The sequence below is a fragment of the Papaver somniferum genome, chromosome 7, assembly GCF_003573695.1.
Source record: "Papaver somniferum cultivar HN1 chromosome 7, ASM357369v1, whole genome shotgun sequence".
Taxonomy (NCBI): domain Eukaryota; kingdom Viridiplantae; phylum Streptophyta; class Magnoliopsida; order Ranunculales; family Papaveraceae; genus Papaver; species Papaver somniferum.
The window spans coordinates 77,488,551-77,560,639 of NC_039364.1; the positions used below are offsets into that span (position 1 = coordinate 77,488,551).

Sequence of the window (72,089 nt, forward strand, 5' to 3'; positions counted from 1 at the left end):
TCACCTCCTTTTTGTATTATTCAGAAACTGTTAGTAGATAAATTTAATATTAGGGGCTGTGACATGCCCATCCGAATATTAGATGGCTCTAATCTTGATGTAACACGGGCCTTGGCCTCCTCTTAGTTCTTAATGAATCTTACTTACAAAAAAATTATAAAACATCGAGGCTCACAAAAGTTCATGTGCATCTTTTTATATGGAAAACTATATTGTCTATTGGAAGACGATTCTTTTTTGGAAATAAAATTAATCATTTTTCGTTCTTTTTATGCATTAAAAAAATTGACCAAGTTATTAATATAACTATTGGTGCAAACTTATCAAAATGTTTAACATGATACACATGCCTAGGGATAATGGGCGAATTTAGACATGCAATACTCGTTTAGTGTGGTGATATCTTTTTTTAAAATGTTTGTAATTTTGAATATGTTAAACTTTTACAAATTAAGATCTAACATAGAAGTATCATTAATATTTTTTTTCCTATTAATAGATTCATTAGCTGCTAAATGATAAATTGATTCTTTGCAACATCAAATATAGTGATGAACATGAGCCGCATAAATCCCCAAAGTACAATGAGATTATTTTCCCCCGAAAAGAGGCAAAGCCTCAATCTTTTACATTCATAATCAACCGACTAAAAATTGGACGAGTTACATAACGGGTTGCATAATTGACTCGGGTATTGTTAACATGTTTAACATGATTAACTAGATAACATTCATCTACCAAAAGACATAAAACTTCAGACAACCTAACTACATAGATACAATTCAAAATCTGAAGAAAATTTATAACCATTCCAACCCGATCCTTAAGTAATGTGATAAGTTTAAATGACCTGGGTTAGATGAAGATCAACTCATCCAAACCTCTTAGCATATCTAAAGATAGTAGTGATGCCAGGGTACAAAGATCCAACCATTTCTCAAGGTTTTTTCATAACTATAGTAACATAAATGACAGTGGTAAAGTAGAATCTATAGATGCCACCAGTAGTCATAGATTTCATCAAAGATAAGGTGATACAAGTAACAAAGAAAACCAAAATCAGCTCTCCTGGGACGGAGTCAGGCTAGATCAGTCTGAAACTTCAACTGAATCTGTCTTCTGTAACCATTTTTTGCTGGTATCTTTGTTGTTGCTAGTTTCTTTGGTATCTTTAGTACCGTTGGTGTCTTTGAGGATGCTATTATTGTTGTTGTTGAAGGTCCATGGATGTTGTTGCTCCTTTTCTTGGTTGATTTCATTAGAAATCCCAACTGAAACTCCCAAATGTCAGATTCAATAGAGAAAATATAAATAAATTAAGAACTGGTGACTAAAGTAACATGGAACAAAGAAGAAGAGACAACTATTTAGATTTGATATATACATCAACCCAAGAGAAACCCAACAACTATATAGATTTGATCTAGAAATCAAACCTAGAGAAACCCAAAGATTTGATCTATAAATCAAACCCGAGAGAAACCCTAACTTAAAACTAAGTTAGAAAAAACAGAGAAAAGGAGTTTAAAGAGAATCAAAAGAGATGATCGAGGATAATTGAGATGTTTGTGAGGAGATTACTTACTCAGTCCCACTTCAAGGAGCAGGTCTGAGTCGGTGAGGATCATGCGGCTGTGAGGTTTTCTCTGCTTGGGTGTTTTGAGAGAAAGTATATAGAGGGAAAAGTCACTCTTTTTCAGTACATAATGAGATTTATTTTTTTTTTAGTAGGAAAGATATGATTGAAGAGAGACTACATCAGAGTTTTATCCCGCTGGATCAAGGTTATCACCCAATCAGGAATGGTGCTTAAGTACTGAAAACAAATAATCTGAGATCTTGCAAATTTAGCTAAAGTGTCTGCTAAATGGTTTACATTTGTATGCACATATGTGCATGTCCAACAAGAGAAAGAACTAAGAATGTATAATGCATCTTTTATTATGTTGTATGTAGTCCACTTCACAGAAATTTGATGTCTATTCACAGCATTAATCACGTTCTGGCAGTCACCCTCCAAGTGTACTTTAGTCCTTTTTGTTGTGCCCACAGTACTGCCTGTAGGAGTGCTTGTGCTTCTTCTTGTTCAGGATCTATTACAGGAGATGCACCTCCTCACAATCCATCGCAGTCACCTGCAAAATTTCTAACTATTAGAGCCCATCCTGAAAGACTGTTTCTATCTATATGAGATGCATCAAAATTAATTTTTATCAAGTCATTAGGTGGAGGTGACCAATGATGATGAATCGATATTGTTTCTTGATTATTACTGAGTTGTATGCTCAAAATACTTTTCGGTTCATTCCTATGCATGGTAATAAAATTAGCAATACTATCAATATTAGGATTTACAGTATCAAAGGATTTAACACATTTTTCTTTCCATATAGACCACATACAGAAAGCAACAGTCTCATACAAGTTGAAATCCAGAGCAGCTGAAATGTTCCCAGTTGGGAAAAATTGACTCACCCATTGATGTAAATCAATATTATGAGTTGATTAAAAAGTCTATCATCAATCTTGTTCCAAATATTCCTAGCAACATTACAGGTAAGAAATAAGTGTTGAGGACACTCTGTATTTTGCTCACATAAAGGGCAAGAAGTGCATTGGTGTCTAGTGATTCTAGCTAATTTATACTTAGTTGGCAAGCATTTATGGAGAAACTTCCACATAAAATGTTGAATTTTAAGAGGTAGTTTATGCTTCCAAAAGGATTTCCAGTTTATTGACATATTGTTTTTACTAGGGCTGGACAAAATTCTATCATTCAAGATCACATTATAAGCAGATTTTACTGTAAAAAATCCATTGCTACTGGGATCCCATCTTAACTTGTCTTCTCCTGCAAAAGGAATTCTAATCTTTTGGATTTCATTGATTGTATTAGTATCAAATTATGTGGAAATAATATCTAAGTTCCAGCATTTCAACTCATGATTAACCAACTGACTCACATGCACCATATTAAAAGAGTTAAATTGAGATGAGGGAGGACTATGTATATTAGGAATCCATTTTTCTCCATATATGCACAGACTTATCATTTCCAATTTCCCAAACATATTTTTTTTTAAATTATTTCCAAACATGGGCAGATTCCATTCCAGATCCAAGAATCCTGTTTAGAGACACTGTCAATAAATGGATTAAAGTTATCAAAGTACTTACGTCTAAGAATTCTAACGCATTTATCATCAGGATTTTCAATCATTCTCCAAGCTAGCTTTGTTAAAAGAGCAATATTTAAAACCTCAGTTCTCCTAATGTTCAGACCACCTAATTCTTTTGGAAGAGCAATGTCTTTCCAACCTTTTACATAGCAACCTTTATCTCCATCTTTTTTGTCCCACCAAAATCTCATTTGAAGACTAATTTATCTGTTAGATCCTTTGTCATGGGAAACATATCTAGATGTTGACTAGCTAAAATTTATAATACAGACTCATTCATTACAGTTCTTTCTGGAGGGGCAAGATAAGTTGGTTTTCAATGGGCAAGTCAACCCTTAGTGTTATCAAACAAGTGACTAAAAGAGTCAAATTTTCTTTTTTGTAAGAGTAATGGGACACCTAAGTACTTTTCATTTAAAGACATTCTTCTTATTATGAGAACATTAGCTATCTCATTCTTCACAGTATTTGGAACTTTCTTGCTAAAATCCAGTGCAAATTTATCAAAATTTATAGCATGACCTGAGAACTCGCTGAATTTATCAATTAGAGTTGCTAAATTCCTAGCATCTCTAGTTCTTGCTGTTAGAGCACTGCTCGGTCGAACTCGCATGCATTGCTATCTCAAGCATGTTTGTTAATGTTAGTGATCAAAACTATAAGTCTTGATTTCTAGCCTATTTATAGATGTCTCGGACTAGGACATAGTTTGTGTAGTTGAGCTTAGACTTCACGACGCTTATCACTTGAAGACGAAGAACTACTAAGGAGACATCTATATGTGGAGACTTAAACTCATCTATCACTTGGAAAGTCTTTTTCTACTATATCTCCTATATTGAGACATAAGTCATATTACGATATAGTTTTCTTTATACACATTTGAGATTTCGAGCTGTGTATATCTCGATTACATATTTCTCGAAATATGTGTTGGTAAGCTTTCGCTTCGACCAAGTTCATCTTATATCATGAGAAAATTTCCGAGTAACATCTTACATGGTTTGTGTGATACAATCATTTGGTGTAAGACTTGGAATGTTTCGATAATGATTATTTCAATATCTTGGAAATTGCTTTGATGCTAATAGTGTGTGAAAACGGCTACTATCATTATAGAAGAATGTTTCAATGATTGAAATAAAGAGTTGATGATGTAACCATCTTTGGATATAAGCATATATAGTGTGTTTGCACATTAGTGTATAAATCCATAAACCGAGAACCAAGTGTATGCATATGTGTGTATACCAAATTGGAGAAGGAGACAAGATAAGTTGCGTACAGGTACGCATACTGGTGGAAGTTTTCGAACCGAAAATATCTACTGAGTTTGGGAATTACAAACTCCTAAACTAGTCACCTTAAGTATGAGTACCCGTACGCATACTGGCGGAAGTTTTCAAACCGAAAATTTCTGCTGAGTTTGGAAACTTAACAAACTCAAATCTGTTTGCTTAAGTGCGCATACTAAAGCTGGTTATTTTATCAAATCGGTATGTTCATGAACTTAAACATTTAAATCATAAGGAATGCAATCTTTGCAAACCGTGGCTATAATGTTCATGATTGATTCGAGTGAATCAAACCGATTTTGCTTCAATTGTGTTCTTGTATAAATCCATGAGAATATAGAAATTGAGCAACTCTTTAACTAGTGTCATTTGAGTCATTTGAACTAGTTATGGTTAAGATTAATAAGGTTGATATGAGAGTATATGACTAACCTCGGTTAACTATTTGTGAACCAACATGGTGTACACGTTTAGGTACGGTTACATAAACCTAAATGAGGGTACATTTCATTTGTGTGTAATAAGCTAAGTTCGATCTAACGGTTGAAAGATATTAGCTTGGTTGAATCAGGTTTTTCATCTAACGGTGAATATTGAATGCTTTGTTACCAAGGTAACTTGGATTGCAAACCCTTATTTGAAAACTATATAAAGGAGAACTCTAGCAACTGGGAAACTATTAGAGCATAGATCAGTTGAACCCACCAAGCGTTGGTATGTCAAGTTTGGTTGTCATATTTTAGTGAATCAAAACTCATTTTAAGAGTCGCTTGATTATGTACTAGAGTCAACTTCGTATAGGTTAGCTTGAAAGTGTTAGGATATGAGACATTACAAGTATTGCGAAGACTTGAAGAAGTGAAGAAGTAAGAAGCTACAATGACAACATCATCCTTCCACTTGAGGTTAGTGATATTTGACTTGAACTGTTTCATTCCCTAACGTATCTTTCAATTCGTGCATATTGAAAACAAAACTGCGAAGCATGAACACTCTAGATAGACATAGTATTAAGGAATACAATACGAGGTTTATTGCTTAACCATTAAACTTTGTAGATAAGACATCGACATAATCGTTTAAATGCTACTGTGATTATGTATGGGTATGAGGTGAGGATTTCATCCTAGGAAACAATGTTTTACATGTGTTTTAAGGAAGTAAGTTCATAAACTTGTTTATGAATCGAAAAGGAAATCGCCAGGCGTTATTGGGATTGTTATTCATTGCATATCTTGTGAACATCCAGTATGTGTGATTTAGTATAACCGCTCACGACTTGTTTGTGTTCTTGGTAAAATTATTCACAAAGGCCTGACTTATGTATTGGTATGACATTTATTAGTGAAACCGATCTTAAGTAATCACCTGAGATGGTATGATCGAGTTTGTGATTTGTGGTTGACCGAATCTGGATAAAGGGGAATCGATCCCAGTAAGAGGTGCAACACATCACAAGGGGAATCGATCCTTGTATGAGGTGCAGCAAGGTTTATAGCAGAAAGGGGAACCGATCTTATGGACATGTGCAACACGTTTTTAGGCAAATGGGAACCGATCATATGGACATGTGCAACACATATAAGTTAGATACCATATATATGTGGGGAACCGATCCTAGTACCTAGTCAACCGAATTTTGGAAAGCTAGTTGACTATGCACAATACTCACATGGTGGTAGAACCGAAACTTGTTTTGGTAGAACCGTTAAACCCATGATTTGTGATTGAGTGTTTTTGATCAATCACATAGTTCTTGAAAGTCAGATGAACCAATTCTAAACTTGTTTGGAAATGTGGCAAATCGGTTTCAAGGGTGTAAGTATGAAAGAGGACTTATAAAGTAAGGATGTCGACACACTTTGAACACAGGCAGTAATGTTTATCTTTTATTATTCAAAGTTATTCCTTAATAGCTACAGGAAGAAAATCCCAGGATCGAAACACAAATAAGTTAGGAATCTTTTAATTAAGGTCTTAATTTTATTTTAGGAAAATGAGAATTAATAATGTGCATTTACTAGTTGAGATTTTCCAAAGAGATTTTCGGTCATTATTTTGGACAGAGCATTTCCAGGAATTATGGAAACCAAATTTGGAATATATTAAATATCTTTGAGAATATTTTCGGTTTTGTAAATTCCTTGGTGTCCAAACTTCCTTGTCTATAAATACTTGAAGTTTGCATTTCTAGCAAACTAATCCTTCGTTACAGCAAACTTCCTCGGTTGTGTTGTTACTGGTGAAGCCGCCTATTCAGAGAGGAGAGTAACCTAATTAGGAGAAATCTCTTACGACCGCTCAATTTAAAGTCTTCTTTGGGATTGAGAAGCTCTACGAGTACCGTTGGTGGGATACTATATAATTGCGGTTTATCTTGTGTTTTCGATTGAATTGATTGACTAACAGTGGTTGAACTTTGATTGCACCTAGTTTGTTTATGCTTGAGAATCTTCTCTTCTGATATAAGATTCACTCAAACTAGATCGAAGTTTCGACAGGGATCTTTAAACTGTTGTTAGTGCTAAAGACGATCTTGTGATAATCCATTGTTAACAGACTCCGTTCTGTGCGTGATTGATCACAAGAGATTCAAGTTGTTTGTGTGCAGGTGTTTATTGAAGATCTAAGAAGATTTGAAGACAAAGAAGATATTTAAGATTTCTTATTTGGGGTTCATAATCTTTGGTGTGCACAATACTTGTTTCGGTATAAGAGGATCCAACTATAATCGGTTTATCCTTGTGGTAGATTGGATTGATTAGTTGTGTAGATCGGCATCAATACAATTCTTTGTGATTAAAAGTATTGATTGCAAAATCTTAACAATTACTTCGGTAGTTGAACATAAGATAGATCTAAGAACCTGACGAAGGAGTTTATGTTAAGATAAACAGAAGAGCCTTTGTCAGACTCACATCACTTGGTTGAAGAGAGTTGATACCAAACAGATTTGTTGTTCCTTTACTGTTTGGAATACGAAACAAAGGAATTGTTACAAGTAAGTAACTTATTCATAAGTTGGAGGCGTGGGAATACAGACGGAAGTAGGTGAACTATAGGTTTAGTTACTTGGTCTCAACTATACGAAGTTGGTTTAATTTTGTGTAGCGGCTTAATCCTGAGAGTATTCAATTCTGGACAAGGTCCCGGGGTTTTTCTGCATTTGCGGTTTCCTCGTTAACAAAATCTGGCTGTGTCATTTACTTTATATTTTCGCATTATAATTGTTTTATTATAATTAAGTAAATTACACAAACGTTATTCCTATTTACTTGATAAGCAATCCTATGGAGTTTGGTTAAGTCCGAACCTTTTTATCAAGTAAACATACTTCGTTGTTGTATTGTCTAGATCTCGTATCCATAGACGATCACACGAAGTGTGAACCGATTAGTTGCATTGTCTCGACTCAGTCCATAGACAATCACTTTCGGAGAAAGGACTTATAGGTAGGAAAAGTTTTAGCTTGGGGTATATTTGGGTACCCTTGCCTTTTCAGAAACCTAATACTCGCGCCTCCTGTGTGCTACTAGTTTCATAACTAGAGTCGATTCTCTTTTAACCTTAGGTTTCTTCTCGAGACCCTGTAGGTTAACGACTTGAAGAATTCATTGGGATTGTGAAGCCAGACCCAACTATTCTCTTTGTAGTTGCGTGGTCTGATCTTGCTGTTTCTATCGTGATTGAGTGTGGCTTGAGATTTATATCTCTGATAGGCAAGATAGAAAAGTAATTACAAACACATTCGTCTCATCGTTTATGATTCCACAATAACTTGTTTCGCTAGTCGATTAAGTTTATTGTGAGGTGATTGATAATACTAGGATGTTCTTCCGGAATATAAGTCTGGTTTATCAAAATACGGAACAAAAAATCTTGGGTATTTCCATGGGAGACAGACTTATTCAATCTTATAGACTTTTCTGTGTGAGACGGATTTGTTTATCAAGTCTTCGACTTTGGGTCGTAGCAACTCTTAGTTGTGGATGAGATCATCTAAGGGAATCAAGTGCGTAGTATCCTGCTGGGATCCGAGACATAATGAGCGCAACTGTACCTTGAATCAGCGTGAGATTGATTAGGGTTCAACTACAGTCCAGTCCGAAGTTAATTGGTAGTAGGCTAGTGTCTGTAGCGGCTTAATACAGTGTGGTATTCAATCTGGACTAGGTCCGGTTGCTTAAGTATGCATACCCATACGTATACTTAAGCTGGTTATTTTATCAAATCGGCATGTTCATGAACTTAAACATTTAAATCATAAGGAATGCAATCTTTGCAAACCGTGGCTATAATGTTCATGATTGATTCGAGTGAATCAAATTGATTTTGCTTCAATTGTGTTCTTGTATAAATCCATGAGAATATAGCAATTGAAAAACTCTTTAACTAGTTTCATTTGAGTCATTTGAGCTAGTTATGGTTAAGATGAATAAGGTTGATATGAGAGTAATCATATGACTAACCTCGGTTAACTATTTGTGAACCAACATGGTGTACACGTTTAGGCACGGTTACATAAACCTAAATGAGGGTACCTTTCATTTGTGTGTAACAATCTAAGTTCGATCTAACGGTTGAAAGATATTAGCTTGGTTGAATCAGGTTTTTCATCTAACGGTGAATATTGAATGCTTTGTTACCAAGGTAACTTGGATGGCAAACCCTGATTTGAAAACTATATAAAGGAGAACTCTAGCAACTGGGAAACCTAATCCCCACACCTCCTTTGTCCTACTAGTTGCATAACTAGAGTCGGTTCTCCTTTAACCTTAGGTTTCTTCTCGAGACCCTGTAGGTTAACGACTTGAAGACTTCATTGGGATTGCGAAGCCAAACCCAACTATTCTCTTTATAGTTACGTGATCTGATCTTTTTGTTTCTATCGTGATTGAGTGCAATTGCAAAATTGGCTTGAGATTTATATCTCCGATAGGCAAGATAGAAAAGTAATCACAAACACCTTCGTCTCATCGTTTGTGATTCCATAATAACTTGTTTCGCTAGTCGATTAAGTTTATTGTGAGGTGATTGATAATACTAGGATGTTCTTCGGGAATATAAGTCATGTTTATCAATTGGTTCCTGTTCACCTTGATTATCAAAAGACGGAACAAAAACTCTTGGGTATTTCCGTGGGAGACAGATTTATTCAATCGTATAGGCTTTTCTGTGTGAGACAGGTTTGTTTAACAAGTCTTCGACTTTGGGTCGTAGCAACTCTTAGTTGTGGGTGAGATCAGTGAAGGGAATCAAGTGCGTAGTACCCTGCTGGGATCAGAGACGTAAGGAGCGCAACTGTACAATCAGTGTGAGATTGATTAGGGTTAAACTACAGTCCAGTCCGAAGTAAATTGGTAGTAGGCTAGTGTCTGTAGCGGGTTAATGCAGTGTGGTGTTCAATCTGGACTAGGTCCCGGGTTTTTCTGCGTTTGCTGTTTCCTCGTTAACAAAATTCTGGTGTCTGTGTTATTTCTTTTCCGCATTATATTTTGTTATATAATTGAAATATCACAGGTTGTGCATTAAGATCAATCAATTAGAATATCCAACCTTGGGTTGTTGATTTACATTGACTGACACTTGAACATTGGTCTTTGGTACTGTTCAAGTATTTCCTCTTATATTCAATCGGGCTCGCAGATTTCTATTTGTTGATTGCGGATTGAATTAAGAGTTAGAGATATTAAACTCTTTAATATACTTTATTCTAGATTGAGTCTGACTGTCTAGTTGATTCTCCAGAAAGTGTATTGGATTAAGTCCTCTCAGATTTCCAAATGAATTATTGGGTGTGGTTGTAAGAACCCCGCATTTTCACTTGCCTTAATGAAAATCAAGCAATCATCAACAAAGAATAAGTGAGAGATAGAAGGACATTATTTGTTTGCTTTGAATCCATGAATGAGGTTATCATTTTCAGCTTGAATCAGACCTCTATATAAAGCTTCCATACAAAGAATAAAGAGGCACATGGACAATGGATCTCCTTGTCTTAAACCTCTTTGAGGATAGTAAACTTTACCTGGAGCAACATTGAGACGAATAGAGGTGGACACTGTGGAAATGCATTGGTTAATCATGCTACACCATCAGAGGAAAACCCAAGCTTTTTGAGACCATCAAGAAGAAAATACCATTTTATTCTGTCAAAATATTTTGACATATCAAGCATAATTGTAACACACCCATCTTTGTCCTTAGTTGTTTTCATAGAATGAATCAGTTCATGAGCAATAATAATATTATCATGAATTAGTCTACCAGATATGAAGGCTGTCTGATCTGGAGATATGATTTTATGTAATACACATTTCAATCCGGAGGCTAGCAATTTAGATATTTTTTTGTAAGTCACATTGCATAAGCTAATGGGTCTAAAATCAACAACACTTTTAGGAAAATTTCTCTTATGAATTAAAGTAGTGCAATTGTGGTTCAACTGTTTCAAAATATGGTGAGAATCAAAGAAAGATTGTACCATTTTTATTACTTCAGTACCAACTGTTTCCCACATCAATTGATAGAATCCAGGTGGGTAACCATCAGGTCCTGGAGTGGTCCATGGTTTCATTTCAAAAACAATTTTCTTTATTTCATCACTAGAAGGCATAGCAGTTAACATGCAGTTGTCCTGATCATTAATACTATTTTATTCCATTTATCTTTAGTTCATAATCGAACTTTTATTGGAGTTCAATTCTTTGAGGGAAGAAGATGTGCAACATTGCGCTGTTAGGTCTGTTCCATTTAACCTTTTTGATGCATTTTTGTAACTTAATTATTTTAGTTTTGAATTATGGATTCACGATCTTCACTGTTGTGTGATGCACCCGTTTTTTTTCAATTCCGTGATTTATTAGTCCATACAACAGGAGAAAAGGGAAAAAATAAAATGGAAACACGACCAAAACACTTAAGAAAAATTAATTAAGCTCAATCTATAACATACGTGCAAATATTTTTTTATATATAGGGTAGTACGGTGGTCCCTAGACTATATCCAAACTCCTTCAAATAAGAGTTTTTTTTTGTTGGCAATTTCGAATTCCAACCCCTACCTCTATAATGGGAGGAAGCATAAAAACCATGAGACCACTTAATGGTTCTCTACGGGCACAAGTATAATATCATTCATTTAAATTTCAAATACAAAACGAGAAGAAAAAAATAAAGATAACACGTGAACTACACATCAACTAAAGGCGGGTACAATTGCTAAAGACGAGTATTACTTCCACGGGTTTTTTTTATCACAAAAGCAAATTCATTACTCAAAGGAAACCAGATTACATAGAATTATCCATCTCAAGAGTTGAGAGGATACATCTTGGTGGATTTTCAGACCACACTTGATTACACACAAACTTCTTGGCATATTTGGATAATCCATCAGCCGCTTCATTACCAGTCATAGGAAAGAAAACACATTTGATGTTACTAATAGATTCTAAGTTCCTACTAATATCCGAAAGAAGATTATGGTCCTGCCAGCTAGAGTTAATAAAATTTGAAGTCACAGCTTCAATAACAGTCTTACAATCTCCTTCAATGATGACATTTTTCCACCCTCTACTCCTAATCCATTTCGTATCTTCTAGAAGAGCTAAGACTTCTCCCTGTTCAACATCTCTGGCCTTTGTAGCTTTCACCAAGGCCTCCAAGAATCTCCCTGCACAATCTCTTAATATTAGGCCCATACCACAAATATTTTTGTCTTTATCAAAAGCAGCATCAAAATTTAGCTTCCACCAGTTTTCAGGAGGTTTCTCCCATTTTTTCTTAGTTATGCTAGTTTTGTTTCTGCTTTTAGAGTTAGTCTCACAGCCTAGAATATTATATTTCATGCAGAATTGTCTAATGCTCATTATGATGCCATTAGGGTGTCTGATTTTTCCTTCAAAGACTGTCATGCATCTAAATTTCCAAATTTGCCACATTATAATTGTTGCTAAAAGGATGTTTTTTTTTTTAAAAAAAGAAAGAGATGATGCTCTGGTCTTGATTCCAGGATTTGGTCCATTCTTACAGAGAGTTGAAGTGTTGTTGAGAGTGCATGGCTTCTGGTAAGATGGTGAACCAAATAACTTTTGATAGATCACAGTGAAGGAGGATATGCATGTTTGTTTCTTGTGTTTTCTTGCAAAAAGGACAACTATAATCTTCCAACTGAATATGCCTTCCAACTCTTGTTCTTGTTTGAAGAATTTATTTTAAGCATCAATGGATTAATATGCCTTCCATTTTATTTATCTCCAAGGAAATAAATTGAGCTTGTAAGGGAGCTTTAAATGCCATATCTTCAACCAGAATTTCTGCTCTTCTTTGCTGATGTAGTTTCCATTGGTTTCTTGAATTAAAGCTTTATAGGTATACTGGACAGTGAAGATACCATTTCTTGTTAAACTCCAGTTGAGAGTATCTCTGTTATTTCCATATATTCTTAGTTCCTGAATTTTCTTACTTTATGTGTTGTTGAAGACTTGACCAAGTCTTTGAACATCCCATTGTTTGGTTTCCTGTTGTATTAAGCTCTGAACTGTATCATTATTTCCTGAGTATTGTGTTGCATTTGAAAGTTGTGTGTGATGTGTGTTTGCAATCCAATTATTCCTCCAGATTTTTATTCTTGAGTCATCACCAACACTCCAAATATAGTACTTCTCTACAATCTGCAGACCTTTATATATGCTTTTCCATATCCATGAGCCATGAGAAGTGATATTATCACATAAAGGGTCTTTGTTGTGGAAGTATTTAGCTCTCAGGATTCTAGCACAGAAGGAGTTGTGATCTGTAATCATTCTCCAAGCCAATTTTGCAAGCAGAGCATCATTGAATTTTGTGGTGTTTTTGAAGCCCATTCCTCCAAGCCTTTTTGGTCTACAAACATGACCCCATGAAATTGGATTCATTCCTTCATTGTTTTCCTTTCTCCACCGGTATCTTCTTTGAACTATGTCAATGGAATCAGTGACATACTTTGGCATTTTGAAGCAGCTCATCTGGTAATTAGCCATAGTACTTAGCACTGACTGGACTTGAGTTGATCTGCCATCTTGATCAATTATTTTTCCTTGCCATGTGATTAACCTGTTTTGAACCTTTTCTTCTATTGGTTTAAAACTTTCTCTCTTATTTTTGCCCAAAAAGAGAGGCAGGCCAAGGTATTTCTCATTTAAACCCATAGTCTTCATTTGAAGTATACTTGAGATATGAGAGCATCTCTGAGATTTCATATGCTTGTCGAATAACACACTGGATTTGTTGAAGTTTACCACCTGTCCTAAAGCATTACTGAATTTGTTGATGATGTCTAGTATATTCCTAATATCTTGATCTTTGCCTTTACAGAAAAGAAGGCAGTCATCAGCAAATAATAAGTGATTGATGCTTGGGCTATGCTGACTTGGTTTGATTCCTTGGATTTTCTTTAAAATTTCTGCCTTACAAAGCATTCTTGAGAATCCCTCCATACAGAGAATGAATAGATATGGTGATATTGGATCACCTTGCCTTAGGTCTCTAGATGGAATGAAAGGTTGGCAAGAAGAGCCATTAAGGAGCACAGAAACTTAGGTGGTTCCAATGCACTGGCTAATCATTTGACGCCATTTTCTACAGAAACCAAGTTGCTTCATGATTTCCAATAAAAACCTCCACTCTATCCTGTCAAATGCTTTTGACATATCAAGTTTAATTCCAACTTCACCAAATTTGTTTATACTTTTCTTCATGTGATCTACAATTTCATGAGTTATTATTGTGTTGTCTGAGATGTTTCTGTTTGGGACATAAGCTGCTTGAAAAGGAGATAAAAATTTCTGTAGGATAGGTTTTAAACTGGTGGCAAGGATTTTTGAAATTATCTTATAGTTTATGCTGCAGAGGCTTATGGGTCTGTAATCTGAGGGGTTTTGTGGACATTCAACTTTTGGGATCGGGTTTGAAAGGTGTAATTAAGCTCCTTGAGAAGATATCCATTTCTGGAAAAAAAAAATTGTACCATTTGAGTAATATCATTACTTACTATGTTCCAGCATTGTTGATAGAAGTCTGCTTGAAAGCCATCTGGTCCTGGTACTGCCCATGGTTTAATTTGGAAGACTGTATTTTTAATTTCTTCTATATATGGTATTCTTGTTAAGCTAGCATTGTCTTCTGGTGTTATGCAAGGGCTGATCAGTTGTAGGATTTCTTCATTCTTTTGTGGATTTGAAGTAGTTGTAATGGAGCTGAAGTGGCTGTTGAGTAGTTGCTCTATTTCCTTTCTATCTGAGTGCCATAATCCCAAATCATCTTTGAGAGAATCAATGTGGTTTCTTATTCTTCTGTAGTTGGCTTTTGAGTGGAAGTATTTTGTATTTCTGCTTTCTTTTTTCAGTAAGTTCTCTCTAGCATTTTAATACTTCATGTCAGAGTCCATCTTATACCAAAACCTCAGTTCTTGCTGCATATTATTTAAATCATTGCCATTGTTGAGCCTCTGATTTGCTTGAGCATCTTGAATCTTCTTCTCCACCTCCTTAATATGTGATTCACATTGCCAAATACTTCATAGTTCCACTTCTGAATTTCTTTTTTTTGTGTGCTTTAGTCTTGAAACATTTTGGAAGGCTGCAGATCCTTGTTGTGGTTGATTCCATGCTCTGGAAATTACTTCCATGCAGGAGTCTTGCTGAATCCAATTTTCATAGAGTCTAAATGGTCTCTTCTATTCCTTCTCCGCTGGATTTGTATGGAGTAAAATTGGTGTGTGGTCTGAGCCAAAAGCTGTTAGACTGTAAGTTGTAGCTAATTGGAAGTTGTCATGCCATTTTGTGTTTGCCAATGCTCTGTCCAGTTTTGCATCCACCAGTTGGTTACTTTGTCTGTGGTTGCTCCATGTGTATGGATATCCTGAGAATTTAACCTCCACCAGATCAGTTTGAAGAAGCCACTATTTTATGCACTTGTTGATGCTTGATTGTGATGAAGTTGTGCTTGATATCTTCTCTTGATTGTTGATAGTGATGTTTAGATCTCCAATTATCATCCATGGAATTATTTTCCTTATACTTTGTGCTACCATATAAACATGTTAGTAACCACTGTAAATTTTTAGGACCAGCTGTGACAATTACTTCTATTTGATTTCTCTGTTCATTGACTATTTGTATACCCATGCCATCCTTCCATAGAAGAGCAATTCCTTCAGAGAGACCATTAGAAGATTGAGACCAGTAATTTGGGTAACCAAAATATCTGATGAAAGAGTTAGTTTTTATGTAATTTGTTTTGGTTTCAGAAATGAACATTATGTCAGGGTCTTTACTATGAATACAGTGTTTCAAATGGTCCCTAGTATCTTTTTGGCCAATGCCTTGGCAATTCCAAGCTAAAATTTTCATTTTTCCAAATTTTTTATTTAAAAACTTAAAAGATGCTATGTAATGACAATAAGGAAGAAACTGAGATAAAAAGAAATCCTTGTAATAAAATTGAACTTGCAAAGTAAAAGTAGTGTTAAGAAGAATAATTACCTGGTCTTCTTGCCCTGCAGAATGATGGTATTGTGTTATAGCATTGCAATGCTGGTTCCAATCCCCCCTTGCTCATGGTCAAAGTCCTGTATTTCCGGAGCATTCTGGTGCTCACTGTTATCAGCTTGACTGTCAGCATCCATGTAAATAATATTGTCAAAATTCAATGCTCTTGACACATTTTCTCTGACTCTTTTTCCCCTTCTCTGATTTGAGCCTTCTCCCATCTCAGTGTGACTTCCAACTTCTTCAGAGAAGACGAGAATTACATGATAGCCATCTGAAGGTTTTTGGAAAGCCACTTTGTTAGCAACTGCAGCTTTCTTCTTGGAGACTTTTTTGTTGATGGTAAGTGGTGATCCATCTCCATACTTTGGGTTCATTGCCATGACACCTTGTAGAGAAAAGTTAGTTTGCCCAAATTTGAAAAGAGCTTTGTTAGCAAGAGCTCTAACAAAATTATCTTTCCTTTCACATTCATCTTCATCATGGTCCAACACAAAGCAAGCTGGGCAGAAGTTTCCTGGCTGCTTTTGGTAGTAGAAAGGTATCCATTGAGTATATCCAGCTCCATTTTCAGTTAGCAGTCCCCTAGTTAGGGGGGGTATTCACATTGATTTTGATGTTTGCACTAACAACATTTGAGTCCACAAGATTTCCATCTTCAGGATCAAAAGCTTTAACTTCTCCTAGTATCTTTGCAAATTTGTACATGGTTTCTTCTTCTTCAAATAGATCTGATAGTAAATCTTTGAAGTCTATCAAAAATTATTGAGTGCTGAAATCCATTTTTTGTATCTGCACAAAAGAATTATATGGTCTGACCATGAAGAGACAGACATTCACAGACCAAGGAGCATTTTCAAGGACACAATTAACTTGATCCCAGTTTGTAAATATGACAGTGAAGTAGTTTGGTGATGGGTTTCTAATTTGAATTTTCTTCACTTTCTTCAACCAGAGGTTTTTGAGGTGGAATTCGAGATTGTCTGGTTTCATGGGTTCAGCAGCAAGAAATTTCCCTACAATGCTAGTTGCCCACTTAGAAATTCCTCTGTCAAAGTTAACACTGGAATATACAAAAGTTTGTCTGATTTCATCTGACTCCGAGTTGTTGAGATTTGTTGACATTAGCTGCTCTTCAAGGTATTTCATGTCTCCCAAGTTTGGGTCCATGGTATCAATTTCTGAAGAGTGTATTGGGTTACTATTCAGAAATGAGGTGATAATGAAGATGATAAACAACAACTTTGAATTTTTCCATTTTATAGGGATATTGCATGAATTTGGTCCGAGACGTGTTGAGATTGTCATAGTTTTATTGATACTTATCTTCCAACAAGAAGAGGATGCAGAGGACTGAGCTTTAATAGGATATCGAGATACGGCTTTTGGGTTAGTTTTCTCCGCCATTGACTTGAACAGAAAACTAAAAAACCTTGAAGACAACAACCTTGGGGGGATAACCTTTACAATGACAACTTTGTACCAACACAAGGCAACAAAGACCAGGTATAACCTTAACACTTGCAAGTCATAACAACAAAACCAGGAGGGCAAAAGCGAAACAGAGAGATTGAAATTAGGTTAAAAAACTGACATGCAAAATCTCGAAAGTGAAGAACAGTTAATACATTAAGAAATAAAACCCGAGATTCAGACAAAAAAGTAACGAAATTTAGTGAAAAGTAAATGCGAGGAAACAGAGATTCCATTAACTAACTGTATTGAAAGTTGCAGAAATCATAGATTCATTAATGGCGAGGCGAAGATTTGAGTTGACTTCCCTTGACTGATTTTGACTAATCGCCTTTGACCGAGAGCATTTTTTCGCATTTGAGCAACGTTAGAGATTCAATGGTTAGAATTCTTTTATTTTAGCAGATAGATTGGTATCCGTCTTGGGAAAAAACAGTTTAGTCCAAAATCCCATGAAAAGATACGGATTAGTCCATTCCGAGTAAATTAAGTACAATTTAGTCCAAAAAATATTTAAAAATATGAAAAATACACATATTGTTGTAGGACTTTAGCCCACGGATGTGCAGTCCAATATAATAGATAGGGTTCTAATCCTATTGTATACATAGGATACTACAGATGTGTGATAGGGTTACTCATATCAATAAGAAATCCTTCTCTTTCTCCATCTCTTTATCTTCTTCCTTGTAATCCACTATAAAATGTTATCATGCCCGATGCTATACCGAGGAGCTATATCTTTCTTTTTTTCAACACGGATTAACGTCAAGTTAATGTTGCAATCGCTGGAATCAAATCAGATCAGATAAGTTGGATCTATTTTTTCCTATATATATTATTTATTTATTTTTGATTTTGACGTACCCAGTAAAGATTGATTGGAATATGTTTTATACCATGATTACGATCAATAGAGTGATTATATTTTATTGTAATTGATTAAGTGATTTATATCTATTCTATTTGTATCTGTTAAAATTATTGAAATAGTATAATTATAATGAATTTTTGTGTGCCTGTGTTGTGGGCAACGAATAGTTTTGGCGTTAGAATCATGTGGAAAACGAAGGAGAAATGGAAGACGGAGGAGAAAGGAATCTGTTCCAAGAATCTCCAGCTTAACCCGACCGCGTCCAGTTTTGATATATCTTCTGATCGAGATCAGCACTCATAAAGCTCCAAATTTTTTTTTAGTTCTACGGTGGAGGTATAACTAAACTTTTGTTCTTCTAGTGATTTTGTCCGCCATGTTTTGCTTTATAAGATGCGTTTTGTCGTCATATTTCTCCCTTATATGATTGGTTGATTAATAATGGTCGATTGTATGAATCAGTCATTTTATTATGGCTAGACGTGATTAAACATTTTCATGATTGTTATGTGGTAGTGAAAAATACTAGAACCCCCAACTATATGGGTTCAAACATATAGAAGCCCCACTAAATGGATCATCCACTGTCAACTACATACTTTAAGAAAATGATATTACTAGGCCCAAAAAATCAAATTTTCTTCAGATCTGGCCCATAATTAATTATTACGAATTTTAATAATACCAAGGCTACCCTTTAATATTTATACAAGAGGAATAACAGAAGATACTTTCATTTTCTATTTCATTTTCTTTCTCCGTCTAAAACCAGAGTTGCTCTCATAGATTCATTTTCTAGGGTTTTATCTATTCGGTTGTACAAGATCTAATCTTCTGATTTGATTTCACATCAACAATTTGCAAGCAAATCGATCTGTGATTTAGAAAGAATCAATTATGTATAGAGATTTTTGTTCTACTCTATCTTCTACTAAAAGAATTTAGTGGTTTTCGATCTATGTCATCTATGGATGCCGATATACGACGAAGAGGAAAAAATGACATCAATCTCTACTTTTGTATCTGTATCTACTGATGATGTTTGTAGATCATCATTTGTTTGTGAATAAGTCGAAATCGAGATGCAGAGACAATGGAATTCGTCATCAACTATTAGATCTGAAGATTCAACAACAAAAAGTGAGAAAGATAAGTTTCTCCCTTCTAATCCTGTTTAATTCAATTAAAATTCCTAGTTATGTGATCCGAAAATAAAATTGACTCTAATTTGTTGTTTCGAAGCTACTTCAGGTAAGGTTTTCTATTTAATTCAATAGGTTTTCCTGATTTAGTAGTTCTACTTTCTTAGTTTGATAAGGTTCTGATTTTTGTTTCGTTGACTTTATTCAGATCGGAGAAGAACATTATTTTTATTGAATCAACAGGTTTTGAATCTAGGTATGTTTAGGTTTGTTGTTTGTTTCTGCCGATTTGTTGATAATACTAGTTAAATTCTCCATTTAATAAAAACGCTGATCTCTCATAATTCTAATGGAGCTAGTTGTGGACTCTTGTTGGTGTTTTTATGTTGCTTATCTTGACTATATATGTTGAGTTTGGTTAACGAATCTATGGTGGTGTTGATGGTGGAGATGCAGAATCTGGAGGAGGATGTGGTGGTAGAGGTGGTGGTATTGGAGCAGGTTTGAAGGAGGATTTTGAAGTCAGTGGTGGTGTTTTTCAGAATTGATGAATTGAAGGAGATGATGAGAAGATAAAGGATGAACTATTTTAAGTTTCTACTACTGGTGCTAGTGGTGACAGGTAATTAGCTGATTTCACAAGGTTCTCTTCTTTTTTAAATGTTTATGTTTTTTTTGTGATCAAGGTTAACTTGTTCTGATAAATTTACTACGGTAGCATCCCTGTCAATGATTGGTTTTTACTGTTGACTTATGCATCCTTGTAAAGGTAGTATATGGATTTTGTAATGTATATCAAAGGGGTCAATGCTTTCCGTTGAATGAATGTATATCAAAAGGTAGTATATGGATATAGGTCTGCACATTACATCTGTTTAACTGCACATTAGACAAGCCATATGCATGACAGTTTGCACATTTAACTAGCATTGGCAGACTATATATGTGTAACTAGTAGTTACACATCTAATCAAATGTGTAACTTCTAGGTACACAAGCTAAATGAATGTGTATCTACTAGTTACACATGCAAATTAGATGTGTGACTTATAGTTACACATGTTAATTTGATGGTATATGCATATGTAACCTAATATGAAACTTCTATCTAACTGTAACATTTTTAATTTTACCTTCTTTTTGTAGAGTCTGTAACTCTGTAAGGGTGAACTATTAAGTTTTGTATACTTGCTCTAGTTTATTCAGTTATGAGATAGATTTGACTATTCTGTGTCCATTGGTTTTTGATTTTTGGATGTCCTGTTTTGTTCATTTGTATGAGAAGTGTTCTAGCTGCTATGGTACTGATATCATTTGCTTGTCATGTAGTTACTAAGAAGGCTGACCCCAAGGTGCTGGCTAACAAAGCTTCCAAGGCTGTCAAAGCTGGAGCATCAACCATTAAGAAGAAGGCTAAGAATATCTGCACATCAGTCATATTTCACAGGCCAAAGACATTGCAGAAGGCAAGGAATCCCAAGTACCAATATATTAGTGCACTACCAAGGAACAAGCTGGACCATTACCAGATCCTGAAATACCCACTCACCACCGAGTCCGCAATGAAGAAGATTGAAGACAACAAGAAGAAAAAACAAGGATGCTTTCAAGAAGATGTACAACATCCAGACAGATAAAGTGAACACCGTTATCAAGTAAGCCTTCTTGATTACTTACGACTAGCTACTTCTTTTTCTTGAAAGGTAGTATATGGATATAGGTCTGGAATGGTTTCACTTAACTCATACATCTGTTTAACTGCACATCACACAAGCCATATGCATGACAATTTGCACGTTTAACTAGCATTGGCAGACTATGGATGTGTAACTAGTAGTTACACATGCTAATTAAATATGTAACTTCTAGGTACACAAGCCAAATAAATGTGTATCTACTAGTTACACATGCAAATTAGATGTGTAACTTATAGTTACACATGCTAATTTGATGGGATATGCATATGTAACTTATAGTTACACATGCTAATTTGATGGGATATGTTATAGTGGTTATATTTATGAAATTGAGAAAAGAACATCAAGTCCTAGTAGTAGGGAGTAGTAGTGGATGCAGATTAGACTAATTAGATGCAGGTTATACTTATAGTTACACATAATAATTAGATGTGTAATTTCTAGTTACACATGATGATTGTATGTGTAACTTATGCTAATATGCATGTGTAACTATTGTTTACATGTGTAACTACTGATTACACATGCATTTTGTTTTCCTGGGTTCATATCTATACCCTGCTGAATCAGTTGTGTGATCATTTTTTGCGATATTAATGTGCTAGCACAAGGTTCCCAGGTGTTTGTATTATTCTGCCAGTATAATTACTGTCTGAAGCTTTACTTTCTGTTGCTTAAAATGTCCTTCGTCATCGATAATATGAAAATGGCTTAGGTACATCTAGACTAGCGCTGTAAAACGTCTTTCTGTTAATACAGTGCTAACAACGTCTTTCTGCTGAAGCAGTGATATCTTAATTAAGAGCTTCTCATTCACTTGCAAGGTTAACTGTATTATTTTATGACTGGTAATTGCTTGATAGTCACCTCTCGTTTTTGCTAGTGTTATTCATTTAGAGATGGATTAACTGATTTTATGTTGACATATCTAAGTCAGATGCATGTGTAACTCCTAGTTACATAATTCAGATGCATGTGTATCTGCAAGTTACACATGTTAATTAGATGTGTAACTTTTACTTACACATACTGATTTTGGGTACACATATCAATATGTATGTGTAACTCCTAGTTACACTAGTCATATGCATGTGTAACTGCTAGCTACACTAGCCAGATGAATGTGTATCTCCTAGTTACACATGTTATATGCATGTGTAACTCTCAGTTACACAATTCAGATGCATGTGTAACCGCTAGCTACACTAGTCAGATGCTTGTGAAACTGAAATATACATTGTTTTATGTACTGTTCATTTTAATCGTATAAATACTGATTGCTTGTTGTTATATTTCAGGTTTTAGATAACTTCATAAAAGCTAATTGCTTAAACGTGGTAATGGTCTCGCTGGAACTGGAGTTGACGCTGAATACACAAGTCAGATGCATGTGTAACTCTCAGTTACACTAGATAGACACATATGTAACTCTCAATTACACTAAACAGATGCGTGTGTAACTTCTAGTTACACATGCTAAGAAATTATTGTAAATGAATATTAAAGTAATAACTTTTTTTTTTGTGTTTTATTTTGATGTCTATTTATTTGCATATATATACAAGTGTAACTTTGCATTACACATATCATAAGGATGTGTAACTTCTGGTTACACATGCCATATGCATGTGTAACTTCTGTTTATACCTTCGCACTGTATTTTAATAATTTCGGGCCTACATTTAATAATTTTGGGCCTAGATTTAAATTTTATTTAATTATGGGCTTGACAATATGCATAAGGGTATCAAGGTCTTTTAAAAACTCGGGGCCTAGATTTAAACTTTTTTTAATTAAGGGCCTCATATTATGGGTTATCCATGGGTTGGGTCTGAACCTAATTTCCCCTATGTGGTATAACGTAGTTGGCTGATTTGTTTATTTAGTTTTCTTTTTCTTTTAATCATCTGCCACACTCCTCTTGTCTATTGTTGTTGTAATCTTTGATGAAACGGCGTATGTACCCTTTAGTATAAAATTGTAAGTACCTATCACTGTCTTCCAAACAAAAAAAGAATATGAAACATTAAAAATATATTTTATTTTTCTAGAATTGAATTTGATGTATTCCACTACTCTTCCTCGTCTACATTTTCTTCTTGTTTGAAAACTTAGCATGTTTTTGAAAAGTAACTATAAAATAATTGACTGTTCAATCTTCAATGTACCAGTGTCCCCTCCATGCGAAATGACGATTTGTTTTTAGTGCTTTATGTGTTTGAATCTGTATTTGTCCATTTATTCCTTTTACTGTGCATGTTAATGAATTGGAATGTTTAAAATATTTGAGTTTTGTATTCATGCTATAACTGTGACCATTCTTCTTTTACTATTATCATTTTTGCAAACTTTGAAACGTATGCTTTGTACTACAACTCGTTTCCGCAATTATTATTGCAAATTTTGATAACGTATGTAACGTGATAAAATGTCTTATGAATTTGACATTAATTATTAATCGTCGGCTAAGTATCATCCAGTGGAAGTTGACCTATGGAACCACTAAGAAATGTAGTTTCTAAAATCAATCTTTTCGTCATTAAAAAAAATATATTTCTTGGAATTTCATTTTGTTTTCTTGATGATAACAGTTCCAGTTAAAATGATGTATTTTATCTAATTGGTCGAACCAATAACTTGATTCAAATATAACTCCTTTTCTTTTTAAGAGGGCTCAGAAGTACTTGAGCATTGTTATCTATTTGATGTGGAAAAGGTGTATATCCCATATAAAACTCCATACCAATGACAATGTGTCGTCTAAAAGGTGAAGCCGTATGCCCCTATGCTTTGAAGAAAATTTAAACATTTATGACTATTATTTATTTATTTTTTACCCCCGAGCTTGAATGTCCAGTGCGATGACATCCATTTGTTAGATTATTGTATTATAATCTGTAGCTTCAACAAAGTTATGTTGTAGTTAAAAGCACATAAATCTCAACATCTCAACTTTTGTGGAAGGACTCACAAAAAGTGATATGAGTCAAATTTATTTTTCTTCCATTTTTCTACTTTATTCATAATACTAACGAACTTGTATATGTTAAAGTATGCAAACAAGAGATCCACTATCTTTTTTATTAAGCTATTCAACCTAAAGTAAGTGGTTGACATGCAAAATGAGATTCTCTTGACTTGTTGAGATAAAGAAATTTCTCAAATTAAGCTAAATGTAGCAAAATTGAAAATGGAAATAACCCCGAAGGAATGAGAGTTAGACGTATCGACTCATATAAAGCATGTGAAAAGGGACATATATATCATGAGACAAATATGTATTTTTGTCTCCAGTAATAATGACACCAAAGTACAGGTATCAGTTGAACATGGGATGAAGCTAGGATGTAATTCTAGCTCTCACCAAAGAGTTGGGAATGAATCTTCTTATCGGTATTGGTACAAGCAATGTAATGCGGGTACCGTCGCAACAACCAATTTCCATGGGAAAGTCATACTTTAGACATCAACTTTAATGACAAAATGAACTTTGCATGGCCGGTTGACTACTTAATTGAACTAGATGTAATTCTAGCTCGCATAAAAAAAATAAAAAATTATTACTGGTATTGGTACGAGCAATGTAATGCAGGTACCATAGTAGCAACCGATTTCCATAAGAAGGTGATACTTTAGACATCAACTTTAGTAGCAAGAAGAACTTTGCCTAGATAATTGACTCTAATTGAACTAGATACAATGTCTGCGCTGATGGAATGAAAAGTACATCATTCTAACGAGACATAAATTCTCTAAATCACTTGAGATATATCTGGATGAAACATAACATATATTCACTCTAAAGTAATTAAAGTGAATTCGACTTTTGTTACGTAATAAGGCCACACCACTTGTTAAATCTCTCAAGACTCAATGTCTAAGCTCTGCATTTACTATGGGCTAATCACATCTTTCTAAGTGCAAAGGGTGTTCATGCGTAAACTTTTACCTACCTTTTTGGAAACTTACAGTGAGAATGAAGTTGATTGCATCTATAAATTATTTCTATTAAATGTGGAAGGAAGCATATTCTTAGAAAATTAATATGTCAATCTAGTGAAATGCAAATCACTGGACTTGAATTACTGAATCCATTTTAACCCCAACAATGAATCGATTGAGATTGATTCATAAAGACTTTGACATAACCATAAGGCACATTGGTTGTGACACGATGTTCCATTTTGAAAGTACTAACACGGGCATCACTTCATTTGAGTATACTAGACAATGAACTAGTAGAATGTGAAGTTACGACATCTATCACAATCAGTGATTTCTAAAGTTACTAGATTTGCACTGCCTCTCCCCTTTATGCTTTAAAGTAAGAAAGCACGTCACTCATCTTACAAAGTATTTCTTTAGTAAAACATGATTGAGACCATCCTGTTTTACTTAGATGCAAATGGAAAATAACTCATTCTTCAAAGAAATAAAGTTTTGTTAGTGAACATATATCCATGCAGAATGCGGACCATTCAAGTAATTTATGGATCTGGTGGATGATTCGACGCATTGAATCAATTATTACTCACAACAAACGATGCGTTTAATTTTTGTAAAAACTCTTAGCACATATTACACAATGCAAACTGCAAAGGCTCACCACCCTTGTTAATGCTAGAGAATTTACATCAAAAGGAATTGATGAATATTGCATATTTAATAGGATCAGTACAGAGCATCTTATACCCAATGGTCTCGCAGGCTACCATCAAAGGTTACATATGGTGTCTAAGGAATAGGTTATGCGTACCAACCTACATTTTATTGCTTTGGGGATATGCAATATTACGCGCATCTTTACTTAATTAGTTTTAGAACCCAATATTAGTCATCCTTTTCTGCATACCAGTTGGTAACTGGATTTAAGCCTGACATTCGTGTTTTTATGCATTTTTGGTTGCACTATTTATGTGCCATTACGACTCCACATCGTAATATAATGGGTCTTCAAAACTGTTAAGTAGTTACGTTGGAAATGAGTTCCCAACAATTATCCGCATTTTAAAACTTTTGGCAGGAGATCTCTTACCGCTAGATTTGCGGGTTATCACTTTTATGAGACAGTCTTCCCGTCGTTAGGGGGAGATAAGAAAAGGTATTTTCTAAGGGAACGTCATGAATTGTCGTGGTGTGTTCCCACTGTGTCTCATATTGATTCTCGTACTCCACAAATGTAAATGTGAAGTGACAAGAATAATCGATTTTCAGAATGTACACTGATGTCGCTAAAGTGATGAGATCACACATACCAGCTGCAAACCTACCTGCAAGGTTAAAAATTATCAATAAAGGATATACACCATAGACTAAGGTGTTGCAACTACACTCATTGGAAGTGTGGTTGAGGTCGTGGCTCCATAAAGGAAGTTGGAGAGACCAATTGGTTCTATAAATCCTCGCCTAGAAAGGAATTAGGTGAGTAAGGCACAACTTATTTAGATCATCAGAACTCATAAGATTGTATCTGAATATGTCCATGAATCAAACTGGAGGACGCCCCGAAGTTTAATGATTCCAGGGAACAATGACATCCCTAGTGGAATATGAGAATGCGCATGAATCAATGGAAAGATCATGTGAGCATATTGATGATTAATTTCATATACACTTGCTTAAGAAAATAGATCAAGATGAGATCGAACCAAGCTCCTTGTTGCTTAATGTCAACGAAGAGCATATTTGGCTTATACAATCCAGGTAGAACTTGGTTCTTTGAAAAATATACAGGTATTTGGTGTGGTAGTGCTAACCAACCAAGTGTAAAGCCTATTGGACATACATGATTAATTTGTCACAAAGCACAATGAGAAGAAAACAGTCTTAAAGGATAAAGACTCGCCTTGTGGCGCGAGGTTTCTCACAAAGCCCTGGAATTGTTCTCTTGTAACGAACGTTGTAGCGCTCTGCTACTTAGTTAGCTTGGTAATTTCAAAAGGACTTGAAATGCAGCATATGTATGTGGTTGTTAGGTATCTATGAAAGAATCAAGAGATAGCAGATATTTACAAAAGTACTTGATAGACTTTTGTTTCCAAATCAAGTGACTCTAAACCACAAAGTGCGTTTGCAGTTATATATAACGCCCACTTATAGATTGAAGCAATCAGGCGGAAGTGGTATACCCGTCTAAGTGAATATTTGATTTGGAGGGGATAGACAAGCAAGATATTTTTCCTTGCGTATTCACAAGAAAGTTCCTGATTTGGAATTGTAGTTATGTCGATGGTACATACATGATGGGTCCTTTTGATGTAATAAGAGACCTTAAAAGCTATTTGAAATCCGAATTTGAGATGAAAAATCTGGGGAAAGCTCGATCAAATTCTGAGCTTGTGGTATATTATTCCACCAGTTTGCATATTTCTAAAATTGTCAGGCAATTTAACAAAGACATGCATCCTGATAGCACTCCCATGATTAGTCGAGGTTGAAATGTAAGTAAGTAACCATTTCGTCCAAAGAAATATGACGAAGATGTGTTGGGAGATGAAATTCCCATATCTAAGTACAATAGACGCAATGTTGTACTTAGTATAATAACGTTCTCGATTGAATTTTACATCCTCAGTGAACTTGTTAGCTAGATATAACTTAGCGCCAACGCAACGTCATTGGAATGGTACAATGAATGTAATAATGTACTTAAAAGAACCATTGACATGAGTTTATTTTATCCCTGCAAAGACATAAAAATGAATGTTAAAGGAACTACAATCCAAATGTTGTTATGAAGGAACAATAATATCTTCCCCAACGAAAGTAATCAGGGGGAGATACAGTAGACTATTTTTTAAGTCATTAACGATTTCCAGTTTCGAAAAGTACATGACTAAAGGAACTGTCTGGAACAACTCTGAAATTAATCAGGGGGAGATGCCGACATCAGGGGGAGGATCCAAGGATATGATGTCGACATATTTTATTTCGAAATTGAAGATGTGTTGTACTCTTTTTCCCTTCGATCGGGAAAAGTTTTTCCCAAAGGGTTTTGTTACTCGACAAGGTTTTTAGCGAGACAACACTAAAAACATCAAGTATGTGGAACGTTGAAGACATAAAAATCGCGTTGATATTACTGAAAATATCAGAATCAAACAAATGAAACACGATAGTCCGTTAAGCAACGTAACTTCCAGAATCAATAACATGGTTCTATAAACATCCAAATCACCAAAGTAAAGTGTGATAAATTCCTTTTGACCGCATTAGACTAATGAAAATTGTCTGAATTCAGGGGGAGCATCTAATGGTGTGTTGAACTCTTTTCCTTCACCGAGGTTAATTTTTCCCACAGGGTTCTGTTTCTCGGCAAGGTTTTTAATAAGACAACAACAAACAACGGGAAGGTAATTTCCCAGCTAAGGCTATTGCCTTTCCACGAGGATTTTCTGCCTTAGGAGTTGTGAAGCAACTAATCAACTTCAACGGAGAAAAGTGATCTTCCGTAACAGATCACCTTTACTTACATCTGTCACGTTGTACTCTTTTCCCTTCGTCGAGGTTTTATCCCACTGGGTTTTCCTTGTCAAGGTTTTAATGAGGCAACATATTCGAGTCCAACTATTTTCTAAGTTTGCTTTATATTGTATCTTTTTCTTTAGTTCAGGTTTTTCCCTCTGGGTTTTCCCGACGAAGTTTTAGCGAGGCAACTAACTTAGACTCGTCGATCTTTGAGGATCGTATTGCATGTGATGAACTACATGTAAAATACAAGACAACATGTGAAGTACTACATGTGAAGAGTTTACCAAGGTTTTATTCCACTGGGTTTTTCCTTGTCAAAGTTTTAATGGAGCAATTGTCTTAGACACAGAAGTCATGAAGGAGAGAACTACATTTGAAGGCCTATATCTGAAGCATTGTATGTGAAGTACTGCCTATGAAGTTTTATTGGACCGCACAAGAGCGAGTGTTGTAGGACTTTAGCCCACGGATGTGCAGCCCAATATAATAGATAGGGTTCTAGTCCTATTGTATACATAGGATACTACAGATGTGTAATAGGGTTACTCATATCAATAAGAAGTCCTTCTCTTTCTCCATCTCTTTATCTTCTTCCTTGTAATCCACTACAAAACATATAACCTTTCTGATCTACAATTTAGTCCAAACATTTACAGTTTAGTCTAAAACGACTCATGATGATGTCAGCAGTTTTAAATAATATAAAAAAATATTAGAAACAATTTATCTTTCGGACCGTTTGTCCAAAATTCGCAAACTTTATAAATTCGGAGAGCTCTTTCTGAGAGCTACAAAAAGAGTACCCATATGACTATAAAATTCTCATTTTAAAAAAAAAACGTAGTTTACATTGGTGTACAAACATTTACACATCTACAAAAATACAGAAAATTCCAAAGACAAGACCAGGTGCACCAGTTTGTACACCACATTCCACATACAACTTGAATCATCCCTCTATAACGTTATCCATATGAAAATATGAAACTCGAATGGAGTTGAACCATCAACCTCCGCAGACCTTGTGATAGGCTTGGGCGCTCTACCATTTTGAGCTTATGAGTGACATAAATCATTGCAATGCAAGTAACTTGCCAAGTGCCATCTCTTGATCTTCTTTAGTTTCCTCGGAGATATCGGTGTCTTCTAATGATATACCACCAAAGATATCGGTGTCTTCCAATGATATACCACCAGAGGGAATAAACTGATGGTCGTTCATTGCGAGTGCTTACTCTAACAATGCAGTGTGATCATCCTGTTACCATATTCATAAGAAAAAGGAAAAAAATCTTAGATAATTATGAACATACTGTCATAGTAAATTAAGCAGAGAATCTGCAGGAAACAGCTGTGCAAATTTCCAAGGATCAAGAATAATCTAGAGGTATCTGTGTGTTCTACATCAAATTTTTTATGACAAGACAAAAAGATTGTCTAAAATGATATGCATATACAACAGTGGATCCTAGAGAGTGCATGGAGAAAATGCAGTTAAATCACTGCCGGATATAACAAGACGCACCGCAAGAACGACTTCACGAAACTAATAAAGTACTGGTACAAAAGCATATGGAGATTAAAAGGGTGCAGAGTGAAAATTACCTCGAAATTTTTACACAATTTAAGGAATTCGTGGTGTTTACTAAACTTTTGAAGAAGCTAAACTCTAAGATAATCCAACAAGACATGGTAGTTTCAACTATAATCACGGAGATGTGGACCTCAAGGATTTAATAATACCTTCATTTTTGAATATCATGTAATTCACATTCACAGTAGGAAAATGAAATGATACAAAAATTAAAAGCATGAAACTTACCATCAAATCGCCTGTATTAGCTCCTTTTCCCTCAAGGACATAATGCCAGCATTTTCAGTCAGTTGTATCATGTGAACTTGACCCCTGTCCACCTTCTTTTTCTTCTGTAGCCCTGGAAGCAACATCCTGTCTTCCCCTCTCTTCCTCCATTGAAGCTCTAAGAGCAAGAGCAAGGTGTACAAGCATATACACCTGGTATAACAAGCACAAAAAAAAATGGACTTTTATATGCACCCATATAACTGGTGTACAAGAAAATACACCGATTAAACCTTACGTACTTTTAAGAATATATGCCTACCAATACTTTTGTTAAATGATCTTTTCTGTTGTATATCTAACCGAGATTCGAGAGGTTATTGGCAATTTGGGTTGCATCCGTTTGATGGAAGTTCATGTGGTCAAGTAGAAGCAAGAATCTCTACGTTGTTATAATGGAAAGATGCTTGAATTGGTGCTTGCTGGAGAAGTATTGATACAATTGACAGTATTGGAGCAATCAGATAGTCCGAACATTTCTGTCGTAACCAACATTCAGTGAACCATAACATCACTGACTCGACATCCAAAAAAACGAAAAATATTGTTCACTAAAACTTGATTAAGAGTTCTAAAATTGGCTACTGTGTACACATGTAACTTCTGTCACATGTGTACGACCATGTACACTTATATTATAGGTGTACAAATATGTACACATGTAATTTCTGTCACATTTTAGATTTTAAACCTCAATCCATATCTAGTTCACCAGATTTTTCTAGTTGAAAAACAGTATACCCAGATGCTAGTTGAGAACAATGTTAACAAGATAATTTACTACTCCAGTAATAATATCGTCACAGGATAACATGAAGGCTAAGTTAGAAAACAAAAAAAAAGGATTGTAGGGGGATTCCTGACTTACCAAAGCGACATCCTGAAGCATTTGGCTGACTTCGGAATTATTAGAAAATGGTCCAAATGGATGACAACAGGCTGCCCAGAGCCAATTGAGCATGGGCCTTTCATGTATCTATGAAACCTTCTCGTATGGCACACTTAACCCTCCCACTGCAGAAGCTAGGCGGGATATAATTTGGCTGCAATTATGTACAAATTAATAATCAGCAGGTGTACAACTATTTGCACATCAACAATCGACATGTGTATAATTATGTACACATTAAAATCAACATGTGTACAATCATGTACACATTAAGAATCGACATGTGTTCAACTATGTACATATTACCAATTCAATATCAAAGGAGATGAAAGTCGGATTATACTCAAAGCTATAAGGAGCTAATAATCCCATATGTTAAAGAACTTACTCGCTTATTTTTCATAGAAAATATAACGACACTATAGCATGCTGCGCAACATAATGCTGATGAAAGCAATCACTATTTTTGTGCAACAGAAAACGGCCGCAAAGAGGGCAGTTAAAGCGACCATCCGCCAAGGATTTCCATAAGCTAGTTGATTCTACTGTGATCATCAGTCTTATTGCTACCAAAAGCAATCCTAAAAATTCTTCTATGTAGAAAACTTGTTAACTTTTTAATTACATCAACGGGGATAGAATTTGAAGAAGAAGATGATGAGGATATGAAATCAATCAACAACTCCATTTTTTACTACAACGTCCAAGCAGGCATATTTTTCAAATCTTTCTATGATACTCTATTGTTGATGATATATAGTTATCTCATACCACGAGATTTAAGGAAGCGAATTTTTTTCTTAGGGAGGACCACTAATTAGATAGACGTCCACATTGATAAGAAGACAATAACTATATATTACCATACTTCCTACATATATTCACATTTGACAGGTACACATGGTCGGAATGGGACTATTTAACTGGTGCACTTTTATATGCACCCATATAACTAGTGTACAAAAAAGTACACCGGTTAATTCTTATTTTTAGGATTAAGCATAATCGTTAGATTGGGCACCACTTTTATGTGCACCCATATTAAATCCCATGTCCGCTCAAATCGTCGGTTATGGACCACTTAATCTATGCAGTCATGATGACAGATGAAAATTTTAATTGCGATAACTAGTAAATCAAAAGCACCTCACTTTTATATAATCACGATAGAGTTGTGAGTGATGCACTGATGCATTCTAAGGACTTAGTAAGTTTGTTTCTTTATAGGTGATCATGCATGTACAACAAACAAGGGGCAAGAGCTTTTGTTATGTGTTTGGCCCCGACCCTCAACAGTTAAGATCAAGTCTAATAAGTAACAATTAATTGTTTAGCAGCTAGACATAAGAGGTTGCAACAGTCAGCAAACATACATGTACCGAAAACACTTCTTTAGTTTCAAAATCAAACAAGAAATGTTTTGCGTAAAATGATCTACTAAATGGTTACTCCTAAGCTATAAAACTAACTACTTCTACTGCCGATACACGCTTGGGCTTTCCCCCCTTGCATATTGACCAATATGATTATGAAGAACTATTATGAGACATTTTTAGGCAAGTATTGGAGATTAATTATTCATGTTCAGGTTCTCAACTTGGTGTTCAAATGGTTTTTGTTGTACTCTTAACAGATAAAGAATGAACCAGACACGTTAAGACAAAAGACATTAACCATGGGTGCAACATTTTTAAACTCGTAGTGAGGTTAAAAAACATACAATACATAGTCCTATCTTATCAGTGCCTGAAAGATAAAACTAATAAGAAGGCTCGATGATATGATATCCAATCATATTTAACCTTTTCTTTAACCCAATCTTGAGTAACTTAATGCATGTGATTATGTCCATCACTAGTCTCACCATCTATAATCAACTTATTATTGTCTTACGATAAAGTCAATCATGTAACAAATGACTAGCAACGAAAGACATTAAGTTGTAATGTAACAAAGAAATTAAGTTACAAATGTAACAAAGTCCACCTAACCAATTTCATACTAAGAATAATGATTCCTTCAAAAATTCATACTAAGAAAAATTGAAACATTTTATGCATCATATGCTTAGATTATCATCTACAAAATTCATACTTTGACAGTCAGATGGATGTGAAACTCACTTGATTGATCATTGCGACGGAAAGGAATATCATCATCTTTCTCCAATTTTGCAACCACATCTGTATTTGAAAATTAAGGAATAAGTACAACTCTTTTGAAAATTAAAAATTAAAGAAGATCAACCTTGACTACAACCAGGGGAACAAAATGGTTAATAAGAGAGAGTAAAAAGAACCAAGGACATTAAACTCAGAGAAAAAGTGTCAAGGCAGAGAAATAGGATATACAGATCCATAAGCACTACTAGAATTATGTCTAGCCAACACCTCATAAATTTTATATGTCAAAAGACATAAAATCAACCAACTAGGCGTAAATCATGCGCGATACTGTACGAATGATATTTATGCAATCAAACAGTTGCAGATTGTGAGAACCTCACTAATCCTAAACCAAATTAATTTGGGGGAAAAGCTAAAACTACTTAAATTTCATTTTATAACCGTAAGACAAATGAGAAAAAAATCAAACTAAATCAATTTCATTATATTACCATAAGACGAATGAGAAACAAATCAAACTAAATTTTGTAATCCAATCCCATTTTATTTCAAAAAAAAATCATAAATCAATGAAAGGTCTAGTATCAGAACCTTGTTAGAGCAACTGCAGTGGTGCGATCAAAACCAAAGATCAAAGATCAAAAAAAAGACCAAAATTTGGGTTTAGTCCGTGTTGTGACGCAACGGTACATGATTAAAATTTCGTCAGGCGGACTTTCAATTTTTTTCTGTAAAATTTCATCAGGCGGACTTTAAAAGTCCGCCTCATTCTTTTTTTTTTTATTTAATTAAAATTTCATCGGGCGTAATTTAAATCTCCGCCCGTTAACAAGCGTACTTTAAATTTACGCCCAGCAACAAGCGTACTTTAAATTTACGCCCGACTATATTAGAATTTGGGATTTGGTCGCGACCATATTTGGTCTGGAATTTGATCTTTGGTTGGGATTTGATCTTTACTCCGTCCCACTGTGTTACGATCTCATCCCAAATTTTTGGTTATACTCGCCCACTGTGGATGCTCTTAGGTGCTTTCAATGCTGGATTAAGCATAATAATAATCCAACCAGGATATTTCCATGATTTTACCCCAACTATATCTCATGTAACAAAATCTTTCTTTTTAGTAAATCTAACAAATTATCTCAGTGAAAAGAATACAGAGCCATGAAACTTGAACAATAAATGCATAATTTAAGAAACATACCCTAAAATTAATTTTAAAAAAATAACATCTAATTAAAATTTCATATACCTAAATTGTGGTTTTAATCTGCTTAATTACCTCATATCCTTTCAATTATTTGATTTGAGAAGACGTCGTTCTCAGTTTATTCCATTTGAGACATCAAATCCTTCCAATGATTCGATTCGAGAATACTCATTTCAATTACCTAAACCTAACACAAAATCACGACGATTAACCAAAAGGAAATCTAATTTGACGCAAATAAATAAATAAATTGAATTTAGGTTTAAGCAGTGATGTTAAAAAGAGAAGTCTGATTCGATTATTACCTCTAGAATTAAGATCATTACTGTGAGCTTCAAGACGATTTCAATTGAGATTTTTGTCAAACTTGAAGTTGAAATCGTTAATATGTCTAAGATCTTCACCTGATTAATGCTTAGCAGTCATGACATATCACTTATCTCTACCTGCATCCTTTCCGCATCTACCGCCGTCATTGAAGCTTAAGAGATTTTTGGCTTCCTTCCAATGAATTTCAAATATTATTCTTCTTTCTCTACTTTCCTCTATGTAAATTGCTTTCTCTCTCTCTCCAAAAAATTCTAAGCATAAAATGAATATAAGAAAATGAAAAGGGCAGTTACGGTAACAAGAAAATAACGTATTTTCTAAATCGGTTGAAATTTGGATTAACTCGTTTAAATATGGACTAAACAGTACACGAGTTGGAAAATTTGGATTGATGAGTACTAGGCCTCAGACACCAGGACTAAAGTGTCCAAAGCCCACCAACTTTGGGACTAAACGTCAATCTCTACATCCGTCTTAGCATTACCACTACCGCCTTTAGCAATAGAGTAGTCTTGTGCCTGAACGAGGGTGTCATAAAACTCGGTGGCTTGGAGCCTTGGTCCCTTGGACATACATCCCGCAGGCCAGATATTATATTCTTGATCTCTGGTTACAAAATATGACAAACTGCAGAGCGTTCCTTGCATTGCATCTATATCTTTACTCCAAGCCCACTCCAGGAGATTCATCTTCTTCTGCTTCCCATTCATTCCTTTATACAGATCTTCTCTCACATTCTCTTTCGGAAACCCTAGTTCTTGATAATGTCTGCAAACACCGATGAACCAGAGTTGGAAAACAGAGAGAAACCAGAATTGGAGAATGGAGAAAATCCAGAATTAGAAAGCATTGATAAATCAGAAATCCCAAAGGTAGAGGTTTCAGAATTAGAGAGTATAGAGAATTCAGAAATAGAGAAAATAGAGAATTCAGAATTGGTGAATGGAGGTGTACAAGAAACAATTGTTTCTGAATCAGATCCAAAGATAAATGATGTTAAAGAGACTGAGATCGGATCACAGGATTCTTCATCCGTTGTTGAAGAAGTAAAAGCGAAACCTGAATTGAAAAAGGATGAAGGAAATCGAACATTTACAATGAGAGAGTTGTTAAATGAATTGAAGGAAGAAGAGAGTGAAATTATTGATGGGGATTCTCGCACTAGTGCTTCACCACACAGGTTGGGTTTTGTTAAATTTAGTCAATTATGAAATTATTCTTTATCATTATTACTATCACTGTATTATAAAATGAAAACTTCAGTGATAATAATCAAGAACATGGTAGATCGAAAATAGAGAAACTCAAGAATTTTTAGGTAACCCAATTTTGTTTTTAGCTTTGATCTAAGTGAATTTGTCTATATATTGATCTAAGTGAATTTGTCTATATTATGTTCATTCATGTGAAGTTACGTATTGTTTGATGTTCAAGTTTCTGTATAGTTGGTGGTGTATTTGAGTTATTACGGAAACTTAGTTTTTTGTTGACAAATAATCAAACTCTAACGAAATTGAAGACCTTAAGCAGCTAATAGGGAGAATTTAGCCTATATTCTTCAGAACTTAATTAACTTGCTTGGTGAAATTATCTCTCTTTGGGATTACATTTTGCATATAAACAGTAATAGTTATGAACTCTGAGGTGGGAAGAAACAGTGTCGGCTCTAATTGAACTTTGCATCTGAACTGGAGTTAACAATTAAAGGCCTAGTGTATGTAGCTGCGAATTGCTATGTAGTTGGTAGTGTTTTTGCATTAATTGGGCATAAGGACTCCTCTTTTCCTCGAACAAACATTTTACTGAATCATAGCTCCCATTTGGATGAGTTTGACGTAGTAATAGTGGAAAGTCTTGACAGTTATTACAGGGAGTTTAACTTTCTGATTTTTCTTTCTTGATCATGAGCATCTCTAGGAATGCATTGTCAGCTGTCAATGTGACGCTTGTCTTCATTAACTTGTGAGGCAAAATTTTGTACAAGACGATGAAGTCGCATGAGAAGGTAGAGAACATATTAGGGTGAATACTTCACATAATTATGAAATATATGATATATAAAATGAGAACATCGTGTAATTACAAAACCTTTTAAGGAAGAGAAGAGCACACAAAAAGAAAAATGGAAAAGAAAAGAAAGAAAAAATAAGAACAAGAACAAGAAAGAGGACCATATCAATATTTGAGACTCAATGCTTGAAAACAGTGCACAGAACCACCAGCTGTGTAATAGCTCTTTCACCTTCAATCACAAATTTCTTCTGCACATTCGAAACTGATCATAGAAAGTTAAGCTCCAACCCTTCATTGTAACCAGTTCCTTGCTCTAGATCTCATTTTCTTTTTTGCATATTTGGGTATCAATGGTTTGTATCCTTGATACACTACTTGTATTTCAGAAAGGCAAAGCTCAGTAACTATGTTTGTTACTCCTAAATTTCGATTCTGACTAATTATTTTTTTCGTTTGTCTTTTTCCTTCTTTTTGTTTCCCTTTCCTGGTGTATGGTTGGGTGGATTCTCTTGTTTTATCGCATCTAAGTAAAGGGTTGTGCTGATTTTTGCTCTCTTTTTTAGCCGAGGAAGCACACAGCAGCAACAACAGCAGCATAACAATGCTGCTATTGATTTGATCGACAGTGTCACAGGTTTAGATGAGGAGGGTCGCTCTCGCCAACGGATTCTTACTTTTGCTGCTAAGAGGTACAGAATTGTGAATTTGCCAATTGCTTCCCCATTGGAAGCTTAGGTAAATTCATTATCAAATAGACAAGTATTACACCTTCTATAAGACTTGTTTGCTACCTTTTACTTACTGTTTTTTTGCTTACCTATCTGAATTCTATGAGATAGGTGAAGATTGTTTGGGATGATGCTAATTGAGAGTATTTCTGCAAACTGTGTAACAATTTGGTCCCTTTTTATAGGTATGCTAGTACAATAGAAAGGAATCCAGAAGACTATGATGCGCTTTACAATTGGGCTTTGGTTCTTCAGGTTCTGCTTAACTGCTTAAATTATTAATTAGTAACGTTTTTTTACTTGATTGGCGTTTGTAAATGTGCAGTATGATCTAGTTAATTGGCAGTCTAACATGCTTATAATATACTTCTCCATTCCTTGTCTGCTTACACCAAGTTAGAATTGTTGTTCTACCCATCAAAACTTTTATTAGGTTGAATCTGTAACTATTCAATAAAGTGTACTGTATGGTCATTGTTTTACAAGATTAAAGTTTAATGAAGTTCAATGAGACTTTTGGAATTCTAAACGAAATTACCGTGAGTTCACTTTTCAAGCGGTAACTGGTTTGTGTCACATGTGTCTATTAAATAGCAGCCGCGTGCTTCACTATTGTGTTAAGCCTAAAAAACTAGAGGCGCCACATATGTTTAACGGTTGGAAGTCCTCTCTCTCTAACTCACTCTTGTATGGTTGGTCCCCAAGCCGTAGGCAGGCTGGGCTGTGTCTTTCTGGGCTTACTCAGGAAATCGATTTTGTATTGATTACTATAGTTTTGTTCATGAATATGATTCAGATATTTGGTTTTAAATTACTTAAACATGCTAGTGAGTGTTACTTTTAAAGAAAATAATGGTTGAATTTGTGAATGAAAAGCAAATAGAACACCTTTCCAGTTCCTCAGATGAAGATTTCAACAAAATTTCCCACTTGGTAATCAAGTCTGTAAACCCTAAGAATATAACAACATTCTGTCAATAGCTAGAAATATAGTGAAGCTTTGATCTCAATGATTAGATTCTTAGTTAGCTTTCGATGAACGAAAAATTAGTAAATTTCTTTATTCCTTTCTTCCTATCAACTTTTGGTTTCCAAATATCGTTCTTTCTGTTTTTATTATGACCCCTTTAGTTTTAAGTTTGTCTCGTCATTCATCAATTTTTATATTAAACCTTAAATTAATTTTTCAATCTGATATTAACTCAACATGCAGGAAAGTGCAGATAATGTTGGTCCAGAATCTAGTTCACCCTCAAAAGATTCTTTACTCGAGGAAGCTTGTAAGAAATACGATGAAGCTACTCAGCTATGTCCTACTCTTCATGATGTATGTATATTGGTTTTACACGGTAGCTAAAATTTCCAGTCCATAAAAAGTGTTCAGCCACAGACAATACAGAATGACTTTTTTTTGCTTACCCTACCTCCAAAACAGTGAAGAGCTTTGCAGTAGTTTGATCATACTTAATCTAGAAAAATTCCCTTGTAGTGTAATTTGAATGTGATAAAGAGGCTCAAGTATTAAGAGAATAGTTGGACTGGTATATCATCTTTGATCAATATAGGAAGATTTTCTGTATTTACTTCGTCACCGTGCTAACTTATGACTCTATATTACTAGGCATACTACAATTGGGCTATTGCCATCTCCGATCGGGCAAAGATGCGCGGTCGTACTAAGGAGGCGGAAGAATTGTGGAAACAGGTCTATCTTTAATATTGGTTTTATGTTATGCCTTAGGTACACTGTCATCGTTAGATTTAATTCTTACATTCTTTATATGTTCCCTTTCATAGGCAACAAGAAATTATGAGAAAGCTGTTCACCTGAACTGGAACAGTCCTCAGGTAGATACATCACCTTAAAATATTCACTTAATGCTTTTCACTTTGGGATAATTAGATTTTAGTACTCAGGTTTTGTCCAACACTAGCCTTTGGTCTAACATTTGTCCAACGTTAGGGTTTGGTACCTGGACTGGACGTTGACCCTCATTCACCATTAAAATCTCGACTTCTGTTTACCAACTATTAAAAAAATAAAATAAAATTTGATTATTTAACGCTGTTAATAGCGTCGTGAGCAGTGTACCCTTTTCTCAAGTTCGACCACCATTAATAGGGCAGAACCAAACAGTAGCATTTGAAACATTTCCAGAAGAAAATAAGAACCCTAAAATTATATCACTAATTTTCTTCATCAAATCCAATTGAAACCCTAATAAAATCCCAACCAAAATTCCTATTCAAACCCATAATTAAACCCCTGTTGAATCAATTCTATTGTGAAGCAATTGAAACCCTAAATCCTAATAGAAATTCCAACTCAAGCCCATAATTGGACCCCTATTAAATCAATTCTTATTTGAATTTCACATGAAACTGAGAGAGGAAAAATGGAGGCAGTTATTTGAGACCTCTTTGTCTGAAATTGACGAACACAGTGAAGAGGAAGGATGGCTTCGATCTGTATAAAGAAGAAGATGTTGTGTTGCGGTGAACTGAAGAATCAATTGAGGTTAGGTTTTGATGTGAGATTGAAGTTGCAGTGATGAACAGGATGAAGAAATAAAGTTAGGGTTTGGTGTGATTCAATTTGACAGAGAGATTAAGGATCTGTTGGTTTGTAACAAGAACAGAAAGTTAGGGTTTTTTTGCTAATGGAAGATTCAAGAGATGGGGTTTTGAGCAGAAATTGGAAGATGAATCTGTTATTGATCAGAAGAATGGTTCGAATTATGAATTAGTGATGCTCAATGGTTAAATCGGTTTGTGGTAATAACTTGAAACAGGTTAGAAGTTAGGCTTTTATTTATGGGGTCTGATAGTTGAATTGAGATAAAGATGGAGTTAGGAAGAAGAATCAGTGAAGACGGAGCTGAAATGGGTTTGTGTTGAATTTACTTTTAATAGCAAGCGAATGAAGAAATTGAGATGAATTTGATGGTTAGGGATTGATGGGTTTCTGGAGAAGGAGAAGAATGAACTGCTGCTGTTTCAGATCGAGAAGAAGTTCAAGATGGTAGAGAAATTGATTGTTTGTTGTTATTTTCAAGGGTTTGTGATGATTCTGTGCCTGAGATGTTTGGTGATGAATTGCCATGGAACTGAAGTGTTGCTGCAGAGAATTGGTGTCATGGGTATTGATGCTTAGATGAATGTATTCACAGAATGAATTAAACCCAGTTAAGAATGAAAACCCTAACTGAACACAATTCTAATCATCTCTGCAACAACAAACGTTAGGGACTTCACAGGTCTTTGTTACAAAAGTCACAACTGAATTAGTATTTACACATTTAAAAAGTGAAAAATTAGACACGTTATCACTTAACAAAGTCAGCACAAGTCAACGTCCAGTCCAGGTACCAAGCCCTAACGATGGACAAATGTTAGACCAAAGGCTAGTATTGGACACAACCTGAGTACTAAAGTCCAATTATCCCTTTCACTTTTCTGTATTAAAGCTTTGAACTCATGATTTTAGCATACATACCCTGTTATAGTTACATCTGATCGTTGTTGTCACAGGCACTTAACAATTGGGGACTTGCTTTACAGGTATCAACTTTCATCTTACAGCAAGTTCCTAAAGTTGTATTTCTGCATAAATTATGATTCTAAGAATCTGACGTTCCACTTTTCAGGAATCTTTCCCATCATGTCTTATGCTAGTAAGTAGCAACTAATCTTCTTTTATGTGATATAATTGTGCAATTTAGGAACTCAGTGCAATTGTTCCTGTTCGGGAAAAGCAGACCATTGTCAGAACTGCAATCAGTAAGGTATAGAAGTCAACTATAAGCACGTGAGACTATTTTGATGCTCGTAGTAGTAATCAGCAATCAGTTACACACTTTATACCTTTTGTGCTGGTAGAAGATGTCTGTTTTATATTTCTGTAATCACTTTGGCAGTAGCCACTTCACATTTGCATCATTTTGGCAGTTTCGTGCAGCAATCCGATTGCAGTTTGACTTCCATCGAGCAATCTACAACCTTGGCACGGTTCTGGTTAGTATATGTTTTCTGGCAATTTTCTTCTATCTGATGCACAAGCACCACAAGCAAAAACGTGAATCTTAAGCTTGTTGAGTTCTATTATTTAACAGTATGGGTTAGCAGAGGACACAATAAGAGCCGGGGATCCAGTAAACACAAAGGAAGTGTCACCGGATGAGCTTTATAGTCAATCGGCCATCTATATTGCAGCTGCTCATTCGTTGAAACCAAATTACTCTGTAAGTAACTCTGTATTCTTGTTTCATTTCCTATATGTTGGTGTCCAATCTCTAGGATGGTAGCTATTTCAATTTAGTAAGTGCACACATGGAAAGAACAACGGGTACCTCACTCTTCTTGGAACAAATACTTTTGACTCTTGAGCATATTTGACACTTGAGCATATTTTTTCCTCAGCCACAGATTTTTGTATTATGGCATATTTAAAATTTATTTTTATTTTAATCTAGACTAGAGAATTAACTTTCTAGTACAACTTCAGTGAACAGGTTCTGTTTTTCATTCATGTCATGAAATACCTTATGCAAATGTGATGTAGGAGCAATTTTTAAATGTAATGATATAATATTTTAGTCACAAGAACAGAGTCGTGGTTTCTAACGAATACCAATGTATGTGAATAAGATCGAAATAAATGGTCTGGATAATCTAAGATAAGAAAGTGTAAAAGGCTTCTACATTAGAATTTAACCTATTTTGCTTATTTTTGATGATAATTGGATAATAATATATGTATCATTGGTTACTAAAACAGAAGTTCTAATGTACCTTTGTGACATGCTGCAGGTCTACCGCAGTGCCTTGAGACTTGTTCGTTCAATGGTTAGTATTGATCTGTCTGACAATCCTAAGCCTTTTCAGATCCATATATCCTTTTTGTTATTCATTTTTCCTTAGTTACGTCGTTGCATTTTTCTCTTGATAAAAATGGAACTCCACTATGGTCCTTTAAAAACTAGTTGTATTTGTAGTTATTTATGCTAAATTGCTAATACATGCCAAAGTGCAGCCGTAAATGAGTTCGATTATGTCTGACAAGAGTCATTTCTTCACAGCTACCGTTGCCCTATCTTAAAGTTGGGTATCTGACTGCACCACCTGTTGGGAATCCAGTTGCAGCCCACAGTGATTGGAAGCGAACACAGTTTGTTTTGAATCACGAAGGACTCCTACAGGTAAGTTTGGCCTTGTTTCCGTTATTACATATTATTCTTGACGTGAATCTAGCTTCCTTGCTGCATTCTCATAGTGATTGATCTGGATATTGCAAATTATAATTATTTTGCTAACTTCATGATGTCACTTAGCCACCATATTATATATGTATGTCTGTTTAATTTCCTCTCTATTCCACCAGGTGACAAAAATATCGTGATGTCGCTCTACACATCCGTGTCTTTGTTTCTTTGTGCTTTTGTTTAGATCTTTTCTTTATTAGAAAAACGAGTTCCCATGTGGTCAAATCCATTTTATATAAGGACTGCTGTAAACCACTTGTCTTAAAATGTGAACCTACTTTATTAGACTGAAGAAGAGGAGAACAAGGTCAATTTTATGAACTATTAACCTTTATCTTCATGTGCATGTGCCGCATAAGTTTTTTAAATATAATGTTTCTAACTGCATGACATCCCAGGTTAATTGCAGTGTCTATGATAACAATATTATGCCTGTGGAGATTTTACTAAATCGGTGAAATTTATTCCCGTAGATTAACAAGGGTGACCAAAAGCAGTTATCTCAAAGCCCTTCAGGCAGGTTAGTGGCCGCAGGCACCGTTGATAAATCAGCCATCAGAATCGAGGTTCCTGACATTGTTTCTGTATCAGCGTGTTCGGATCTCACATTACCTCCTGGTGCAGGTCTGTGTATTGATACAGTTAATGGACCAGTTTACTTGGTAAGCATTCTTTTCATTCTGGTTGCAAATTTTAAACCTGAGGAGAAAAAATGGTGTTGATTTTAATGCTTACTTCAAGTTAAAAATGGCGGAAAGCCCGAGAGTAATTGGTCCATCAAATTCCTGATTAGGTTGCTGACACGTGGGAGTCCTTGGATGGGTGGCTTGATGGAATTCGTCTTGTTTACACAATCTTTGCACGAGGGAAAAGTGACGTTCTTGCAGGCATCATAACCGGTTAATTCATGTGTATCCTAGGTCTATTAGTGTGAATCTATATTGTAAGGTTTTCAAGTATGACATTACCCTATGAGAATAATAACGTTATATGCTTACTAAAGAATACCCTTTTTTTGCTCATTTTTGTTCTGAATTTTTTATGGTTTCCTTCAATTGATTTTGTTATATTGTAAAATTCTCGATATACCCTCTCGTGCTGTCTTTTTCTTTCATTGTGCAAACTTCATTTGTTGTTCCGACAGTATACCTCGCGTTCCAATTTATTGTACTACGGTGCTGCATTGCAAAAAAATTAGAAGTTGCAATGAATTCATGACGGACACTCTGATGTGCTCTATTTTCCTCTATTTGTTGTTCCAATTTTTTGCTACTCCGCGGAGCTGTATTGCAAAGATGAGATAAGTTCCTGGTATCAATCGTTAGTCCATCAGAAAAAAACACAAGTATTGGTGAATGAAATGAAAATTGAAAGTATTGGTGAATGAAATGTAAATTAAAAGTATTTGTGAATGAAATGAAAATTATTAATTTATGTATTTTTGCCATTAATGGATAAAGGCAGTGAAACACTATAAAGAAACTTTATAGGTGATTTTATTTCCCATGTTTGAATGAACAAATATTACAATGACATTAAGTGATGATAGGTTAAGAAAGAAACACAGCAGAACAACAAATGTTCCACAAAGCAAGAAAACTTCAGTAATGGAATTCTAAAGAAAAAATTCACGGCCATTTGGTGAACTCAAATACTTTGAAGACAATGTCTATACCCGTTGGAATTTGCCATATAAATAGCAACACATTAATTGTATTCAACGCGATGTGTAGACTTCTAGCTGTTTCATTCCCTTTCTGCATTGCAGGTACAAGAGCAGCAGCTGCTGCCCAGAGCACTGTTATTCCTGTTGAAACCCCAAAATTTTAGCATATTTTACTGTTCTAAAGAGTGTTGTCATGGTAAGTACTTGGAAACAACCGTATCCATTTTCGTGGCTACTGAAGTAACTGCGACAAGTATTCCTACTCAAAATATAGCGACTCACCTGCTCCAGCGAACAGATGCGGCCCTGGGAAGAGTTTTCCTGTTCGCAGCCATGTATTCAGCCCTCCACCAACTGACTCTAACACTCCAAATCCCAGCAGTATCGAACCAGCATTGAAGTGTCTATCCTTGAATGACCCTTTCAACAACACTTTCCTTTCCTGTAAAATTAAGTTTTAAGGCATCAATGGCACCAAAATGGCAAATTTATTTATAGGATAAAACTGCAAAATAAAGGTTCATTTGACAATGGTTGTGTATATAGGTTTGCAAATATCGTAATCGTAAATTGTATACCTCAGTGAGTTCTTGAATTTTAACTTCAATGGGAGAAGGTGGTGAAGGGATCTCTTTTCCTTCTGGTGTAACGGCAACAGGTTTCACTTGTTTCTTGAGTTCATTAATCTCATTCTGAGTAGTTCGTACTCTTCGCCATTGCCAACCTAAATAGCCCGTCCATAGTGTATATAGAAACAAACCACCCATCGCAATTGGATGAATGAGTGCCAATGTCCTACCTTCGAAGATTCCAAATTCTCCACCAGCAGCAAGTGCATCCTGTTTGCAAACAATACCCACATTTGATAAACATAATCAAATCAAATACAAAATAAGAAATTAAAAATCTACTTTTTTGCTCCAAAAAGAATTATAAATGTAAAACATTAAAAACCAGTTATCAAAATGAAATCAAGTTGAAAAAGAAAAACCCCAAAGCATAATTTAATTCTAAGTTGTATAAATGAAAGAATTTGGTATAAAAGGTGTAGTATAACTTGCCTGTGGATCAAGTAAGAAAGGCAATGTGATTACAGTAAGAGGAAGAGGAGAAGATTTTAAATGGTGAGGAGTTTGGTGAATGAGATTTCGCAAGAGTTCTGTTGGGTTCTTCTTCTTATTAATATTAATATTATCATCTGTACTGGCTTTGATCAGTTGGGGTTTTGTTAATTGGTTGAGATTTGACAGTTTTGATTTGGTTTGAAGGGGTTTAATTGGAAGACTTAGAAAGGTGAGTGTGGCGGCCATACTTTCTTGTGTGATTTTTTCTGGCACAGCTACAGAGAGAAAGAGAAAGAAAGGGAGAATGACTGAATGAGAGAGTAGTAGACTCAGAAAGAGATAAGAAACTACTGTGAGATCTTAGGTGGGATATGGAGATATTTTGGCCTTACAAAATTACAAACTATCACTCTTTTTCTTGTTTTATAATGTCCACTTCTCTCTTTTTCCTCTTTTCCACGTTTTTTTCTCCTTACTATGAAGTATGAACCGATCAAGGTTGAAAAATTCCACGTTTTTCTCCTTGGGGTAATCCCTGTGGAATTGGCAAATCAAAGATTTGCCATTTTGCTCCCATTATAGGATGAACAAACTTGAAAAACGAATGTTTTGAAGAGACTTTCGCTACTGGGCTATGAGATGGGAAAATGGACAAAACTATTGGCTTGCTTATTGCACCCGAGGAGGAGCCGCGTGCTTCTTTTTGCACCGCGCGGGTCTTCTCCAACCGCCGACAATAGTTCAACCGCCCGCCACTCTTCTACGACCGCCCAATATATTTTTTGTTTCCCGATAATTATTCTATTAAATTGTATTCATTTTATCTTATTATATGTCATTTTATCCTATTTTATCTCACTTAATATTATATTATATTTTATACTTCGACTTATGTTGATGCATTGTTGTATGTGTATAGAGGTGTTTGTGAGGGTAATAAGCAAGTTCTTAAAGAAGTGGTGATGAAACAAGTTATGAAATAGAAAGCGTTCAGGAAGGCAAATGCTGAGAAAAATGTGGTGGCAACTGAGAAGATTGTTGAGGTTTGTATGAAGGAGCTGGTGTTGGTAGAAGTGGACAACTTTGATTTATATCAGACTTTGAACGATACTCAAAATTAATTGAAGTTATTAATGGATGTCAAGAAAATCATCAGTTGGAATGTTAGAGAGTTAAATGCTTTTGATAAAATGACAGCCTTGAAAGAGTTGATTCGAAATAAAAAATGTGTCTTATGCTTGGTGCATGAAACTAAAATTATGAAGATGGATAAGTGGTTGGTGAAGCAGTTGTGGTTTGATGAGGATTTTGATTGGCCGTATCTTCTATCAGTGGGAAGTAATGGGAATAGTAGAGGTTTACTTTCTATTTGGAATACAAATAAGATTATGAGGGAGGATGAAAGAACCGGTGTTAACAACATTTGAATTGGTTTCTGCTCTAAAGTGAATGAGCTAAATGTGCAGTTTGTAATGTTTATTCTCCTTGTGTTTATAATGAAAAGGCTTTTCTAAAGTGAATGGAGCTAAATGTGCAGTTTGTAATGTTTATTCACCTTGTGGTTATAATGAAACGTTTTTTTTTTTTGAATGATCTTAATGAGGTGAGGAGTTAGTGGAGTGGTCCAATTTCTTTTGTTGCAGATATGAATATTGTGAGAAGTGAAGATGAGAGAAATAAAGGAGAAGGTGACAATAGAAATAATGATTTTTTGAACAGTTTTATTCTGAACCAAGAATTGGTTGATTTGCATTTGGTGGGTGGTGTTTTCACTTGGTGTGATATGCAAAAGGATCCTCTTCTTTGCAGGTCGGACAAATTTCTTTTGAGTGTTGACTTTTGGAGTGATTTTTGATCACAAACCCATGATGTTGTGACTAAACCTAATATTACTTTAAATTTGAAAATGGTTTGTTATTGCATAAAAATTTTACAAAGAATTTTAAGTAACGGTGGGGATCTATGGATTACCAGGGTCGAGCAAGTTTTTTTTTTTTTTAAAGAAATTCCAAAACCTGAAGTATTTTCTGAAAGAGTGCAGCAGATTGGAGTTTGGAGGTGATAGACAAGAAAATGTTGAACTTACTGAAAATATTGATATGCTGGATCAAATGAATGAGACTCACGAGCTGTCTGAAGAACAATTTGAGGATATAATGATGAGTTTGTTGAAGTTGAGAAACATCATGGAAGGAAGCAAGGAAGTGGCATGCAAGAGCTAAACAATATGATTTCAGATAGGGGGACTCAAATTATTCTTATTTTCATAGGATTGCCAATGTTAGGAAGAAGAGAAACACAATAACAAAGCTTAAATTTGAAGGAGTTGTGAAAAAGAGGGGGTCTAACAACCACACCCAATATTTTTTTTTGGCAATCTGAATAGACAGACTCCAATATACTTTCAAGAGAATCAACTAGACAGTCAGACTCAATCTAGAGAAAAGTATATCAAAGAGTTTTATATCTCTATCTCTCAATTCAATCTGCAATCAACAAATAGGAATTTGCGAGCCCGATTGAATATAAGAGAAGTAACTTGAACGGTACCAAAGACCAATGTTCAAGGATCAATCAATTTCAATCAACAACCAAAGGTTGGATTTACCAATTGATCGATTCAACGCACAACCTGTGATATTTCAATTATATAACAAAATATAATACGGAAAAGAAATAACACAGACACCAGAATTTTGTTAACAAGGAAAACTGCAAATGCAGAAAAACCCCAGGACCTAGTCCATCTTTGAACACCACAATGTACTAAGCCGCTACAGACACTAGCCTACTACCAATGAACTTAAGACTGGAATGTAGTTGAACCCTAATCAATCTCACACTGATTCAAGGTACAATTGTGCTCCTTACGTCTCTGATCCCAGCAGGATACTACACACTTGATTCCCTTAGCTGATCTCACCAACCAAGAGTTGCTACGACCCAATGTCGAAGACTTGATAAATAAATCTAACTCACACAGAAAAGTCTATTGGAATAGATAAATCTGTCTCCCACAGAAATACCTACGAGTTTTGTTCCGTCTTTTGATAAATCAAGGTGAACAGGAACCGGTTGATAAACCAGACTTATATTCCCGAAGAACAACCTAGTATTATCAATCACCTCACAATAATCTTAATTGTATGGTAGCGAAACAAGATATTGTAGAATCACAAACGATGAGACGAAGATGTTTGTGACTACTTTTTATCTTGCCTATCGGAGATTAAATCTCAAGCAAATCTTAGAGAAGATAGTACTCAATACGATAGAAACAACAAGATCAGAACACGCAACTACAGAGAAAATAGTTGGGTCTGGCTTCACAATCCCAATGAAGTCTTTAACCTACAGGGTTTCAAGAAAAACCTAAGGTTAAAGGAGAATCGACTCTAGCTTATACAACTAGTATCACACAGGAGGTGTGTGGATTAGGTTTCCCAGTTACTATAGTTCTACTTTATATAGTTTTCAAATCAGGGTTTGCAATCTAAGTTACCTTGGTAACAAAGCATTCAATATTCACCGTTAGATGAAAACCTGATTAGATTCAAGCTAATATCTTTCAACCGTTAGATCGAACTTAGCTTGTTATACACAAATGAAATGTACCCTCATTTAGGTTTATGTAACCGTACCTAAACGCGTACACCATGTTGGCTCAACAGTGGTTAACCGAGGTTATCTATATGAACACTCTCATATCAACCTTATTCATCTTAACCATAACTATTTCAAATGACTCAAATGAAACTAGTTAAAGAGTTGCTCAATTTCTATATTCTCATAGAAGTATACAAGAACACAATTGAAGCAAAATCGGTTTGATTCACTCGAATCAATTCATGAACATTATAGCCACGGTTTGCAAAGAATGCATTCCTTAATATATAAATGTATTAGTTTATGAACAAACTGATTTTAGAACTTTAACTACTTAAGTATACAAACGGGTACGCATACTGAGTTTGGGTTCACCAGTACGCAACGGGTACGCATACCTTAGTACATTTCCAAAACCCAACAGAAATTCCCGGACCTATACCTTACACAAGTATACGTACTGGCATGTGTACTTGGTACACGGAATTTCACAACTACAAGTACGCTTACGGGAATACTCTAGTTCCGGTCATGGATCACATACATGCAAGAATGCATACTATGTTCATAAATCGGCATGTATGCTCTGAGAAAGCCTTCTATTTCAATCATTGAAACTTTCTTAGAGGATGACAATAGCCGTTTTCACACACTATTAGCATCAAAGCAATTTTGAAGTTATTGAAATAATCATAACGAAACATTCCAAGTCTACACCAAATGACTGTATAACACAAACCATATAAGATGTTACTCGGCGATTTTCACATGATCATCTTTTGACTTTCGTCAAGAATATAAGATGAACTTGGTTAAAGTGAAATCTTACCAACACATATTTCGAAAAATATGTAAGCGAGTTTGAGATAGCAACGCTTGCGAGTTCGACCGAGCAGTGCTCTTACAAGTTGAATGTTTTGATTATGAAGGAATTAAGGTAGAAATAAGATTTTGAAGCTCTTTTTTCTGAAAAGAATGAGGTTTTATTTTCTTTGGATAATTTCTATTTTCCTAGTATTGCAGATGGAGAGGGAGTTTACTAGAAAATGAAGTGTATGAAGTTGTGAACCATTTTGGTTCTAATTAAACTCCATGACCCGATGGGTTCTCGATGGAGTTTTACAATTTTTGTTGGCCTATTATCAAGTCAAATTTCATGAAGTTGATGGATGAATCCTTTAGGTTTGGCTCTTGGAACTGGAGGTTAAAATGCTCTTTTATTGCTTTAATCCCTAAAAAAGAAGATTCTCGTACTCTTAAGGATTATAGGCTTTTGAGTCTACTTGGAAGTCCATATAAAATATTATTTAAGGTGTTAGCTTATAAATTGAAGACAGATATGCATAAGTTGGTGTCAGATTTTCAAAGAGCATTTATTAAAGAAAAATAAATTTTAGATTGTGTTCTAATTGCTGGAGAGTGCGTGGATAATTGATTGAAGGCTAAAAATCCAGGGATTCTTTGTGAGATAGACATGGAGAAAGCTATTGATAATGTGAGTTCATCGTTGAGAATATTGTAGAAGCATGGATTTCATGGATGAAGTGGTGTATTTCTACTTCTCATATTTCAGTTATGGTGAATGTGAGTTCTACAAAGAAGTTTAAGACTTCTGAGAGCTTAAGACAAGGAGATTCTCTTTCTCCTTTTCAATTCTTGCTGGTAATGAAGATTTTGTCAAAGCTTGTTGATGATGCAGTTATGAATAAAAAAATCAATGGCTTTCAGGTGGTAGAGGATGGAATAATGATTTCACATTTGCAATTTGCAGATGAAATTTTTCTTTTTGTGGATGCTAGAGAGAAAGAAGTTAGAAGCCTGTTGCTTATCTTTTGAGATTTTTGACATGAATGAAGATTAATTTGGAGAAGAGTACAATGATTAGTGTTGGGAAAGATGAAGTTGTTGATACTCTGGCAATGAAGTTGGGTTGCAAGGTGGAAGAATTACCATTTTAGTATTTAGGCTTGCACAGTGGTGCTACTGCAAGATGTTCTACAATCTGGGAGGAGGTCATTAAAAGGATGAAATTGAAATTAGCCTTTTGGAATAAGCGTTAGAGCATATCTCGGTTGAACTCTCCAAGCATTGGTATGTCAAGTTTGGTTGTCATATTTTAGTATCAAAACTCATCTAGAGTCCCTTGATTAAATACTAGAGTCAACTTCGTTTAGGTTAGACTAGAAAGTCTAGGAATGTTGAGACATACAAGTATTAATCGGAAGACCTGAAGAATTTGAAGAAGTGACGAACTACAATGACAACATCATCCTTCCTCTTGAGGTTAGTAATACTGACTTGAACTTGTTTTATTCCTAACGTATCTTTCTAGTCGTACATATTGAAAACTATTGGTAAAAAAGCGGGGGTATAACAACCACACCCAATAATTCGTTCGACAATTTGTATGGACTATGTCCAATATAATTCCAAGAGCACCAACTTAAAAGCGAGCTCAACCAAGAGTTATATCAAAGTGTTTTATCTCAATTTCTCAACACAATCTGCAATCGAACAAATAGAAATCTGTGAGCCTGATTGATATAAGAAATAACTTGGACGGTACCAAAGACCAATCTCCAAGTGCCAATCAATTTCTATCTGACAATCAAGGTCATCAATTGATTGAACTACGCACAACCTATGATATTTCAATTATATAAACAAATATAATGCGGAAAAGAAATAACACAGACACCAAAAATTTTGTTAACGAGGAAACCGCAAAGGCAGAAAACCCCGGGACCTAGTCCATATTTGAACACCACACTGTATTAAGCCGCTACATACACTAGTCTACTACAAGTTAACTTCAGTCTGGAATGTAGTTGATCCCTAACCAAGTCTCACACTGATTAAGGTGCAGTCGCGTTCCTTACGCCTCTAGAACCACGCCGGATTCTGCGCACTTGATTACTTTAGATGATCTCACCCAAAACTAAGAGTTGCTATGACCCAAAGTCGAAGACTTATAAACAAATCTGTCTCCCAAAGATAAGTCTATTCTCATAGATTAATCCGTCTCCCACAGAAGTACTTATGAAGTTTTGTTCTGTCTTTTTATAAATCAAGGTGAACATGAACCAATTGATAATCTGGTCTTATACTCCCGAAGAGCAACCTAAAAATATCAATCACCTCACAATAACTTAACTATATGGTGGTAGAAGAAGTTATCGCGGAACCACAAAGTCTGAGACGAAGAACTTTGTGATTACTTTTTATATCTTACCTATCAGAGATAAATCTCGAGCAAATCTTAGAGAAGATAGTACTCAACACGATAGAACAAGTAAGATCAGAATACACAACTACAGATAAAATAGTTGGACCTGGCTTCAAAATCCCAAATGAAGTCTTCAAGTCGTTAACCTAATACGGTTTTGGAAAAACCTAGCTACGTTAAAGGAAAATCGAATCTAGTACGCAACTAGGACACATGAAAGTGTCGAGATTAGGTTTTCCAGTTGCTAGAATTCTCCCTTATATAGTCTTTGAAATCAGGGTTAGCTTATGGTCAAAGCTAAGATAGCTTAGTGAAAAAGCGGGGGTCTAACAACACCACCCAATATTTCGCTTAGCAATCTGTATGGACAAAATCCAATATACTTTTCATGAGAATCAACTAGACAGTTAGACTCAATCAATAAAAAGATATATCAAGGAGTTTATATCTCAATCTCTCGATTTGATCTTTACTCAAGCAAATGGAAATCTGCGAGTCTTTATCAAAGAGAGATAACTTGGACAGTACCAAAGACCAATGTCCAAGGATCAATCAATATCAATCAACAACCAAAGGTTTGATTTCCAATCGATGATCTTTAACGCACAACCTGTATTATTTCAATTATATAAAATATAATGCGGAAAATAAATAACACAAACACCATAAGTTTTGTTAACGAGGAAACCGCAAATGCAGAAAAACTCCGGGACCTAGTCCAGATTGAATACACACTGTATTAAGCCGCTACAGACACTAGCCTACTCCAACCTAACTTCAGACTGGACTATATTTGAACCCCAATCAGTCTCCCACCGATCCAAGGTACAGTTGTACTCCTACGCCTCTGATCCCAGCAGGATACCGCGCACTTGATTCCCTTAGCTGATCTCACCCACAACTAAGACTTGCTGCAACCCAAAATCGCAGACTTGATAATAAACAAATCTGTCTCACACAGAAAAGTCTATCAAAGGATAAATCTGTCTCCCACGGAAAAACCCTAGGTTTTTCTTCCGTCTTAAGATATAAAATCAAGGTGAACATGAACTAATTGATAATCCGGTCTTATATTCCCGAAGAACAACCTAGATTAATCAATCACCTCTCAACAATCCTTCTTGACTACACAAGCGGTTTGTCGAGGAATCACAAACAGTGAGACGAAGATGTTTGTGACTTCTTTATCTTGCCTATCGGAGAACTCTCACAATCTCAAGCCAATCAAAGATTGTACTCGTACGATATAAGATGCAAGATCAGATCACACAACTACGATAAAAGTAGTATCGGTCTGGCTTCACAATCCCTAAGTCGTTAACCTGGTTTTAGAGAAGAAAACCAAAGGTTAAAGGAGAATCAACACTAGCGAGCGCACTAGTATCACACAGACGTGTGGGGATTAGTTTTTCCCAACGCTAGATGTCTCCTGTAGTCTTCAAATCAGGGTTTTGCCTTAGTTACAAAGCAATCCGTATTCACCGTTAGATGAAAACCGGATTTAGATTCAAGCTAATATTTCTCAACCGTTAGATCGAAAACTTATCTTGTCACACACACTTGGGTAGACGTTTACTGGGTTTGTGAAAACCATGCCCAAACGTATACGTGTATGTTGGTTCAACATAGTAACCCAAAAGGTTAACCATATGAGTATTTCATATTAACCTAGTTCTTCTTCACCATAACTAGTTCAATTGACTCAAATGAACTAGTTAGAGAGTTGTTCAATTGCTATGAGATCTTATGTAACTACACAAGACACAATTGAAACAAAGATGATTCGATTCGATAAATCGGCTCATGAACTTTATAGCCACGGTTTGCATAAAGCATTCCTTAGTAATTTTAAGTTTCATGTTCAGAGCACATCTTTAGATCATAACCACTTAAGCTCACAAACAAGTTCGCGGACTTAAGGCAACCGACAGAGTTTTCCAAACTCAGCAGAAAATCTCGGCAAAGAGACTTCCGCCAGTTCGCAGACTAGGTTCGCGGACTGAGTTCACGGTCTAAACACGCAAACGAGTTTTTTGGAAAATCCCAACAGAAATTCTCGGTAAGAGAACTTCCGTCAGTTCGCGGAATGAGTTCGCGGACTGGGTTCTCGGACTTGGCAAAGCCAATTCCTCCGGTTTCTCTCAATCAACAAAGTTCGAAAACTTCGGATTAAGGAATACATGGTTATGTAATCTAAACTCTCATTCCAATCATTGAGACATTCTCAGATGACGTTATATAGCCGTTATTCACAGACCGTTTCACGTCAGAGCAATTCTCAAAGTAATTGAAACTTTTCATGACTTTCGTTACTAGGTGAAGATAAACTTGATCAAAGCGAAACGCTTTACCAACAAACGATTTCGAGAAAAAGATAAGTAGCGAATACTCAACTCGAAATGTCAAATGTGTATGATCCAGTCTATATAGCATACGACTTTTTGTCTCATAAGAAGTAGGAGATAGAATAGATACACTTTTGAGTGATAGATAAGTTCAAGTCTCCACATACCTTTTGTTGATGAAGTTCCACGATTCCTTGAGTAGATCTTCGTCGTTGTATGATGAATCGCCATGAAATCCTTGAGATCAACTACACTCTTCTATCCTAATCCGAGACTTAGCTATAATAGACTATAAATCAAGACTCATAGTTTTGATCACTAACATTGACAAACATGCTTAATATAGCAACGCATGCGAGGTTGATCGAGCTATGCTCTAACAATCTCCCCCTTTGTAAATTTAAGTGACAAAACTATTAATACATATGGAATACAAAAAATATAAACTTTAGTGGCTCCTATTCTATAGTCTAATCCTCAACGTTCCTTGAAATCTTCGTCCTTCCAAGTATTCCAATGATCCCAAAGGTTGTAAGTTTAGAACCACCGTTGTTGAAGATCCGTAGCTATAACAATGAGAGAAATCGAGATTCTCGATCATTATTATACAGTGTCATAGTATCATTATGTAACATCAAAGTCCAATTGCATCACGACTTTAACAACAATACTATGGTGATATGTATCACTCCCCGTTAGTCAATACTCCATCTCGATCATGGAAACCACTCCCCCTTACACAATGATCCGAAAACCATATGTATTTGTAGTGTGACTACATTATTTTTTTCCCTTTTTGTCGACAAAATTGGCAAAGGTAAAAGAACGGCATCATAATGAAATTTCCACAAGAGACATTTCATAGACTAAAAGAAAAAAATACATACCAACTTATATTAGATGCAATCATAAAGCCGAAGCTAAATGCATTCATCAAGGAATTTTAAGATACAAGATAACCCCTATAAAATTCCACAGCCGCACACCCAGCAAGATATTACCATTAAGCACAAGTTCAAAAGAACTCTCCACCATTTGATGTCATTCCCGAAAGAACAACAAGAGCGACCTTAATTTCGAAAGAAAAGAAGGATTTTTTAATTGGACACCAAAAACCATGGAAATGATTTTCTATATCCAAAACTCAACCAAATTAATCACAAGTAAACCCATGATTAATTTAATCGGAATACGCAACTAAATCAAACCACAAGAAAACTCACGGAGCTACGACTAAGATAACTAAATCAAGCACAATCAATTTAATTGATTGTGCTCAACATAAGAAAACTCACGGAGCTACGACTAAGATAACCACACGGAGATGACTATCTTAATCGTTCAAATACTCAACATAAGGAAAACCTTACGGAATATACGACTACATCAACCAATAGAACATGATTAGTATAAACGTTCATATACTCAACACAAGAACTTCTGGAATATATGAAAAACTCAACTAGATTAATTACAAGAGAACCTATAATTAATCTAATTGGAATACACAACCAAACTAATCACCGAAGCAATCAATTTAATTTTCAAATGATTTTGCTCGACAAAAGAAGACTTTCGGAGCAAATAATTAAATAACCAATCAAGATGATTAATTTAGTTCAAGAATGCTCAACATATAGCATCTCATGGAACAACCAACAAGGCCAATATTAATCGACATAGTTGTAAGGTGCTCAACATAAGATACACAATGGAGCCTTCACGGTAAAACATAAAAAAATGGATCAATGAAGATCAATACCGTGGATAACATACAAGGATCTATTCTATTTTCCATCACTATTTGCATAACGACATAATAGACTTTATCCTTGTCAAACAAAAGATTTCATCATATTTTCCATCAAATAAATGACTGCATAGGCATAACTTTTGTAATTGTCAAAAGTCCATTCGTCCTTTCATCAATACGGATATCAATTTATGAACGACTTTACTTTTGACACAATATGGGACCTTCAAGTTCACGGACGCAAACAATACATATCCCATAAAAATGTTGCAATACTTCAAAACAGATTAATACTGCAATCATATCATCCTCCAAATATGTTTAGAATTTAAAACCAATAAACCTAAAAAATAACATAAGAAGATGAAAACAAAAATAGCTATGTGTAGTCACAATCTTCGCTATTAAAGCTCTAGTTATTCTTCCAACTAATCCAAAAAGAAGACATAGTAGGCATAAAATTAAAAGCATTACTCATCATCTTCGTCATCGGACAATTTCCAGGATGCTTGAATTGAATCCAACTTTTCCTTGAGCTCGGGACACTTGGTTCCAATCAACGACACTTGCTTCTTTAAGAACTTCACTCTTGCATTAACCTTACACATACCCTTTGTAAATTTTCTGAATAAGCCTCAAGGTGGTAGGGTCTTCAACATCAAGAGGAGTACCTTTTTGTCGCTTTCGAACAGTTTTTCTTATACGCCGGAAGGTACACGGACGGACAAGTTTAGGAACTCCAAGAGAATTTCCAATAAAATCGAGTCAACGATCCCGGTAAATCCGGCTAATCAAACAAGGGTAGCCCAACATCTTGATGTGAGAAGTCATCGTCATCATTTGAAAGATGATAAAACCACAAATATCAAGTTTTGTCTTACCGGATACAAGGAAGTAGACCAATTCCGCAAACTCATAACTCCACCATGAATTCTCAATCGTGGAGGGACAAAGTTTAGAGATGCTAAGTTTTCCAAACGCTACTAAAGCAACACTAAGATCATTAGTCGGGAACTTTCCTTGACTCCAAACAACCTTCTTTCCACAAAGTCTTATAGAGATATCATCATACAATGGACGTTCATCACTTGGTCTAGGTAGTCGTACGTCACCCAACGGTATTTCGGTAATCCTTGAAATTAGTTATCTCTCAACAAGAAACTTTTTCCTACCAATCATGGATTTGAATTCCATCTTATCATAATCAACATCATGAATATTGGCATAGAAAACCCTTGTAAGAGAATCAAATCCTTGACCAAGACCATCAAAGATATTTCCAAGCTTGAATTTTGAAAAACATACCAAATCCTCTTCATGCCCACTAGAAAAATCCAACTTCTTTTCTAGAATAAAACCTTTTGAAGCAATCTTATCAAATATTCTAGAACAAGAATCATTCACGAACCTAATTCTAATAGAGTCTTGATCATGAGGAGGATTCAAGCTAGAGGATTTTGAGCTTTTAGAACTCCTTTTTGTGTTTCTAGTATTCATCATGGAACTAGAACTAAGCAAGGATCAAGAGAGAAATACTTACTTGGATTGAATACCCTTTCTCTCAATTTATCCAAAGAAGCTTTAATGGAGGCAAAACACAAAACCCTAGAAGTTCACGTACGCGGACGGGAAGAAGAGGGAGGAGAAAGTTCGCGGACCACATACACACATATATCCCTCATTCATGGGCTTGGACCGAACACGAACCGTGATCCACATAAGACTTATGGGATTTTCTTAGCCATTAGAACACTAAAGGTTATGTAACCCGTGGCAACATAAACAACGGATGCAGTAGAAAGCACATCTGTACACAACACAATCTATTTCTTGCCCCTCTACAAGATATATACAAAGGGGAAGTGCCAGTCTCGTTACCAAGAGGCAGAATGTGCAGAGATATTCTCATGCGAAATTTCCGGTTGATATGTGTGAATAGTCACTGTGGTATAATCAAAATAATGATGATAGTCAGGACAGTTAGAGCTTTCTTTCCTTCGTTTGTTCTGGCCTGAAGAAGGATACCTTCGATTTCTGGGTTGTTCAGTATTAACAGATTTAACACATACAGAACCCTTTTCGGAATGATTCTTAGACTTAACAGATTTAAGTTTTTCTAAAAATTTAAAAACGCCTTCGAACGTTTCGAACAGATCTTTATCAATTGATCCATATCGAAAGTATTCCTCAAAAAGATCAAGAGTTAATCTAGTGAGTTTCCATATCCTTGAACGTATTGAGCGTTTTCTCAGTCTTTCCTTCTTTTTATTTTTTCCTTCTGATTGATTCTTAACATCTAAAACTTCCCTTTTAGATGAAGAAGAATTATCATGAAAATCCAAAGGTTTTCTCCTTAATAATCTCTCAACAATCTTTAAGAAAATCTGGCATGCGTTACAGATGCCAGGAGCAAGTTTTCCAAAGAAATTTCCCAGAGGGAAATTTATAAGGAACGAACAAAGATAAACTTATTAGGTTTAAAGTGTTTGCCTGCTCTGATACCAATTGAAAAAGCGGGGGTCTAACAACACCACCCAATATTTTGCTTAGCAATCTGTATGGACAAACTGCAATATACTTTTTATGAGAATCAACTAGACAGTTAGACTCAATCAATAAAAAGATATATCAAGGAGTTTATATCTCAATCTCTCGATTTGATCTTTACTCAAGAAAATGGAAATCTGCGAGTCTTTATCAAAGAGAGACAACTTGGACAGTACCAAAGATCAATATCCAAGGATCAATCAATATCAATCAACAACCAAAGGTTGGATTTCCAATCGATGATCTTTAACGCACAACCTGTATTATTTCAATTATATAAAATATAATAGGGAAAAGAAATAACACAAACACCAGAAGTTTTGTTAACGAGGAAACCACAAATGCAGAAAAACCCTGGGACCTAGTCCATATTAAATACACACTGTATTAAGTCGCTACAGACACTAGCCTACTCCAAGATAACTTCAGACTGGACTATAGTTGAACCCCAATCATTCTCCCACCAATCCAAGGTACAATTGTACTCCTACGCCTCTGATCCCAGCAGGATACTGCGCACTTGATTCCCTTAGCTGATCTCACCCACAACTAAGAGTTGCTGCAACCCAAAATCGCAGGCTTGATAATAAACAAATCTGTCTCACACAGAAAAGTCTATCAAAGGATAAATTTGTCTCCCACAGAAAAACCCTAGGTTTTTGTTCCTTCTTAAGATATAAAATCAAGGTGAACAGGAACTAATTGATAATCCAGTCTTATATTTCCGAAGAACAGCCTAGATTAATCAATCACCTCTCAACAATCCTTCTTGACCACACAAGCGGTTTGTCGAGGAATCACAAACAGTGAGACGAAGATGTTTGTGACTTATTTATATTGCCTATCGGATAATTATCACGATCTCAAGCCAATCAAAGATTGTACTCGTACGATAGAAGATGCAAGATCAAATCACACAACTACGATAAAAGTAGTATCGGTCTGGATTCACAATACCAATGAAGTCTTAAGTCGTTAACCTGGTTTTAGAGAAGAAAACCAAAGGTTAAAGGAGAATCGACTCTAGCGAGCACACTAGTATCACACAGACGTGTGGGGATTAGATTTTCCCAATGCTAGATGTCTCCTATATATAGTCTTCAAATCAGGGTTTTTCCTTAGTTACAAAGCAATCCATATTCACCGTTAGATGAAAACCTGATTTAGATTCAAGCTAATATTTCTCAACTGTTAGATCGAAAACTTAGCTTCACACACACTTGGGTAGACGTTTACTGGGTTTGTGAAAACCATGCCCAAACGTGTACGTGTATGTTGGTTCAACATAGTAACCCAAAAGGTTAACCATATGAGCATTTCATATTAACCTTGTTATTCTTCACCATAACTAGTTCAATTGACTCAAATGAACTAGTTAGAGAGTTGTTCAATTGTTATGAGATCTTATGTAACTAAACAAGACACAATTGAAACAAAGATGATTCGATTCGATTGAATCGGCTCATGAACTTTATAACCACGGTTTGCATAAAGCATTCCTTAGTAATTTAAGTTTCATGTTCAGAGCACATCTTTAGATCATAACCTCTTATGCTCACAAACAAGTTTGCGGACTTAAGACAACCGGTTGAGTTTTCCAAACTCAGCAGAAAATCTCGGCAAAGAGATTTTCGCCAGTTCGCGGACTTACACGCAAACGAGTTTTTGGAAAATCCCAGCAGAAATTATCGGTACAAGAACTTCCGTCAGTTCGCGGACTGAGTTCACGGACTGGGTTCGCGGACTTGGCAAAGCCAATTCCTACGGTTTCTCTCAATCAACAAAGTTCGAAAACTTCGGATTAAGGAATACATGGTTATGTAATCTAAACTCTCATTTCAATCATTGAGACATTCTCAGATGACGTTATATAGCGTTATTCACAGACCTTTTTGCGTCAGAGCAGTTCTCAAAGTAATTGAAACTTTTCATGACTTTCGTCACTAGGTGAAAATAAACTTGATCAAAGCGAAACGCTTTACCAACATATGATTTCGAGATATAGATAGGCGAGATATACTCGGCTCGAAATATCAAATGTGTATGACCCAGTCTATATAGCATACGACTTTTGTCTCATAAGAAGTAGGAGATAGAAGAGATAGACTTTTGAGTGATAGATAAGTTCAAGTCTCCACATACCTTTTTGTTGATGAAGTTCCACGGTTCCTTGAGTAGATCTTCGTCGTTGTATGATGAATCGCCATGAAGTCCTTGAGCTCAACTACACTTTTCTATCCTAGTCCAAGACTTAGCTATGTAGGCTAGAAATCAAGACTCATAGTTTTGATAACTAACATTGAAAAACATGCTTGAGATAGCAACGCATGCGAGGTCGACCGAGCTATGCTCTAACAATCTCCCCCTTTGTCAATTTTAGTGACAAAACTATTAATACTTATGGAATACAAAAAATATAAACTTTAGTGGATCCTATTCCATAGTCTAATCTTCAACGTTCCCTGAAATCTTCGTCCTTCCAAGTACTCCAATGATCCCAAAGGTTGTAAGTTTAGCATCACTGTTGTTAAAGATCTGTAGCTATAATAATGAGAGAAATCGAGATTCTCGATCATTATTATACAGTGTCATAGTATTATTATGTAACATCAAATTCCAATTGTATCACGACTTTAACAATAATACTATGGTGATATGTATCACTCCCCCTTAGTCAATACTCCATCTCGATCATGGAAACCACTCCCCCTTACACAATGATCCAAAAACCATATGTATTCGTAGTGTGAACTACAATATTTCCCCCCCTTTTTGTCAATAAAATTGGCAAAGGTACAAGAACGGGATCATAATGAAATTTCCACAAGATACATTTCATAGACCAAAAGAATAATACATACCAACTTAATTTAGATGCAATCATAAAGCCGAAGCTAAATGCATTCATCAAGGAGTTTTAAGATACAAGATAACCCCTATAGAATTCCACAGCCTCATACCCCGCAAGATATTACCATTAAGCACAAGTTCAAAAGAACTCTCCCCCATTTGATGTCATTCCCGAAAGAACAAAAAGAGCGACCTTAATTTCGAAAGAAAAGAAGGATTTTTAAATTGGACACCAAAAAACCATAGAAATGATTTTCTATATCCAAAATTCAACCAAATTAATCACAAGAAAACCCATGATTAATTTAATTGGAATACGCAACTAAATCAAACCACAAAAGTGATCAATTTAATTGAAGGTGCTCAACATAAGTAAACTTACAGAGCTACGACTAAGGTAATCATACGGAGACGACTAACTTAATCGTTCACATACTCAACATAAGGAAAAACCTTACGGAATATACGACTGCATCAACCAATAGAACATGATTAGTATATCCGTTCATATACTCAACACAAGAACTTGTGGAATATATGAAAACTCAACTAGACTAATTACAAGAGAACTTATAATTAATCTAATTGGAATAAAACAACCAAACTAATCACAAAGTAATCAATTTAATTGTCAAAGATTTGCTCGACAAAAGAAGACTTTCGGAGCAAATAACTAAATAACCAACCAAGATGATTAATTTAGTTCATAATGCTCAACATATAGCATTATGGAACAACCAACAAAGCCAATAAAATTCGACTTAGTTGTATCGTGCTCAACATAAGACACAATGGAGCCTTCACGGTAAAACATAACAAAATGGATCAATGAAGATCAATACCGTGGATAACATACAAGGATCTATTCTATTTTCCATCATAACGACATAATAGACTTTATCCTTGTCAAACAAAAGATTTTATCCTATTTTCCATCAAAATGACTGCATAGGCATAACTTTTGTAATTGTCAAAAGTCCATTCGTCCTTTCATAATACGAATACCAATTCATGAACGACTTTACTTTTGACACATATGGGACCTTCAAGTTCACGGACGCAAACAATACATATCCCATAATCAAATTGCAATATCACAAAATCATAACGATAATACTGCAATAACATCATCCTCCAAATATTTTTAGAATTTAAAAACCAATAAACCTAAAAAATAACATAAGAAGATGAAAACAAAATAGCTATGTGTAGTCACAATCATCGCTATTCAAAGCACTAGTTATTCTTCCAACTCCAAAAAGAAGAATACTAGGCAACAATTCCTTTGAGAAATTCTTTATCATTCCCGAACTCCTTGTTATCGACAACCATCGGGACATAAGGTTCACGGAGATAAGTGTCAATACCCACGAACTGTCTTGGCTGAAGAGGTCGAATTAGGGTCCTCTGAATTTCCAAAGATTTAGACACGAACGTCTTTATTTCATAAATCTCTTCTTATTTCCTTTAACTCATCAAGAACATCGGAAAACTTCTGAGAGTTAGAAGGAACAGCCCTGGGTTTTCTTGTATTCCTTCTTTTTCTTTTCAGGGACTTAGAGACAGGAGATTTTTCTTTTTCCTTGATTGAAGACTTAACAATCATGTTGACATCCTTTCCATCTGACGACGTAGTGCTTTGAGAAAAGTTATAAACAACTGGATTTGTGTGATTGAATCACTTAACTCAACAAGCAGTCTTATATAGGATGTCAAGAGGAAAAATGAATGTAGGGTTCGAAACCTATTGACAGGTTCGTATACGCCCAACTCTAAAACCCTATAAAGAGTAGAATTGTCGATAATAACCCTTTCTTTTATTTGATAGACAAAAAATAACAAAACTAAGAAAAGAAGGAAAAACTCTTCTGAAGCCTGGATCATCACTCAATCTTGTCTCTTTTCGAACAGGCACATGAGACAAGATTTTCCCAACAACACAATCAAGTTGTGTTGCGATGAACAACGATTTGTCCATCTTTTTCCTCATGGGAGGAATCCTCTGATCTTTGTCTATCAAAACGATTTGACCATATTTTCTTTTCAAATGGTCTTATTCTATCCTTGGAAACCAACTTCTTAGACGAAGATAAGATCCTACATACCTCGGCGGTCTTCTGAGAAAGTTTCAGCTTCCTTGCTTATCGATCTGCTCTTCGTTGAGGTTTGCTGGCGTGCCTTATTTGGTGCTTGTATTTGTAACACCTTGATAGTTTGTGTCCCTTCATCGAACAAAATGAGCACGTCAAACTTGGATAGTATTCAGGCATCTGAGATGTGCAAGCAGACAGACATACAGTTGATCCTGAAACATCACTGACAGGGTTTCCAGTTATCGGATTCAAAGAATCTTCCAGCTTGATTGGGTTTCCCTCTTCTCCGAACCCATTGAGGTTGATATATGTATTGCTACAAGTATCAAAATCGATGTTTTCACAAATAAGCCCTACACTTGATTTCATATCTTCATCGGAATCATAGGTTTCAGACATTTCATCAAGTGTTACAGCTAGACCTTTGTTCCCAGTGTATTTTCTACGATTTGGGCATTCGTTAGCAAAATGGCCAAAACCCTTACACTTAAAGAACTGAGGCATGTCCTCGTCATCAGCGTCGTCAGTATCCCTGTTTTTAGGAGGTACGCGACCGTGAGGTTTGTCTGATGACTTAGGTTTGTCTCTTGAAACCCGTTTACTTCTCTTCAACAGAAGATCCCTAAACTGTCTTGTGATCAAGGAAACTGATTTGTCAAGATCTTCATCCGAAAAATCATCCTCAGACTGATCATCCTCAGAGACATGAACACTCTTACCTTTGACCAGTAATTTAGTTTTCTTCTGTGCTTTGAAGGCAACATCCTTACCGACTTTGGATGTATGCTCATGGTCAAAGATCTTAAGCTTTCCAACCAAGGTGTTTCTGGAAAGATTATCGAGGTTATTCCCCTCAACGATGGCATGCTTCTTAGACTCGTATCTAGATTGCAGATATCTGAGAATTTTCATCACAATGTCCTTTTCAGGAATAGTCTTACCCAATGCAAAAGATGCATTAACAATTTCAGACACTTTGTGATTAAACTCATCAAATGTTTCTTCATCTGCCATACGAAGGTTCTCCCAATCGGAATTAAGGTTTTGAAGCCTAACATCCTTTTCACTGGAGTTTCCTTCAAATATGGTTTCTAAGATATCCCAAGCATCTTTAGATCTAGTGCAGTTTGTCACATGATGCTGAAGATTTGGGGTAATTGCATGTATGATAGCATTCAAACCATCGGAATTCTGCTTTGCAATAGTTATCTCAACAACGGTGTATTCACCAATAGGTTTGGGAACATTTACATCACTGACTGCCACAACGGGAGCATCATAGCCATTAACCACATATACCCATGATTGAAAATCACGCGATTGAAGAAAAGATCGCATAACAATTTTCCACTATAAGTAATTGGAGCCATCGAAGACTGGTGGTACGTTAATAGAGATAGCACCTCTGTCCATAGAGTCAGATCGCTACAAACACGAACTTGTTAGGTCTTAAACGTGTTTGCCTGCTCTGATACCAATTGAAAAAGCGGGGGTCTAACAACACCACCTAATATTTCGCGTAGCAATCTGTATGGACTAACTCCGAAATACTTTTCTAGAGAATAAACTAGACAGTCAGACTCAATCTAGATAAAAGTATCTCAAGGAGTTAATATCTCTCTCTTGATTTGATTTTTACTCAAGCTAAAATCAATAGCGAGTCTTTATCAAATACAAGGAATAACTAGGACGGTACCAAAGACCAATGTCCAAGGATCAATCAATATCAATCAATAACCAAAGGTTGAATTTCCAATTGATGATCACGAACGCACAACCTGTATTATTTCAATTATATAAAATATAATGCGGAAAAGAAATAACACAGACACCAGAAGTTTTGTTAACGAGGAAACCGCAAATGCAGAAAAACCTCGGGACCTAGTCCAGATTGAATATACACTGTATTAAGCCGCTACAGACACTAGCCTACTCCAAGCTAACTTCGGACTGGACTATAGTTGAACCCTAATCAGTTTCCCACCGATCCAAGGTACAGTTGTACTCCTACACCTCTGATCCCAGGAGGATACTGCGCACTTGATTCCCTTAGCTGATCTCACCCACAACCAAGAGTTGCTGCAACCCAAAATCGCAGACTTGATAATAAACAAATCTGTCTCACATAGAAAAGTCTATCAAAGGATAAATCTGTCTCCCACAGATAAACCCTAGGTTTTGTTCCGTCTTAAGATATGGAATCAAGGTTGATAATTCGGCCTTATATTCCCGAAAAACAGCCTAGATTAATCAATCACCTCTCTACAATCCTTCATGACTACACAGGCGGTTTGTCGAGGAATCACAAACAGTGAGACGAAGATGTTTGTGACTTATTTATCTTGCCTATCGGAGAACTCTCACGATCTCAAGACAATCAAAGATTGTACTCGTACGATAGAAGATGCAAGATCAGATCACACAACTACGATAAAAGTAGTATCGGTCTGGATTCACAATCCCAATGAAGTCTTTAAGTCGTTAACCTGGTTTTAGAGAAGAAAACCAAAGGTTAAAGAATAATCGACTCTAGCGAGCGCACTAGTATCACACAGACGTGTATGGATTAGTTTTGCACAATGCTAGATGTCTCCTTTATATAGCTTTCAAATCAGGGTTTTGCCTTAGTTACAAAGCAATCCATATTTACCGTTAGATGAAAACCCGATTTAGATTCAAGCTAATATTTCTCAACTGTTAGATCGAAAACTTAGCTTGTCACACACACTTGGGTAGACGTTTACTGGGTTTGTAAAAACCATGCCCAAACGTGTACGTGTATGTTGGTTCAACATAGTAACCCAAAAGGTTAACCATATGAGCATTTCATATTAACCTTGTTCTTCTTCACCATAACTAGTTCAATTGACTCAAATGAACTAGTTAGAGAGTTGTTCAATTGCTATGAGATCTTATGTAACTACACAAGACACAATTGAAACAAAGATGATTCGATGGAATCGGCTCATGAACTTTATAGCCACGGTTTGCATAAAGCATTCCTTAGTAATTTAAGTTTCATGTTCAGAGCACATCTTTAGATCATAACCTCTTAATCTCACAAACAAGTTTGCGGTCTTAAGACAACCGGTGTAGTTTTCCAAACTCAGCAGAAAATCTCGGCAAAGAGACTTTCGCCAGTTCGCGGACTAGGTTCGCGGACTTACACGCAAACGAGTTTTTGGAAAATCCCAGCAGAAATTATCGGTACAAGAACTTACGTCAGTTCGCGGACTGGGTTCGCGGACTTGGCAAAGACAATTCCTCCGGTTTCTCTCAATCAACAAAGTTCGAAAACTTCGGATTAAGGAATACATGGTTATGTAATCTAAACTCTCATTCCAATCATTGAAACATTCTCAGAGGACGTTATATAGCCGTTATTCACAGACCGTTTCGCGTCAGAGTATTTCTCAAAGTAATTGAAACTTTTCATGACTTTCGTCACCAGGTGAAGATAAACTTGATCAAAGCGAAACGCTTTACCAACACATGATTTCGAGATATAGATAGGCGAGATATACTCAGCTCGAAATATCAAATGTGTATGATCCAGTCTATATAGCATACGATTTTTATCTCATAGGAAGTAGGAGATAGAAGAGATAGACTTTTGAGTGATAGATAAGTTCAAGTCTCCACATACCTTTTTGTTGATGAAGTTCCACGGTTCCTTGAGTAGATCTTCGTCGTTGTATGATGAATCGCCATGAAGTCCTTGAGCTCAACTACACTTTTCTATCCTAGTCCGAGACTTAGATATGTAGGCTAGAAATCAAGACTCATAGTTTTGACCACTAACATTGACAAACATGCTTGAGATAGCAACGCATGCGAGGTTGACCGAGCAATGCTCTAACATCTATATCAAATATGATGATCAATTAATCATGAAAGATAATCATATGATACTTATTGTGTTTCACATAAAGTTGTTCAATTGTTCACTATCTCATAGAAATATATATGAACAAATTGAAACAAAATCGGATTGATTCGTAATCGTACAAAGTACTTATACAAGAATCAATTCATGAACATTAAGCCACGGTTTGCAAAGATTGCATTCCTTAATTCATAAATGTTTTAGTTCATGAGTATGAGAATCATACTTATCCGATTTTAGAACTTAACCACTGAGTTTGCTAACCAGATACACAAACATCATCTCCGTACCTTGGCCTTGTCCAGCCGTTCGCATACCAGGTACACGACCCGCCGTCCCGGACCCAACTCAGATGAAACCGTTTGCATACTAGGTACGCAAACAAGGTTCTCGGCCCTTTACTGGTAAAATCGTTCGCATACTAAGTACGCAAACAAGGTTCCCGGACCTGAATCATACCAATACAGTTTGCATACTAGGTACGCGTACTGTGTTGTGTCCAGACTTGGTTAATTGTTCTAAACTCCCATTTCAATCATTGAAACATCCTTAGAAGAGGACAATAGCTGTAACGGACGGGAAAATTTCCATCCTAATGGGTTGATTTTCAGCCTATTAGCAAGGCTAAGTCCCCGGCACATCACTTGAAAGCTGAATATACTAGTTTTTCACCCGTGCGATGCACGGGTCTGATTCTTGTTTATGAAATATAAGATCCATGTTGGGACATTTCTTCTTTTAGGTATTCCTTAAGGCCACTGCCGATATTGCAGTTCACAATTCAGACTAATTATACAAAAGAAACTAAAATAATTTCACGTCAGATTGAGATATCGAAGGAAGAATGTACAGGGACATACCATGTTTCATCCCTACCTCTCCCAATAACCTCTCTCAGTTCTCAAGATAACCACATAAGTGAGTGTATATATGCTGACTTATATCCGAGAACTATAAGACATGAACCCGGGAATTTGACGGACACACCATATTTCATCCCTACCTCTCCCAATATTCTAAAGTCGCTCTGGTGGCAAAACTATCATCTGACTACATCTGCAAGTAATATTTCCTTTGTGCTCGAGTTTTTCTAGCCAACATGGATTCACCAATTGAATAATCGTCTAGATTTACATACTTTGCTGACTTCAACGCCCTTCTTATTTTATTTTATTTTTCCCATCTACTACACATATAAAATGCTCAATCAAAGTACGATTTTTCCTATCTATTACATTAGGCATTTTGAGTAGAATTATCATCCAAACTTGCCAAGTATCTCATATCCACACCATAATTTCTATCTAATCCGGTCGTCCATAATTGTAACCGATATATCTGGGTATAAAGTGTAAGCAACTTTACTGCATGACCAACTTTACTATCTTGATTTTTTACCTCAGAATCAAGCTTAAAAAAAAGATATCAAGGGGAGAAATGTATTGGCTTTCTTCTAACTTAACTGTATAGCCCATGCATGCACCATGTAAAATGATACTTGTAAGAAAAAAAACTAATTTCTACTTCAAATCACCAAAATTTTCCTAGCTAGCAAATGAACAGTCCAACATAGGATTTTAAGCCAGATCAAACCACCATAATTTGCCTACCATAGCTAGAGCTAGCAAATGTATCATGTGATTTTAAGCCAGAGATATTATCTCAAACCGTAATTTTCCTACTCCTACCGTAGCAAATGCACCATGAAAAAAGACACTAAGCTACTCCAGGTCTAACTTAATTTGCTGGTAAGCACCAAATGTACCATGCAAGTGGACACAGATAGCAGCCCAATGTAGAATATTTAAGTGAGAAATATAAGTACTTAATTTTCTTAAATCACCGTATTTTTCCTAACATAGATAGCCAAGTACCCACACAACTATATGCACGACAGTTGTTTCTTTCCGTACCAATAACCCTCTACCGAACGAAGAAAGCCAATTATTCAGACGTTTAGAAAAATTAAAACAATGAGAAACTAATAAAAAATGAAAAAAATGAAAATTATACAAATGAAATGGAACTTTGGTTTCCCATCGGTCAAAAATTCAGTAACAACAATGATTTAAGGTAGGCCTTAAACAGTAGTCATAACACACTGGGATTTGAACACTACGGTGGAGACATTGGAGGGATCTCTGAAAGGTTGGTAGGAATGCTTGTACTAATGCAGTACATGACAGAAGCACACGTGATATGAAGCCTGGGATAGGCTCATCTCAGATGGTTAATATTACTGAGAAGTAATGTTCTACTCGAAAAGTCAGCAGCCGACCACCATTCTAAACCATTTTCTCATCATCCTAAGCTGTCTTCCATTTTCCATTTAGATGGAAAAACATGAGAAACTCACAATAGAATGCACCAAACAATTAAGGGTCTTCGCAGGATCGCAACCAAAAGAAAAAACTACCCAAAAGAAAAAACTGCCTAGAAAACTTATTTTCAACTCATTAAAATAAAAACAAACAAAAGGCTCCCCTTGATTGTAATTTCAAATGTGATATCGATAGATTATGTTAGCTGACTCAAATTATTGGAGATTACCCGTAACCACCTTAAAAACCATATAATGATTCAGGCGGGCTAGCTCACTCAAATAAAACATGACAAAAAAATTGATTTGCCACATTAAAAACATTGTTTCAACTTCGACAACCTATGTTAACTTGATCTCACCCCCATAACAGAGAAACTCAACTAATCATGGTCAGCTTCTCCATGACTATATTAACAACCACAAGAGCGAAGAAAAAAGTTTCCCCTTGCCGCAATCAAAAACTACCACTTCAAATTATGTTATCTGACTTAACCATAGCGAACAAAATTACAAACTTATTATAATTTCATGCCCGAGTGGTATAATTTCAAACCCAAGTGATAATTATCCCTTTTTGAAGATGCATTTCTGAGATGGATGAATTCAAGCGTTTGTATTGGAAAACTCAAATGATCACTATCTAATGGACTGAGCTTCAGTGAATTTATTGATCAATAAATTCTATTTGTAGACATAATTTTATATTTTACTTTGGGCATGCAAGTGTGAACCTTCCAATGGAGAAGAACTATAATTTTGGGCATACCAAAATCTTCCAAGGCATACTGAATGAAGACAAAAAAAGGTTGTGAAATAGTAAAATCGGATAACCCCTTAACCCGAATTTTTTTTAATGACAAATCTGTCCTTTACGTATTAGTGTTAATAATCTTGATTAGTGATTAAATATTTTGTTTAGTGATTAAAATAATTTTCAGAATTATAAGAGTTGTTTAGATGAAAAATTTGAGGAAAAAAAATCAAAGTTTTGGTTTGGTTAAGAAGGAGAGAAAGAGAAGGAGAAAGTGAGAAAATTCTAATTCTTGATTCAATGGAGGATGAGGAGGGTCATCATTCATCTAAAAAACCTAGGAAAATACATATCAACTACAACAATGATCCAGAAATGGCTGATGAAGACATTGATGAGGAACCCAATGCTTCTAATACACGGGTACACTTATATCCTATACTTAATCTCACTTCTATAGCTCTCAAATATCAAAAGTTAGGTTTTTTGAATCATGGTTCGACGAAACAGGTTGAGGTTCGGCTCACATCTATGAGCCGAATCTACTAATTGATGAGCGGTTCGGCTTACTGAATCTGTTTACTGCATGCGCCGAACCTATAATTTCCAATTCCAACCCTTTTGCTAGACACTAGTTCGGCTTATATGAAAGTTTCATAGTAAGCCGAACAACATCCTGAATAGCCCGGAATAGAATCATTACTAATTCGGCTTACATATCCAAAATCGTATGTGCCGAACATAATTTTTTAATTTCTGGGTTGAAATGTTGTTACTGGTTCGGCACATATGGAGAATATCGTATCAGCCGAAACCTCTTATGTTCAAGGTTCGGCACATAATATGATTATCGTCTGAGCCGAACATGAATTTGTTAATTTTTGGGTTAAAATATTG

At 35.6% G+C, this 72,089-nt stretch overlaps 4 protein-coding genes and 1 long non-coding RNA gene across 6 annotated transcripts; 2 read left to right on the forward strand and 3 right to left on the reverse strand.

Moving 5' to 3' along the window:
* Positions 1-11,766: 11,766 nt before the first annotated feature.
* Positions 11,767-12,390, reverse strand: LOC113294796. Its single transcript, XM_026543173.1, has one exon. It carries the CDS (start codon positions 12,388-12,390, stop codon positions 11,767-11,769), a length of 624 nt encoding a protein of 207 aa, XP_026398958.1.
* A 17,135-nt stretch (positions 12,391-29,525) lies between these two features.
* LOC113293821 lies at positions 29,526-35,274 on the reverse strand. Of its 2 annotated transcripts, XR_003332590.1 has the most exons (6): positions 35,056-35,274; positions 34,823-34,937; positions 33,535-33,594; positions 31,391-31,565; positions 30,484-30,675; positions 29,526-29,919 (listed from the first exon to the last, which is right to left on the reverse strand). It is a non-coding gene; the product is annotated as an uncharacterized LOC113293821 (long non-coding RNA). The 2 variants fall into 2 exon arrangements; XR_003332591.1 differs by lacking the exons at positions 29,526-29,919; positions 30,484-30,675 and adding an exon at positions 30,862-31,001.
* Positions 35,275-35,688: 414 nt separating this feature from the next.
* On the forward strand, positions 35,689-44,168 carry LOC113297683 (protein HLB1-like). The gene is made up of 14 exons (XM_026546246.1): positions 35,689-36,260; positions 37,657-37,782; positions 38,007-38,076; positions 39,035-39,148; positions 39,443-39,526; positions 39,619-39,669; positions 41,353-41,382; positions 41,544-41,606; positions 41,770-41,835; positions 41,934-42,062; positions 42,631-42,666; positions 42,900-43,019; positions 43,556-43,744; positions 43,876-44,168. The coding sequence occupies exons 1-14, from the start codon at positions 35,845-35,847 to the stop codon at positions 43,984-43,986; spliced, it is 1,605 nt and encodes a 534-aa protein (XP_026402031.1). The 5' UTR covers positions 35,689-35,844; the 3' UTR covers positions 43,987-44,168.
* A 369-nt stretch (positions 44,169-44,537) lies between these two features.
* LOC113297684 lies at positions 44,538-46,158 on the reverse strand. Its single transcript, XM_026546247.1, has 4 exons — positions 45,810-46,158; positions 45,327-45,587; positions 45,031-45,190; positions 44,538-44,889 (listed from the first exon to the last, which is right to left on the reverse strand). Exons 1-4 carry the CDS (start codon positions 46,056-46,058, stop codon positions 44,711-44,713), a joined length of 849 nt encoding a protein of 282 aa, XP_026402032.1. The 5' UTR covers positions 46,059-46,158; the 3' UTR covers positions 44,538-44,710.
* A 4,835-nt stretch (positions 46,159-50,993) lies between these two features.
* Positions 50,994-51,376, forward strand: LOC113294797. The gene is made up of 2 exons (XM_026543174.1): positions 50,994-51,227; positions 51,275-51,376. Exons 1-2 carry the CDS (start codon positions 50,994-50,996, stop codon positions 51,374-51,376), a joined length of 336 nt encoding a protein of 111 aa, XP_026398959.1.
* The last annotated feature ends 20,713 nt before the right edge of the window (positions 51,377-72,089 follow it).

Coding starts and splice junctions, on each gene's coding strand:
- LOC113294796 (XM_026543173.1), bottom strand. CDS start 12,390: ATGACAGTCTTTGAAGGAAAAATCAGACACCCTAATGGCATCATAATG.
- LOC113297683 (XM_026546246.1), top strand. CDS start 35,845: ATGTCTGCAAACACCGATGAACCAGAGTTGGAAAACAGAGAGAAACCA. Junction 36,261..37,656: donor ACTAGTGCTTCACCACACAG/GTTGGGTTTTGT, acceptor TCTCTTTTTTAG/CCGAGGAAGCACACAGCAGC. Junction 39,149..39,442: donor TATGTCCTACTCTTCATGAT/GTATGTATATTG, acceptor CTATATTACTAG/GCATACTACAATTGGGCTAT.
- LOC113297684 (XM_026546247.1), bottom strand. CDS start 46,058: ATGGCCGCCACACTCACCTTTCTAAGTCTTCCAATTAAACCCCTTCAA. Junction 45,588..45,809: donor CTTTCTTACTTGATCCACAG/GCAAGTTATACT, acceptor GTTTGCAAACAG/GATGCACTTGCTGCTGGTGG. Junction 45,191..45,326: donor AAATTCAAGAACTCACTGAG/GTATACAATTTA, acceptor TTAATTTTACAG/GAAAGGAAAGTGTTGTTGAA.
- LOC113294797 (XM_026543174.1), top strand. CDS start 50,994: ATGGTGAATGTGAGTTCTACAAAGAAGTTTAAGACTTCTGAGAGCTTA. Junction 51,228..51,274: donor TGGATGCTAGAGAGAAAGAA/GTTAGAAGCCTG, acceptor ACATGAATGAAG/ATTAATTTGGAGAAGAGTAC.